General features: G+C 39.9%; 6 protein-coding genes across 7 annotated transcripts; 3 read left to right on the top strand and 3 right to left on the bottom strand.

Moving 5' to 3' along the window:
• Positions 1-10872: 10872 nt before the first annotated feature.
• On the top strand, positions 10873-11685 carry LOC104436027. Its single transcript, XM_010048762.3, has 2 exons — positions 10873-11156; positions 11258-11685. Exons 1-2 carry the CDS (start codon positions 11033-11035, stop codon positions 11512-11514), a joined length of 381 nt encoding a protein of 126 aa, XP_010047064.1. The 5' UTR covers positions 10873-11032; the 3' UTR covers positions 11515-11685.
• Positions 11686-12157: 472 nt separating this feature from the next.
• Positions 12158-13256, bottom strand: LOC104436028 (UPF0057 membrane protein At4g30660). Its single transcript, XM_010048764.3, has 2 exons — positions 13021-13256; positions 12158-12473 (listed from the first exon to the last, which is right to left on the bottom strand). Exons 1-2 carry the CDS (start codon positions 13108-13110, stop codon positions 12336-12338), a joined length of 228 nt encoding a protein of 75 aa, XP_010047066.1. The 5' UTR covers positions 13111-13256; the 3' UTR covers positions 12158-12335.
• Positions 13257-14527: 1271 nt separating this feature from the next.
• On the top strand, positions 14528-19719 carry LOC104436029. The gene is made up of 3 exons (XM_010048765.3): positions 14528-14847; positions 15203-15633; positions 18878-19719. The coding sequence occupies exons 1-3, from the start codon at positions 14748-14750 to the stop codon at positions 19463-19465; spliced, it is 1119 nt and encodes a 372-aa protein (XP_010047067.2). The 5' UTR covers positions 14528-14747; the 3' UTR covers positions 19466-19719.
• A 2996-nt stretch (positions 19720-22715) lies between these two features.
• Positions 22716-25718, bottom strand: LOC104436030. 2 transcript variants are annotated; one of them, XM_010048766.3, is made up of 4 exons: positions 24805-25715; positions 23892-23962; positions 23323-23800; positions 22716-23222 (listed from the first exon to the last, which is right to left on the bottom strand). In XM_010048766.3, exons 1-4 carry the CDS (start codon positions 24919-24921, stop codon positions 23028-23030), a joined length of 861 nt encoding a protein of 286 aa, XP_010047068.2. In that variant the 5' UTR covers positions 24922-25715; the 3' UTR covers positions 22716-23027. The 2 variants fall into 2 exon arrangements, with proteins under 2 accessions (XP_010047068.2, XP_039157879.1); XM_039301945.1 differs by lacking the exon at positions 23892-23962 and having other exon boundaries at positions 24805-25718.
• Positions 25719-27665: 1947 nt separating this feature from the next.
• LOC104436031 (serine carboxypeptidase 24) lies at positions 27666-34044 on the bottom strand. The gene is made up of 8 exons (XM_010048767.3): positions 33586-34044; positions 30730-30837; positions 30507-30602; positions 30329-30421; positions 30115-30200; positions 29613-30004; positions 29421-29516; positions 27666-28135 (listed from the first exon to the last, which is right to left on the bottom strand). The coding sequence occupies exons 1-8, from the start codon at positions 33848-33850 to the stop codon at positions 27886-27888; spliced, it is 1386 nt and encodes a 461-aa protein (XP_010047069.2). The 5' UTR covers positions 33851-34044; the 3' UTR covers positions 27666-27885.
• A 24812-nt stretch (positions 34045-58856) lies between these two features.
• On the top strand, positions 58857-59625 carry LOC120291480. Its single transcript, XM_039308890.1, has 2 exons — positions 58857-59075; positions 59106-59625. Exons 1-2 carry the CDS (start codon positions 58953-58955, stop codon positions 59286-59288), a joined length of 306 nt encoding a protein of 101 aa, XP_039164824.1. The 5' UTR covers positions 58857-58952; the 3' UTR covers positions 59289-59625.
• Positions 59626-70941: the final 11316 nt, after the last annotated feature.

Below are 70941 nucleotides of genomic sequence, written 5' to 3' on the forward strand. Positions count from 1 at the left end.
TGAATGAGGTGTGTCAGGACCGGAAGTCCTTTCCTTGCACTAACTAGTACGGGCTTGAGAGATAATTTCCCTAGGAAAGTACGATTTTGGTCTACTCATTTCAAGCATTCACCTACTTGAAGTTGATATCGTAACTACTCCTACTTTCTTGTTCATACTATTGGAACACCAACTTCTCTCCTCCAGTAGTGGCACCATACGATGAACTACATATGCTCGAGTCTATGAGCGTAAGTTTCAATTTTCCTCCGTGTTGCAGTCATGCTTGTTGAATGAACTAGATGATCCATGTGTTTCCAGGAAAGGGTTTGGTTCTTTGGTTTACTGTTTACACTGATATTCATATAGTTGAAGTGCGATCGGTGTTAATTAATCCAATGAAACTGGTCAATGAAAGTGATTCGAGTCATTGAACAATCATCAACTATATGGCATGGATATCGACATCTATAAAGTACGAGCATTGATAGTTGCGTAGAATCGACATCGATGAGTAGGTGTTCAGTTATGGAGCAAGCAAGAGCCATCTTGAAATTTAGCGTAGTTGGAAACAGGAGGAGAACACAAGGATCATGATGTCGATTGAAGGCATGGATATCGAGCAACAGATAAGCAACCTAACGGCCCTAGTAGTTGTAACCGCTTGTGGATAAGGTTGGCGTGTGAATAGAAGTCCTGAAATCTTGAGATTGCAGTTGTAAGTGTACTTAAAGTTATAACAGCTGGTGAATGGTAGTGTAACTTGGAGGAAAATCCACAAACACACGTTCCCAATGTATTTTTATCAGTTTATCAATATTATTGTCTTTTCACTTTCCATATTGTTTGTCATCATTTTCCAATACTTTCCTTTCAAATTTACCATTCATTTTCAATGACGCAAATCCAAATGAATTATTATCTAAATCATCATTGAACCCATTTCCTTTGATGAAAGATTTTTCACTATCAAGATAAATCACCCACTTCCGGTGAAATAATTATGAAGACGTGATCGATTCGACTTTAGGTCACCCACAATCCTTTTGGAGTTGAGCAAGAACAAGCGAAGAGGTGGTGGCATATGGCAGTTGTCAAAGAAAGTAGTTAAGGCATTCTCTTATGCACATGTCATAACTCTAGGGGAAAACAACATAAATGGTCCTTAAATTTTGATCCAATGTATAATATCATTTTTAAACTTTAACTTAACATACAGTGTGGTTCTTGAACTTATAGTTTATTCAAGGGATATGTTTAAAAGAAGTCCTAAAACTTACAAAAAGTTCAATCAAATCCTAAAACTTGTCAAGTTAGTTCAATTGAGTCCTAAAATTAACACCGTTAGCCTTTTCCGTTAAAAATGCTGATGTGTTATTTTAAATTATTTTTATTTTCCACGTTGATTTTTTTAATGATTTTTATTCATTTAAAAAAATTAAAACTAAAAATTAAATTTATTCATTTTATCTTATTTTCACCAAAAATTAAAAAGAAAAGTTATAAAAGTTATTTTTAAAATTTTTTAAAAAAATCAGCCCTTTCTCCGCCGCCGTCGCCGCCACCGCCGCCCATCGCCGAAGGGGCCGAGCAATGGTCGTCGGCCACGGGCGGGGGTGGTGGCCCTCGCCGGCCCCCACCAGGGCGGGCGGCCGTCGCCCGCCCTAGGCGAGGCTTGCCCAGATCTCGGCGAGCCTCGCCGGCCCCGAGCGAGGGCCGACGAGGCCTCGCCCGGGCGGCGACGGTCGGTCGGCCCCGGGCGAGGATGGCGATCGTCGCCCTCCCGGGCGAGGCCTCGTCGGCCCTCGCTCGGGGCCGGCGAGGCTCGCCGGATCTGGGCAAGCCTCGCCCGGGGTGGGCAACGGTCGCTCGGCCCCGGGCGAGGGACGGCGACCGTCGCCCGCCCCGGGCGAGGCCTCGTCGGCCCTCGCCGGCCCGAGCGAGGGCCGACGAGGCCTCGCCGGGCGGTCGCTAGCCCCCCGTGAGGGCTGGTGAGGCCTTGCCCGGGCGAGGGCCGGCCACCTCGCCCAGGGCCGGCCACCGTCGCCGGCCCCTCCGGCGATGGGCGGCGGCGGGGCGGCGGAAGTCCACCGGTGCCCTTTTTTTTTTTTTTTTTGAACATTTTTTTTAAAATAAATTTAGATTTTCCTTTTTTAAATGAATTTAGATTTTCCTTTTTAGTTTTTAATCTAATTTTTAAAGATTTTGAATAAAAATAATTTTAAAAAGCCATTTGAAAAATTAAAAAAATCATTTAAAATATGACGCCCGCCACGTCAGCAATTTCCGTTAACTTTCTTGACGGTGTTAATTTTAGGACTCAATTGAACCAACTTGACAAGTTTTAGGACTTGATTGAACTTTTGTAAGTTTTAGGACTCAATTGCACTTTCGGACAAGTTTTAGGACTTCTGAACATATCCCTAGAAATTTTGTGTTATTACCAAATGTGTTATTTTATTTAGAAATTGTTTGAGGGAATAGAAATGGAAAAGATTACTTCAAAAAAGAAATTATCCCTAAGAACAGAAGTGTTTCTAAATAGACCTTTAAGTGCCAAATTTTTTTAGTCCTTCTTATTCTACTTCTATTTTGACTCTCGCTCTCAGACTTTTACTTATCTCCTTGTAAGACTTGAGAATCGAAATCCAGACCTGATGTTAAATCGTTTCCATCAAGGTCAGGATTTGAAACCCCACTTTTCTCTGTCTATGTGGGAAGGGTGACCATTGGGACAAACTCTATGCTAAATTCAATTGCTACATCATATACCCTTAATTCAACACTTGCTTAATTAATGCTTTTGTGTTCCAAATATCTCTCTATTCAATGGTGCTTCATGTGGAATTTTTTCTTCGTTGAAAACATGTACTTCCAATCAATGCGAAATCGAAGAAACAGCTCTATCACCATCCATATCACGACGAAAAAAAAAAAGCATTGCGAGGGACCGAACCAACATCTTTGCAGTTGCAGGACGGCAGGCCGTTGAAGGCGATTGGCTGCGGATCAAACAAATTGAAGGCTTGCGGTGTCCGGAGGTCGCGACGTGCGCGAAAAGAAAATCAAAACGAAACACCGGGCGAGATTAGAATTATAATAATAATCAAACGATGCCCCTTAAAAAGATTTCACCAATGACACTAAAAAAAAAAAAATAGAATTTGGAAAATTCTAGTGTCCCTCTAGTAATTATGACATCTTGATTGTCAAAGTTCGAAGAAATATTGTTTTGATACCTGAAATATTGGTCCAGTCTTATGAGGATGGTGGGATCAAGCTTGCATCCCTCTTCCGTGCAGACATGCAAATGTGCAAGTCTCGTGTTTCATTTTTCCCCTTTTAATCCTTGGGTTAGGGGAGGGTTAGTATTGTCTAATATTAGGTTCCACTTGCCTATGGAAGAACAATGTTGTCACACCCCAATTCCTACCAGATTTGGGGAATAACACAACTGTCCTTCCTCCCAAACAACACAACCTCAAATCAAACTCCAAAATGAACTCCCATTAGTCCCCGTCTAAAGAGCTCTCACACTTCTTACGATTCATTGAAGAACCTAAAAGGCAAGTAACATGAAATGAATGAGCTGCCACAGCTCCATGAGTAATGCATTTATTCTAAGCAGATCGAACAATCACTATACATATTTAAAATCAAACATAACTCACTTCACCAAATCTGATATTTAACAAACCTTCAAGATCAAAATGAGTTACATACATATCACTTCAACATAATATATCCATAGTAGAAGTGCTCATTTCAATCACTAATATCGAAATAAATTTCAAAGGTCCAACTCATTAATTAATCTTATCAAACACACGTTGATGATCTATTCTATAAATTAAACTTATGCTCAAATATCTAGTCATGGTCATGCATAACATCCTGTGACAAGGCAATCAAGATTCCCCACTTGAGTAGATTTCCACCAATTATTAGCTGGCGGCTCGGTTCATAATGATATCTTAGATTAATATGCGCATAGCCACAAACCCCTCAATGGATTCACAAAGATACTGTGCATAATCCATCAACCTCAATCTCTAGTAATCCACAATTAAAATCAGAAACTATATCAAAACTCAGGTTTAATAACCAAATCACAACTTTTCACCATTCGATATATATCAAAGCGCATTTAAAAAATCACATTCATAAATCATGAACTTTTTGTGATTCTTTCGTAAAAAGTTTCACAAATCATTTATAGGCAATTGGTTCAAACTGAAATAAATAAATAAAATGACTTCCCATTTCAAATAAATAAAACGGAAATAAATGCTCAATCCTGTTTTATGTAACAAAAATGCTATTTCTTAACTCATAACATATTTAATTCATATCATTTTGTGAAACGTGAGTTTGCACAGAGAAGAGATGATATCACTTACCTGCAAAAAGATGAAAACCAACCTATGGTAATTACTCGAGCTGACGCAATCTCATTTCTATCAATTAATAAAAAAATGATATTAAAAATTGAGTAATACACAACTCTAACAGACGACTTGACCAAACCATGTTTAACCATCGATAAAATGACTTCTATGCGCTAACAAGTAACCTCATTTATAGCATGTTCATCATTTTCCTTATGTGTATTATTAGTTACGCGAAATTCGCACGCAAATTTCAAAAGCTCATTCCAATGAACCCTTACTTTGGAATCGATTTTTGTCAAATCCCACTGCTCCACAACGTCTTAAACTATCATTTCCAAAGAAACCTATAGCCTAATAATTCCTCAATCGAACCCTCTAGTTCAAAATCAACACCACTTCAAACTCATGCCCTCAATGAGAAAGTTAGTCCAGTTAAACGAATAGTTGACTTGAATACTCACCAAGCATTGCGATTGCGATTCGCAGTTGAATCGGCTTGCCAGGACGTTTGGATCGATTACGAAGGAGAAATTTTCTATTTTTCCTTCGTCTTCTCTCCCGCAGGCGTCGTCTATTCTCTTTGTTCTCATTCTTTCCGCCACTCTCAACGTGACTAATCTAGAGAAAGAAAAATGAAAGATGGGCTAAGCTTTGGGCATTTCAGAAGGAAATGGACTGGGCTGGGCCCATCGTTACAAATGTTGCTCTGTCAAAGATCAGATTATGCCTTCATTAAATGCATCAACGAACGCTTCACCTGCCTATTAAAATGAGTTTCTGGCTATATATTGTCTGATCTGGGTTCACCTACGTTGATCGGTTGACCAGGGAGGTCCTGTTCCTGCTCTCGTTGAGGCTGACGTGCCTTGGTCAGCTAGAAGGTGTAAAACCGTGTGCTGCAGACTGTAAAGGGATAATTCATATTTTACAATGTTTATCTAATGATTTGTTCTTCGCAGGGTACTTAATGTATATGTACTGTGCCGCTTTATTCTTGCTGAAGTGTCATTTTTAGTTGCTGATGTTTGGCGTGGTCGCATTCTCAATGTGCTTAAGTTCCTGATCCTCAAGGTTTGCAAATAGCCAAAAAGATGGATTTTGAAGTCCTCATTTTTTTTTTTTTACCGAAAAAAAGTCTTCAGTTCTTGAATATAAGCCTAGATAGTTAGTTTTGTCAAATATTTTGTTTGGCAGATTTTCTAGCTACATTTTCAAAAGAGTTAATACCTTGAAAAACCCCAAACTGGTATACTTGTGACAAATTTATCCTAAACTATTTTTTTGACCACCAAAAACCCCAAACTAGTATACTTTTGACAAATTTACCCAAACCTAGTACACTTGTGACAAATTTACCCTCTATTAGTTTTCATTAAATTTTATTGTCAAATTATTAAATTAAATGACACATGTGATTGACCCATATGCCAATTTGAGATATTACGCTCCGTTTATCACAGTTTACAATTTTTGTAATTTTTTTTATGGTATTAATTCAATTTAGTGGATGGTATATTTGTTGCAAATTTACCAGTTTGAGGTTTTTTGTGGTCGAATAAATTAGTTTGGAGTAAATTTGTCATAAATGTATCAATTTAGGGTTTTATATGGTCAGTTGGGGTAAATTTGTTATACCAGTTTGGGGTTTTTTATGGTAAAAAAAAATAGTTTTGGATAAATTTGTTACAAGTGTACCAATTTGGGGTTTTTCAGGATATTAACCATTTTCAAAATAATTCTTTGAACGATTTTACCATAGAATTTTTTTATTGTGACTCACAACTCGGCATTATTTTTTGCAAGTTATATGCTATTCATGATGTTTAGAAGGACCATCTCATATATGCATTTTTTAATGTTAAATGTTAAGTTTACTAATAGAATGTGGATTGCCTTTTTTTTTTTCTTCTAAGTTTTATGGATTATTGTAATGGAATGTAGTTGCATTTGTCAAATTGAAGCAATAAATGATATTAACAAATTGTGGATTAATGTTTTTAATGTAAATTTATGCTAGACTATTTTTTTATTATTAATTTATTTGTGAATTTGAATTAAATTAATTTGATTGATATAATAATAAAAATTATAATTTATTATATATGTATATATATATATATTTATGTATATTTAATATACAACGGATCCCACGTGTTGAAATTCTTTTATTTTTTGAAAAATGACGTGTCGATGTTGTGTGTCATGTGCCGGTGTCGATGCTACTTAGGCATAAACCACCACCGGCCAACTGTGATCCACGACATCTTCGAATTAGGTCATGATCATTATCCAAATTTAAATATTTAATTTTATTGCCTAATTTGAATTGTTGTCATCTAATCAGGATATTCGAGTCATATTGCATATCCGTCGAGAACCTTGAAATTAGGAAATTGTCCTAATTTGACAACATCAATTGGTTGGCAATCCGATCTCTAATCCTGAGATACAATTCCTGATTGCACAGAAAATCAATCAACCCTATTCATAATCCTTTAATACGATCGTCGATTTTTTTGTTTCCAAATTTGAATGGGTTGGAATATGCGATAATTATCTTTTGCCGTTTGGTGAACATTTTTTTTATGGATGATTATCTTATCTTTGATTGTTTCCTTAAAATAAAATACAAAAATCTCATAGTTAGAATAGATTATATTTTAGATAATCTTGCATCTTTAGGAAAATTGTAGAGAACACTTTAGTATATTAAGATAGATTTTCGATGGAGTTAGAATAAGTTAGAATGCATGCTAGATAAGATTTTATTGCTTAGTTAGGGTAATTTGGTAAATTGAACATTTAAATATATTATAGGAGATTAGGATAATGTTTTTAGGATTTTGCGTAGTTTATCTCCTAGTTTAAATTAAATAATATCTTAATCTTGATAGTTAATTTTGAGTAATTTTTAATTGTGAATTTGATAAAAAAATTCCAAAAACATTATCTTAGAATAGGTTAGTTTCTCTTTTTAGTTAAGATCACATGTTTAGATTAGGGCATTTATTTATTCCGAATTTTAATAATGGAAAATACAAAAGACTATCATGTGCACGCCATATAGACTTATGTCATGTAACTTAATACTTGCATGTCATTTAGTAATTGTATTATAGGTTTATTCAATTAAATTGCATGTCCTGTAGAGTAGTTTAAGTGGAATTGCATGTCATGTTAGAGTAGTTGCATATTGATTATTACCTAAACTTAGATCATTTAATAAAAATCACATGTCATTTATCTTGCGTGTTAGGGTTATTTAATTAGAAGTTACATGCCTGGTTAGAATGGACATATTGTGTACGTCATTGTATTTAGAGTAATCCCCTTGCATGCATTGCATTTAGGTTAATTCTCATCTGAATAAGAGAATTTAAAAAAAAAAAAAAGTAAAATTGCATGGTAATTACTAATTAGAAATCATATTTAAGTTGAATATGTGCATTTCTAATTAATATTTTAGTGGATTATATTACTTTATTGAGTAGTTACATTAACGTTTATGCACTCGAGTGAACACCTCATGTGTTGGTGGCTAAGCTAATCTGCCCGATAAATATTTTTGAAAATAAAAGAAAGAATGCATTAAAAGGACATAAGAATAATTTAACATAATTAAGTTCCCGAATCTATAACCTTTGGTTCGTAAAAGTAAAGTAATCTCCCAATAATAGAATAGTAATTTGAATCTTAAGTTGAGAATTGGTATGGAGTTGGAAGAGTCAAAGTTATGATTGTAAACTTAATAATTCATTAATCAACCCCTAGGCGGTGCCTCATTTGGGGAGGTTGTGACAATCACCCATTTTCGGTGGAACATTTACAAAAAAGACTATTGATTCAACTTCATCGCCCACCATCCAACGTCCAAGAAAGAAACTCTCTTTGAATTTTTTAGTTCACCAAAATTGTTGATTATATTGCTCTCATTTAACATAGGGTTAATATTCTGAAAGCCCAAAACTGATACATTTGTCACAAATTTACGTCAAACTAATTTTTCGACTATCAAAAATCCTAAAATGATACACTTATAACAAATTTATCATTTGTTAATTTACAATTTTACCATTAAATTGTTGAGTCGAATGACAATTGGCAATTAACGAATATACTAGTTTTGGGCTATACCCTCTATTTGTTATAGATATATTCATTTATAGCTTTTCATGGTATTAATCAAATTTAACAAAAATTAATTGATGGTAAATTTGTGATAAATATATCAATTATGAGTTTATTGTGGTCAAAAATTAATTTGCAGTAAACTTATAACATATATATCAGTTTGGGATTTTTAATAGTAAAAAAATTAGTTTGGAATAAATTTATTATATGTGTATTAATTCGAGACTTTTCATGGTATTAACTCTTCAACATAATAAATGATGAGCTGGCAACACTCCAACTTTCAGCTACTTATCCATATAGCTTAGTGGTCCACCAAATTCAATGATATCGATCACTAAACTAAAGAAGTTAGGAGAAATCATAAAAGAAGGAAGGTCGACAAAAGAGAAGTCCAAACAATCATCTTCATCTCTCTACTCTCTAACTTTTGCTGCACTAGACATTATGAAATTGATTATTATTGCTCAGCCAAAAGCTTTTGGATACCATCTCGAGGGTCAACGGTATCTTTTTCCACTCATCAACTGAGATGAGCGCTTCCCGACCCAAAAAAAAAAAAAACCTGAGATGAGCGCTGGGCGTGCATACTCTCTGCCATCACTTCTCTTTCCATGCCATCCCTCTTATTATTTCCATCTTCTATAATTTCAAGTTTTGCTGACGAAGCTCCCATGGTGTCCAGGAAGGATGTATCTTGACTAACATGAACAACAAGAGAGAACCGATGAAAATAAGGTGGCATGCGAAAAGATCTTCAGCTGTTCAAGCTCATTGGGCGCCTTTGGTTTCTGAAGGATGTGCAGAGAATGGAATGTTAAGATTGCAGGGTGGACGACTGGAAACTTCTATCTTGTTTCATCTCTTCATTGCAGTAAGTCCAACTCAAGGCTTGTCCTTTCTATTGGGAGTGTGCAGCGAAAACCAATATCTTTATGGTGAGAGATTGCCAAAAGGGAGCTCAAATTTGAGCCCATCCATATATCCAGTCAAACCCGTATTTATTTAAAAGTTTAAGCCAATGAACCATGAACAATATATATATATATTAACTGATCCACACCACATTAATTTTCCGATATGAAATTCTTTTCTAACACACTTACACATACATCTTAACAATCTCCCCCTTAATTTAGATATCCTTTTTGCATTAATTTATCTCAATTTGAATCTTCAATGCCCAACTTCATCTTCAGTCTCTTTCTTCGGACGGACTGAAGTCTACCATCTAGCTTGCATTGCGACACCACAACATCCACCTCCCAGAAATGAGTTGTTTACCATATTCCTCTCTTGAATGATTCACCAAATATCATAGGAGCATACAATTTGTTAGTAGTGTGCAATAAAAATATATATATCTTCTTTTAGGGATATTGCCAAGAGGGAGCCTATATTTAAGTCCGTTTTGAAATCACCTTCATTCAAAAACTTAAACTAATGATTTATAGGTGAAGTAAGATATATTATTTGCTCTCCATCATATCAATTCTTCGACATGAGACTTTTCTCTAACACTTACACATACATCTTAACGCTTTCTATTGGAAAGATGAATGCTCCAAAATCTGAAATGATGGCATGTTGCCTTACGGGTATAACTCCCAAGGCATCTGAAAGATTTCCAGCATATAGAGGGAAATATGGACATATTACAATGTTCTGCAATATGATATCTTGGGTTCAATCAAGTTACTGCTTTTAAAAGCCATCGTCGCACAAATGATACTTATTCGAGACAGCGCAAATCAGACCATCAGATGTCTTTTCGGAAAAGTGAGCTTGCTTAAGCAGAAATGATACGCAAACCCCGTGTGACAGGTCTGGCTTCCTACGATTTCTAAGAAATTTGAACTTTCTTCTTTCTTAGAAGAGATTCTAACTGAGCCATAGGCTAGAGTTGTCCAATCCTACGTCGACGGAAGCAAAAAATTCGAACGGGCCCTATTAAAAAGTCGAGCAAAGTAATATTCGCCTTCGCAGGGTTCCCACGATCTCAACCATTTCTGCAAACCTTTCTGGAACTGTATTTCCAAATCATGTGAAAATGGAATAATGATCCGATTTTTGGGAGAAAGCATCTAATTCCGGTAGCCAAGGTGCCGTTGAGCATTCTCCAAGAGGAAAAGAAAACCAAGTAATGAGAAGTTTAGGACCAAGAGAAACCCTTTTTTCTTCTCTTTTGTTGCAAGCATCCACCATGAAAACGTTTGTCGCAGCCGGATTCCCACAACAAAAAGCAGATTCTTTGGGTTTCAATTCCATTTCCTGCATTGATAAAAAGATCTGTCGACAGATGGAGCCTAAGCATCCTACTATTCCGTCTCGACGACAAAGGAACGCTATACGCGTACTTGAGAATCTCGTGTTTTAGTGAAATAAACCCTCTTCAAAGAGCAATGCATCATCAACGAGACTAACTATATATAGAGTGAAGGACTTGATTTAAGTAGAGCAGTGAGCACAAGCCTACTTATTGATCCAACTCTTTATCCCTCAGAATCTCTGGTTTAACCGAAGCTCCGAATATGAGGAGACTACTACTTGCATGCCTCTTTTTCGTCATCTGCAGCAAGGTTCTCTCTTCCGAATCTGAAAGCGCTCTCAGACCAGCCCATGATCATTACAAGCTGAGAGAGGGGGAAAGTTCAGGTAACGTAAAAACTCTTTATGAAGTGTTCACCACAAGATGAAATTTTCAAAGCCAAATTTTGCATGCTAAGTTACACCTAGTCCCTGCTGTCTCTGTGCAGCTACCCTTGACTTGATCATTAAAACCGAAGAGAGACGACATCAAAGGAAAACCGAAGAGAGGGACTACCAAAACAATCAGGGGGAAGTCCAGAAAGTTCATCTGAAAAGTGTCAACAAAGCAAAGGCCGTTTATGGTAGCACGACAGCTAAAAAGAATCACAGCGGTGCACCCGTCAACGTGCTTCATGCTTCTTTCCTGTCTGCAGCAGTAGGACCAGTAATAGCTGGACTCGTCACCGTGACTCTGTTCTTCTAAGTTCAAGTGTGTGCAGTTCCACTTAGCATGGAGACGCTGGCAAGAAATACTACCACTCTCATTAAAGCAGGTTAAAATTTGGGTTCCTCCTCTTGTATAAGGCTTTCTTTTCGTTTGAAATTTGTATACAAGCAATAACTGCTTTTTCCTGCTCGCCACATAAGCACTTTCTTCCTGAAATGGTTCCGTCGATCTAATCAGAGGAAATAACCAAAGAAAAAGGCTCTACTGCTTTCAAGCCAATTGGCGCAGTTTTCTATTTACTACAGTCGCTCTAGAGATGCATAAGCTTCTCATATAATCCCTGAAGCAAACCATGATAAATAGCTCCTGCTCTAACTTGGCTTGTTTGCCATGATCTCCACAGTAGACTAGGGTTATAAACAATAATGAACTAAAGAGAAATTCAACATGAATGATCTGATGTAGATCTGTACTTTACTGCCAATTCACCAACCACCAACATCTACATCTTCTATCGACACATCATGATTGATTGCTCGAGAACTTAATCTAACATGGTTGCTGATGAATTCATCACAAAAGTGCGTGAGGTTGGCGGATGTCTATTGTCTGTGACATTTTTGCGTCAGTTTTGCCTCTTCAACATTAGTGGACAATGGTACGGATCTAGTTTAGTCCAAGCCAAAAATCAATCCCAGCACATCCGATTGGAACAAGAAAATATCAGAATATAGTCACATCAAACCATCAAAACGGTACTCCTAGCCAAGCAAACAGTGAAACTGTCAAAGTACGGAGTTTAAACCGTCAAATTACAGCATATAAAGGCCGATGATGGTGAAAATATCAAAGAAAAGCTAGGCTGGAGCATAAAGCGGACGCCGGTACTCGTCGAAGAACTCATCGCGGTTGACGAACACGATCGCATAGAGCGCGTATATGATTCCCGGGATGTAACCCAGGATCGTCAGCAACACACAGATCCAGAACTCAACCTGCAAAACGAACAACAAGGCATCCAGACGGCCAAGGATGCAACAGGATCTTTAGATTGCTGAACGAGTCCCGAAGGAGAAATTGCAAGAAATTCCATCGGGGCGATCGGGGTGACGCAGATTCGATCATCAGATTATCCAGATAAACAACAGACGATCTAGACCCACATGAGATGGCAGATTAAAGATTCCATAAGGAACCAAGATCAGGCCCAAAGGACCACCTTGCGCCACAAGTCAGCCAAAGATGACAAATTTACTTTGCAAAAAGACTTATTTCCGCAACAGAGAGCCAATAAAGACGAAAACAAGCAAAAGGGCATCTCATTTTCTTCAATTCAACGAGAGAGAGAGAGAGAAGGTGCATATACTGCAGCAAAACCAAGATCAGGCCAAAAGACCACCTTGCACCACAAGTCAGCTAAAGATGACAACTTTACGATGCAAAAAGACATCTTTTCGCATCAGGGAGCCAATACAGACGAAAACAAGCAAAAGGGTATCTCATTTTCTTCAATTCAACGAGAGAGAGAGAGAAGGTGCGTACGCTGCAGCAACCATGCCTGAAGCAGACGCCCAGGGGAGGGAGCAGGATGGCGATGAGGATTTCGCAGAAGATCGCGCACCCGCTCGGCATTGCGACTCGCTGCTCTGTCGGTAGAGAGAGCGAGAGCGAGAGCGGCGGATTGGATGGGATTTGGATGTGCGAGAAAGCTCGGAAACTTCCGATCTTAACGAAGAAGAAAACAAGGGAGGAGGAGAGAGAATGGAGGCATTGAATCCTCTCTCGACGCGGCGAATTTTTATCTGGTCGACATTTCACGGGCCCAGTTAATTAGCTGTTTTTTTCTATTTTGTTCTTGTTTTTTCTGGCTAAATTTGACGTCCATATGACGTCAAAATCCGTAATCTTCGCTCCTTCTCAGTCAATGGAAAATCCAAAATTGATCTCCCCATATATTCATCTCAAATTAATTTTATTCTTAAAAAGAAAATGCCAAAATCACCGTTCCTTTTTTATACGTCCCAAAGAAATCTCCGAGGTTCTCGCCTATATGTAAATCCATAGGAAATTGATAATTTCTATCAAGTACAGTATTATTATCGATTTCCAAATTGGTAAAATTTGTCAATGCAATATTGATTCGGGGGCAATTCAATCGGTGTCCTACCAATCCTTTTGCCACAAAGCCCAATCATTTCATTAAAAAGTAGAGTGATAATTGCACGTCAGATTCCCCATATATATCTTATTTGGCAATTTTAAATTAATTTATTATTTTTTCAAATAACACATTGGATCTAAATCAATACGTTGGAAAAGAAAAAAAAGAGTTATTTCTAAAATGTCCCCAACTACACATTAGATTCGCTGCATTAATCTTGTTTGAAATATATTATTTTCCAAATAACACATTGAATCTGATTCAATATGTTGAAAGAGAAATAATAAGTTCTTTTTCAAATGTCTCCTACTTATCTAATAGTCATTAAAGAGTGATGGCTACACATCGGATTTGCCGCATTTATCATGCTTGGTAGTTCTTAATTAATTTATCATTTTCCAAATAACACATCGGATCTAATTCAACGTGTCATAAGAGGAAAAAATGAGTTCTTTCTCGAACGCCCCTGCTAATCTTATAAGGAATTGATAATTACTAAAAGAAAATTCCCGTGCTTATATTTTTATGGAAAATTTCTATAAAGTCTGTACCTATTACAAATGCGTCATTATTGTATGATTACATAATGGTTAAACCAATAAAAGGTAGATGGCTAAGCTAATTTTGTAAATATGTCTACGTAGTTCATCTTACAACTACTTAACTTCACTCTTTTTCATGTAACCCTTTTAAAAAAATTCTTTTCTAATGTCTTTATTTTATTTTTACACCGATCATCCAATTTTCTCAACCTTGTCCTTCTTCACCTTTCCGGGCCGCCAATAAAAAATAAAAAAATTCAAATTCAAAACGAGATTTGACAGAAAAAAGGAAATATAAAAAAAAAAAAAAAAAAAAGTACGATGTTTAGGCTCCACCGATGTTGTCATGTCTCGTGGATTGAAGGAGCGGGAGCTGACAAGGCTAAGCAAGCAGCTGCGCTGATGCTAAACAAGCAAGTAATCCCCAGCATTGATGAGGTTCCAAAAGCGCATCGCTCCCACCTTTAATCTCGTTGATTCTCTCCTCTCTCCTGCCATTTCACTCAATCTTCAATCTCCTAGATCTTCTGAAATCTTGGGAATTCTTGAAATCTTGATATCTTTCCATGGAGTTTAAGTACCGAGCCGGCGCTTCCGCTTCCAGGCCTCAGCCCGTCGTCCCTCGTCCCTCCCGCGCCGGTTTCTTCTCGGACGAAGCATGGCGAGGTGCCTTTTTTTTTTTACTTTTTTTGGATTTTCTTGTTTGTCTTGAGTTCGTTCCCGTTCTTGAGTTTTGGGTAGGCCCAAGTTTCAGTTTTTTTTTTTGCTTCGTTTTTTTCACTGTGTTGGGTTTTCTTGTGGGAGATTGCTTCGTTGGTTTCTCTGCTTTGCTGATTCTCTTGTGCTGGAGTTGACTGTTAAACCCTGTTTGATGCGAAGGCGGATTGCTCGAAAAGATTGTTTTTTGTGGTCGAATATATTTGTTTTCGTCTGCCGGTACGTTGTTATGACTGGAATGGACAAGAAAGTTATGATCTTTGATTGGGCCGCTGAAGTTTTTGCTCTGATCATGCGGCTCCAGTTGATTATCCGGGGACTCGCAACTTAAGACCCCACTTGAACTGCGACTTTAACGCGATGCGGGACCCTTATCTAGTCCGGGAAACTATCCAGAGGGAGATCGAGAAGCAGAAAATTCGGGAGGAGATCATTGCCTCGGAGGTTGCCCGGCGGCAGATGCTCGAAGAAGAGGTGAGGAGGGAGTTGATGTTGGAGCGACAGATGGTGCTGCGGAGCGCTGGCGATGGATTGCCTTTCGAAGGGAAATCGACAATGTGGTTCGGCTTTAACCGAGGACATCCTGCTTTGCACCGGCTTGAAAGCCGTGCCATGGAGGATCACCTGGCATTTTTTGGTCATAATGCAGTTGATATGTCACCTTTGATTCGGTCTCCCGAAGCTACACCGACTGAGATTAAGCCTGAACTTAATAAGGATAGACTGATAATGCTGGTAAGTTCTCAACTCTGAGGGGCTTTATATGTCTTTGCCTTTTTATATTATTTTGCTTAGGTGAGCCTTTCTTAGGTGTGGCTGATTTTGAGAGTACTTTATGCTATTCTTATCTTAAATTAGATGTAGAGGAAGCTTGTGAGATTATCTTTGGTGTGAGAATATGAGAGCATCCGACATTGCTACTGCTGGTATTAGTGGGAGTGCTATACATATTCTAGATATTGACATTACAGTAGTTGTTTCATGAAAGTGCTTTCTGCTGGTTGCAAAATGAACTATTTATGCGGTTACTTGTAAGAATTGATTTCCTTTTCCTCAATAAAAATGGGAAGAAAAAGAGGAGAGAGAAATTTGCATGAGATTTTCTTAACTACATTGTGAATTCCTGGCATGACATTCTGCAGCATTTTCAGTATTCTGTGACACCTTAAACTGGATAGGTGATGGCGGTCTTCAACTGTCAAAAGAGAAAAGCCGACATGCTGTGTTATTTTTGTGTATGTAATTAATTATGTTGATGCAAAACATGGTAAAGAGAGCAATAAGGGAAATGCTGCATCGACGTAATTAATTACTAGATAACTATATGAATAACTCAATTGGACATACCGTTATGTTATCTGTCCAAAGTACACTCCATAGTGCTAGGTTGATAAAAAGTATTGTATGCACAAAGTAGAATTAACGGAATTTGCTTTGCACGAGTGCCATCTCTGAACTTTCTTCGATGGAGTAGCTTGAGTCATATTAATCTGCTGAAAGTTGTATTCCAGCATTTCGTTTCTAATGAGGTAACGACAATTGATGTTTAGCATGCTTTTGAAATCTAATTTCTATTTGTTAAGAGACACATTGTGATTTGATATGATTATTGCTGATTAAGACCCACCTATTTCTTTAAAAAAAGAAAAAGAAAAAAAGACTCACCTATTTTTAGGTAGATAATTTCAAACAGGAGTTCTAAGCCTAGTTTTGTCAACAATATATTAGTTCTAGATGAATTCAATGAGACCTACTCCACCCTTTTGAATATTCGAAAAGAAATTCAACATTTATTCAATCTTAGCATTTTCTAGCATAAAGTGTCTCATACCAATCATCAATATGCTTTTGATGGTGTGCTTAACATCAATTTTTGTCATCAATGACTGTTTGGTACTGCTTTCAATTGATACGTCCGGCTCAATTAGCTCCATCGATGAGAATTCAAATATGAGTACTGCTGCATAAAGTTATCGTGTCTTCTGCCTTTTGTCATTGTTAAATTTTTCTTGACCCTACACTAGGGAATGTATATAGATAACTAAAATCATGGTATCCTTTACAGAACCTTTCGCATCTTATGATTTCCATTATCTCTCTGGCTTTATGAGGATGGTATAGGGATAATGTTACCATCTTGAAGTATGCCTAGGACGGAAGCCTATCGCCTGAAAAAAATTATAATTTAAGCCTAATTGAGTGGAGAAGTTTTTGGGGAAAATCTATGTTCTCCGAACCTTTCAAATGGGTGGGAAAGTACATAGGAATGACATATGAGGTACATAGAAAGAACAAATGGTCTGAACTGGAAATTACAGACATTCTGTCAGGATCATGACTAGTTATATGTTAGTACACTGGAGAATTCATGTCCTTTTTTAAACTTGCGAATTATCATGGATAATAGCTGTCGATCATAAGGTAGTGATTTTGATGTCTGGTTTTCTTTGAATATTAGCTAGCGCATTTTTATATAGGCCTTGAATTTTTTTCTGTCTATTAAATTGTTTTGTGCAGACAAGCTTGTAAGGTAATTTTGGTGGTTAGTGCAAGCATGTTTTGTTTAGGTATTCATTCAGATTTCTGGTAATTACTACACATCTCTCGACAACACCAGAGACCCGATATGTTTCTAACTTCACAAATATGTGGAAATGTGCTTTAGTTTATCTCTACGGTTTAAAGATAAAATAGGCATGCTTATAAATATAGTCACAAGTCCTTGAAATTAATTGAAGAGCCTTAGTGAATAGAAGGTCCCCACTCACTGAAATATTCAAGCATGGATAAAAACCAAGTTCTCACTTGAACTAATGAGCTTCACCTCACTGTGTCTTCTTAGGCATAGGTCAATGTCCTTGTGTTTAAGGGGGGATGAGAAAAGGAGTGGAAATCTGCTCTCCGTTCTTCCCAAATTCCCCTCTTCACTCTGTAGAATTTCTTTGGTAGATACCATTCTTTGGTCCTCACCACTTGAAGGCCAAAAGATTCAAATGCTTCTTAGCTTTAACTAAATGCTTCTTCTCCCTTTGATCTTTATCTCTAGAATATTCTTTGTCATGCTGGAAATCTAGGTGTGCTGAGGACTTCTTGATTTGGAAATTCTTTGTTTTACTTTTACTCTCCCTTTGATTCAAGTCAGGAGATGCAGTTAAAAAAAAATTAGTGAAGTTTGAGGTAGAATTTCATGGATAGAGAATTTGGTTTGTAAAACTGATGTTTATTTAGTCTCCGTGGCAAAATGGCAACTGAGGGCCTTCAAGAAATTTGTTTGAAAAATGACATCGCTCAATTTTGAAATAGAAGTTCATAGCTAAGAAATTAGATTTGATAAAACTTGTGGTTGCTTTAGTCTCAATGGCACCTGAAGTCGTTCAAGAAAATAGGTCGCTCAGTGGACATTAACTGTGCCAAGAATTTTGATCAGTTTTTTTTATCAAGAACTGAAAACAATAAAGTAGACACTGGTAATCTTAGTTTTGATTTGACTTTTGAGTTTCAGCTTTTTCTATTCATTTGTTTATAGGTGACGTCATATCTAGAACAGTTTATCATTCCTGCAGGTTTTTATAGAATTTTTGTGATCTCTGTAAATGGATTGAGGACATACAATTCTGTAAGTTAGTTAAGTGTAGATGTAATTTAAGTGCATCAAACTGGAGTCTGCAGACGTCATGCGCTCAAGGAAATTTGCAGGCATGGATAGATGCAGGTTCTAAGTGGAATTTTCTGGCTTCACCTCACTGTAGCATGGCAAGTCAGTTATCAACCATTTTTTACTACATTGATGCCAATATCTTTGTTGTTAAATCATGTCACGGCAATGAAGGCAGAATCTTCTCAAGGCCTACAAAGGGTTGATTCTCCACGACGAAGTTGGATTAGTCAATATGTTGCTCAGGCTCCCAAGCTCACCTACTCACTCTTTTTTAAACGGAATAGAGCTTTAATGATGGCATTTCTGTGTACTTTCTTGCAGCCTAGACCGGATCCAAATCTCTCCAACGCCAAAAGAAAAGCTTCAACATCTCCAGTTGATGCAGATGAATTGTCCACATTTAGTCAAAAGAAGAAGACCAAGGAGGAGTGGACATGTGCACTTTGCCAGGTCAGTGCTACAAGCGAGAAGGGTTTGAAAGAACATCTCGAAGGGAAGAAGCACAAGACTAAAGAAGCTTCTTTAGCTCGGAAAATTGGCAAGGAAGGGACCACTGAATCACGAGTAAACCAAGAGCTTAAGGATTCGAAGATGCTTAGCAGGCCGAAAATGGCGCAGAATTTGGAGAACACAGAAGGTTCAAGAAAGAAGAATTTCCAGTTTTGGTGTGCGATGTGCCAAATTGGGGCGTTCTCCGTGACAGTAATGGAGAGTCATCAAAAGGGGAAAAAGCACATTGCTCGTCTACAAGAACTGGGTCAAGCTGACGAAGCTGGCTGTGCTGCCGTGTCCAGAGCATCCGCCACCTCCGACACAGAACAAAATGTTTCTCCCGATGTCACCACTGCATACGGTGCGAAACATCCTGAAAGGGACGCAAAGGAGCCAAACGAGGCAACTGAGAAATGAGAAAGCAGAGACGGTCTGAGCGAGTACCCGGAAATTTTGCCATCATTCACTTGAATCTCGCCGGTTTGACTTTTGTAAAATTCATTGTATTTATAATCTTGGGAATAAAATGGGCGGAGTTGTTACCTGAACAATTTGCTTTAATTTGGTGTGTTGATTGGAAGCTGATTAACATTTAGAGACATAGATGTTATTTCTCCAGACAGTTGTGTTGCTCCTCTCTTCACAATTGCTGATTAACAATTTGCTTTAATTTGCCGTGCCTATCTTTATTACTGAAGAAGAAGTGAATGATTATCAGGAGACGGTTTCACAGGATATCCCTTTGATCGAGACAATAAGCTGATAAAGCTCATTTTCATGTCGAAATCACTGATCCTTTGCTGGAAGATATATTATACTAACGGGGAATAGAGACAAGCCCTGATCTCGAGAGCAAAGACGAGACGCTATGATCATTGCTGGTGTCGACGCATCCCTAACATACTTGCAGGTGATTTTGAGGGGGGGTGGCTCCTCGGCCGCCAAGAATGACCATGGGCATGGGGTTAAGGCTCTCCAGGCATGTGAGTGAAGCAGTGACAACAATGAGAAGATCTACCTGAAAAAGAAATTAAACAAGAGGAAAGACAAAAACGTTGAGCATTGATGTGTCCAAAGTGGTCTCTACCTTAAAAGATGCATAGTAAAAAATTATAGTGGTTGATGCATCAGCATGTATTTACTGATTTCTTTGCAATCCCTTGAATAAATAAGGGTGATCGATGCATTGACATGTACTTAGTGATTCTTACTTCACACCAGTACCTTTTTTGGAGTCAGACATAAAACCTAATTATCTAATGTTTCTTGTTCGGATGCAATGTAAGTAGGAAAGCATACTCTTGATAGTTTTCCCTTTTGTCCGCTCATGTTATGCGGAAAATGAAACAGATATGAAACATATATCTAAGTATTTTATGGTTATCTATGCTAGTGAAGCTGCTCAGTCTATAGGAGTTTGCAGCTTCCTTTCCTATCGCACAATCCCTGAAGAAAAGAACAGCAGAAAAAGATGAGAATCAAGAACAATTAATTTGTATATGTACAGGTAAAGCTGGCTCCTACTAATGATTTTGTATGATGTCCTAACCCAGTTCAAGCCCAACGTGACAAATCCTGAGCTCTGCTGCTACGATTTAGATGTCCGTCGTTGAAACTTTCTTCCAATTAGCACAGAACGAGATGGTGGGCTTGAGAGTCTCGACCAAAATAAAAGCTTGAGAGGTCGACAAAGTCTCTGATAAATTGTCATCCTGAATTCCGGATTCAGCAACAGACTTGAAGACGTACTTGGCTAACGTTCTAGGAATTTGTTGATGCTAGGGAGTTGGACGACGGCGTGGGGTGGTAGGGGTGATCGGTTCCTGAGCGGTGGGACCTGTTTCTAAGTGGGTAAATGGAGCCGATAGTTCCCCAATCATTTTCCCTTTTTCCCCCTACTCAAGACAGCTTTGGAACTCACCATCGCATCGATCACGAGCACCCCATGATGTCAGAGCGGAGGGCATCGCAACTTGGGTTTCCGACAGCAGGCCTTCCCCCGCTCCCCTCCGCCGCCTCCTCGGGAGCTCGGTCAGACGATAAGTTGGCTGATGAATGAAGATTGGATTCCAAAAAATTTGGAAAGAGAACAACATACACATCAAAGATTGAGTGGATGAAGGCCAAATATGGGGAAGAAATCAACGGGATTTGCCCATTACTCAGCAGTATGGAAAGAATATTCAATATGCGCAATTAACGCTCGGTCGGCCAAATTTAACCGTTCGGAGTGGAAGGTGCAGCGAAGAGTAAAGCAAAGGCAGATTTGGTGACTGCAAATCACGCCAAACACAGAGGCTAAAATCTTGGAATCCGAGTGCGTAAAGAGAACTTTTTGCATATTAGAGAAAAAGGAAAATCCTCGCAATCAAAGAAAACTTTACGGATCCAAACTTTCCACGAGAGGAAGGTTAATATTCTGATCTCGACATCTTCTCTAAGTAATATGATGATCACTCCTTCCATACATCATCAGCACCTTCATTAAAAGTAATAATAAAAAAATTAATAATCAGTTCAAGTGATTTTTGAGTGGGAGGCTCCACCTCTGTAATCAGATTGAAATTCACTGGTTCCAATTTTAAGAACCAGAAATCAGATTGGTGACCCCGGAACCGTCCAGAACTGGCCAATCCGGTCTGTTCCGGGCAGTTCCTTTGGCTCATCCTAGAGATGGAGCACTCTCATCAGCCCGTACTGGCCATGATTTCTCCCCTCGACGACAAACTCCCCCTTCCTCCGCTTCGGTTAATGAAATCTCGTGGATTCTGTCGTCTCAAAGGCTATAGAATTCAGCGCTCTTTACTCTGCCGCTTATCAATAAGCATGAGCTGGGAGCACTCATCAGCATCTAAGTGCGAAGCCGTGCGCGCGCGACCCTGCTGAAATTGATTAGGCCCTCCGTGGCTATCTTCTGTGCCATGAGTTGGAGCAGTTCCTCAGGAATATTTATCCCATCGTTCGCCATGACACGAAGCATCGGACGTTTGATTGAGCAGTCGCATTACACATTCAAACCCGCTCTGACTTAATAATACGACAAACGAGGAAAAAGATAGGACTGACAATGACCGACCAACATAGGATTTCTTCCTCAAGATGGTCGAAAACCATATACAAGAAGCCACCGAAAGTTACCGATTGGGGAGATCCCCTTTTGAACTTGGGGCATCACATTTAGACATTGCAGAAAATGATTCAACTTCGTCTCTTGATGAATTTTCTTTCTTTAATAAAAAGGCCAAGTTTGAGTGGAGGAATTGTTACTACTTCATGCCACTTGAAGAGAAGATATGGCGAACATGGCGAGGCATCAGCGAATTTGGCAAAAGACTCGGGAGATGCTATTTGTCCAATTCCTACTGTACTCGACAACGGAACAACACCAAGCAAAATTCTCTGGCGGGCCAAGACGAGTGTACAACTTTGCATGAACCATTCTCCATTCTAACTTGCGATTTCCAACTACAATGACTTCATGCTAATCAAATTATACTGAACCGAAAAGTTGATACAATCAGCTGGAAACAAAGATCCATAGATATGAACATGCAAGAGCAATGTTCCTGAGAATAGATATGTCACATGATTTATCTTGTTCCCACAAGAGTCATAGTATACCGATTAACGCATGCGCAGTTATGGTCCGGTAAAGAGAATTCTCATATTATGTTCCTAAAGCCATTGATGCAAGATTGCAGGGTCAAATGACTCACCACATGCAGCGATTCAAGGAGTAGAAGATTGTGCAGTGACTTTTCACTGTCCTCATGGAAACTGATATAGGTTCAGTATATATAGGTTTTTCGTTTACCTTGCTACTTGATTCTATACCTAATATGTAAGGCAACTATGTGACTGCATAACCTGATTGTTGTAGACAAAAAAGGAGGCAAAAGTGAAAATAAAGGCACATATGGGGTTATTTGCAAGCCCTGGCAAACAACAATCCCAGCTCGGCAAATATGTAAATGTAACCTCAAACTCTTAAAGCCACCTGATCTTGCCACGAGATCTTCCTCTTCCCTACCTTGCTAAGCCCATTCACAGTATTCTTACTCCTAAAACTCGATAATTTCACATCATTATTGAGCTCCTCACCTTCCCCTGTGCCTAAACTTCTATTTACTTCTTCAGCTCTTGGCTGCTGATCATTGATCTGCAACTCCTCTGTCTGCAACAAAAGGTGGCCATCAATGATCTACTACCATACATACAGCCGACACAGATATAAAAGATAAGAAAAAAACTCATTCTAGTAAAAGATTGATTACCGAAATCTGGTTTAAATCAAAGACGGGAGTGGGGTTTCTCTTGGTAACTTCTCTTCCCGCACGAAGCCTCTCCCTATGATGCATATCAAAAGCTGGGGTGGGAGCCACTTCCCGCGCACTACCAATCAAATCCCTCTCGTTCAAGTCCAAACTTCGTGCAGAGTTGTGGAACGCAGCTTCCCTCCCAACAATGGTTCTCTCCTCTTTCGCATTTAAAAGTGGCAGGGGATTTTGCAAGGCTGCTTTCCTTCCATTCTTGACTTTCCCCCTTTTCTTTAGATCAAGAGCTGAAGCAGATTTTCCTTGAGCAGACCCCTTTGGTGCTGTATTCCTAGCCTTTGTGAGGTTATCACTTTTTATTTCTATATTTTTACGTTTCGCTCGTCTAAGTGGCTGTTGTGGCTGTTGTGGCTGTTGCGGCTGTTGTGGAGATGAGAGCTGGTTCTCCATTAAGTACTTGCATCGTCGCCTTAAGAATCTGTCGATAAAAATCACAAATAGCTCATGCTTCTAATCCACTTGACGACAATTAATGTATGCCCAAGGGCCAAGGATGTAAGAAACCATACTGGACTTCATCTAACAGTGTAAATTTGTGCTGTTTCAGCATCTCCATCTTCTTTTTCATGGCATTTGTTTCCTATAAAACAAGTATTGGCATGAGCCCATATATGCAACAGAATCGAGGACTTGCAGAAATAGTACTTAAGTTACAGCAGAAGACAGGGCAAACCTACAATGAGTAAACAGTCTCGTAACTTAAAATATATTAAAATCACTATAAACCGCAGATGGTCCGCTCACGAAGCTGACTAATATCATCCTTGAATCAAATCAAGCACATGATTTTCATCTTACACGCTCGATATGCAAAAGAAAACCTTCAAGATATCTAATTTTTCTTCCTTTTCTCAGACTGCCAGACCAGAATTAAACCACTGAAAGAAAAGAGGATGCTGCAAAAATTTTGAGGGATTAAATTCCTCGGGCGTAGGCAAAATTTTAAAAAGATAAGAAAAAAAAAAACTCTAGCAGCCAGAAAAATCTACGACCCCTTAGTCCATTAAGCCATCTCTCTCCTCTACTAGTCTCCCAGCAAACCAGAAAAAGTTCTCAGAAAGCAATTGATAAAACTCAAAATTAAGTTCAACAGAAAGGAAATTCACAAGGTACGTTTATTCTCCACAAAAGGGGAAATTTTTAATCATCCTGCAGCTAAAAATAAGGCAAACAAACACAACCATGAGAAGCCACGAATCATACACCGATCCAAAACCATCCATTCCAATTAACCAAACTTGCAATCACCATCTCAGGTATATATCAGAAGATCAGCAACGAAACAACTACGGAACAGGGCATACTAGATAATTATCAATGGAAACATGAAGAAAACCTAGATCCATGCCAAACCAATACAGAAATGACATAAACTGAGCAAAACGCGTAATTTCAACGAAAACCCCCATGGAAATTTTTTACCTTTTCCAGATCTTGGTAGTCCTGCATGAGACTCTGGTGCTTGTACCTGATTCTTGGATCTTCAGGAGCGACATATGGAGAAGACTCCATAACAGCCAACCCTTTCATCTTCTTCATCTTAGGTCAAGAACAGAGGCAACAAAAGGCAACAAACAGAGTCGAAAAGGGAGGCCCGGAGAGATGGGTGCGATTGAAATAATGAAGGAGAGAGAGGGACAGAGGGTAGGAGGACAAAACAATAAAGAGGGAGAGAAACAGGAAAGAGAGAGAGGAAGGGAAGGGGAAAATGAGAAGGTTCTCGCCTTCCCTGTTTTCTCTGTGAAAACTCTGACCAGGACAAGAAACCCAATAAAGCCCACATAATTCGGTTGTGTGGAAAAAGAAAGAGATGGGGGAGAAAAATAAAAATGCGTATTTCTTTTGAGGGGGAGAGAGAGCTGAGGTTGAGACAGTAGTGATGAAGATGGGATTTTTTGGGGGGTTGCAGAAGGGCATTTGTGACCCAACATTGTTTTTATTGGAGAGGGAGGTGGGTTTGGTTGGAGGACATCTGAAGGCACCTATCTTCTCTTTCTTCTTTGCTTCTCTCTCTCCCCAAATTTCCTTTGCTTTCTTTTTTGTTTTACCTTGCAGCTACATAAGTTTTGGTCCAGCTGAGCTGGGCCATTGAAGAAAAGAGAAGGGTTTGGGAAAGTTGGGGCGGTTGACTCTTCTTTCTCTGTTTTCTATTTTGTTTAGGGATGATATGAAAGCTTTGTTTGGTGTATGGAGCTTCTATGTTTCTTCTTCCATGTTGGGTGTATGCGACTTTGCATTTAATTTTTTTCAGAGAGAGAGAGAGAGAGAGAGTTTGCAGAGAGGGACAGGCACAGAAAGGAGAGGCAGAAAAAGGCAGGGAGAGAGATAAAAATGGGGGGGTTGCCGGTTTTCTCTGCTGATGTGCTGTTGCAGCTGTTATTACACCTCATTTCTAGGACTTAGAGCTCTCATGGGTCATGCTCGTGTGGGGATTCCTTTTTCATTTTTTTCCCCAAGGAAAAGGAAAATTCCAAGAGAAAAGAGAGGAAATGATAAAGATGCTTCCTTTGCTTGCTTTTGTCAGTTTTACATTATTATAACTCCCCCACCAGCAAAGGTCAATTTCGCGTGAATTCACCATTTTGTCCCTAATAGTTTCTCTTTGGGCTCAAAGATGCTTCGACTAGCAGTAGCCCCCATGGAACACCTAATTTGGAGCTTCAGCTCAAGCCAGCTCCAAATGAAAAAGGAAATTTCTTTCTATATTTTTTTGTCATGTGATTATGAACCGCTTGAGCTGAGCTGCGATAGAAAAGATGCTCAGAACTTTGGGCTTTTCATCTTCTGATCGTTTGACCTCAATATTCTCATCCCTCACCTGAATCAGAAGCCTAATTTTTGTGGCTGTGGATGGGGGTTTTCCTTTCGAGCACAGTACTGCAACATGTACAATGTTTTGCACAGTTGGAACATGAATGAAGCTTATCCCTTTTTTACCTTTTTGGGTCGAATGAAGGTTATGGTTACTTTTCTGCTTTTTCAATGAAGGTTTATGGTTGAAAAAGCAGTGTCCCACAAAACTAGCTAGCCCTTAAATCTAGCTAAGTCGTGGATGACTTATGCCAAAAGAAAAAGTGGAACCGGAAGACATGGAGGCTTGGGTAATGACGACTATTTGGAAAAAGGAAACGACACTTTATGCATTTCGTAGTAGATAAAGCATTCTCGCAACAATTAAGCCTGAAATAGTGAGAATAAGCATGATACATTTAGGCTAGGTCTCACCTATATGTCTTGTGTTACAATCCAATTTGTTATCAATGTGGAAGACAAAATCAATTAGCATTATTAAGTTAAACGATGCATTTTGACTCTCATTTATTTTGTGAACTGCGACCTGCAATATTTTTCCCCGGAGAAGGTGATAGGCAAGTAGAAGATCGAGGGATTTCCCGGAAATAGACATTTAGTTGAGAGCCAAAGGCCTGCATTTTCAACTTTTGGTTTCTCTTAGAGAACACTAGTATGACAGGCTCTTGATTGTTTTGCTTGCCAAACACTCATGGTAGAGAGAGAGAGGGAGAGAGAGAGAGCTTCCTCTTCATTCTTATACAGTGCACTTGTGGTCCTGTGTCCGAAGACGACTCTAGCTTTAAATTACCATTCACGGCAGAAAAATGACAAAGTTTGAAGTACTAACTTTCAAACCAGCGCAGTGACGGACTGAAGCAATGAGCCTTCTTCTCTTGCTGGCTTTCTCTAGTTGAGTCTCCATCTAGTCTACTGAGATAGACATGCTTCTGTTTAGATCTGTCGCGGTATCATTCATAGACCGATCTTATGCCTGGAAAATTAACGGAAACATCTGCATGCATCTTAATCACTAGGTTGATATAATTTTGACAGTGCCTCACGTGATTTGGTCCACCATCCAAACATTCCTTGTGTAGCCTGTACTTAGCTCATCTTAGATCTGGGTCTGTCATATAAAATGTCATACCAGATCTCTCTATTGAAGGCTATAATGTTGCCATAGCTTTGGTAACATTTTGACTCCATAGTTGAGAAGTTCTTGCGTTTTCTTTCTCATTCCAGCATATCGTAGAGCACTTCAAATGAGAAATAATGCTACCCTTAGCTTTCATGATAAACTAGCTGAGAGTGATCAAAACTACCAACAGGAATATCAAGCTAATCAAGATCAAAATTTTGAGGAGAGAAGGAAGGACATGATGAACAAAGAATAGAGAACAACCTTATGTGCAATTACCATTTCTCGAAGAATTACATTCCCCTTGCATTGAATTGATATTTGACACCCTGCTTTTACGATGTTACCAGAATTTCAGTAGAGTTCCTCCTTCAAATTCAGACACTTTCATCCATACAATCAAAAGAAACTAATGTAAATGAATCATTTGCTTCCCTAGCTTTTACTTGCTTTGTCCCCCATTATTATTTTGTATGCGACAAGTTGTTTGGATTGCTCCACCAACTCCCATCAAAGCTAACAAATAATCCAATCCCTATCTTGCCTTTATTTTCAACACACAGCAAACCGTGTCAAGACTTTGGCAGTTCTTTTCCCGCCAAGAATGATTTGAAAAGAATGAAGGCCCTCTTGGGTTGGAACAGAGGCACTTCGTGCCCAGCTCCTCTCACTGTCGCAAAAGTTAGCCCATCATATACCTCAGTCCATCCTCCAACCTGATTGCCAGAATACCATGGGTACCATCGAGTTTTAATGGTGAGATTCAGATGGTGGAGGGCGAATCTGGTGGCTGTCACTGGAACCACCGAATCTGTGTCGCCGCTGCCCAGTTTTAAAAAAATGGTCACTCAGCAAGGAGTTAATTTTCAAGAATGTGTACTGGTAATATCATTTTGGTGTTGCTTCACAGTATCATATTTTACAGATGACACATAAGTGATTAGGTAAATATGCAATGAAAATCGGGTGACATGAATGCAAGGTGAGAAAATGCAAACCGGTGCAGAAGCTGAAGAAATCTATCAGATAAATGCCTGTGATTGGAAGATTATGTTGAAACACCCAACCCGAAGTTCAGAACAATCAAGAACCCTCTAAAGACTGTTATCTGTCCAGTCAGCCCCTGCTGGTCCAAAACTCCTCCAAAGATCATTTTAAGAGACTGTTACTAGTCCAATCAAGACAGCCGAATTCTGATATTGACCTTTCCACAATAGCCTCATTTTTTTGCTCCTGGTTGATTTCAAGACTCAATATCAGGAGGCAGGTTCACTATTTCCACAAGCCACCCGTGAATGCTCAATCCAGTCACTTTTTTTCTGCAAGGACCAGGAAGGAGAAGAGGGCTCCTGAACATCGTTGTCTATCAAAAGAACTCCTGGATGGTGCTCATCTTAATTCCTTCCGGGAAGTTTTTGGAGGGGCTCAGGAATATTAACATGGACTCCTATTTGATGCACATACCCTGTGGTAGTCTATGATTCAAAGAGGGAAGAAAGACGCGTGAAGAAAAAGTTCTCTTTTCCTAAAGCTGAAATAAAATGTTCTAAAGAACACAGGTAGTGAAAAGCTATGCAAGGGATTGGTGGTGGCAAGGACTAGGGCTTGTGGGTGATTGATACCAAGTATGAGTCCCTCTGCCCTCCATCTTACAATATCCTTGACTTACATGGAGGCTAGTCTGTGGGATCGGGCTCAGGAAAAAGAAAAGAAAAACAAAAAAAAACACTCATTCTCCTAAGAAACTGGAAGGATCTGTGGTGAAATCAGTAAGTACGACAGAGGTGAAAAGTCACTGGTTGTTGGGAGTCGGTAAAGACAGATATAGATGAGTTTTCTTTTCTATAAATCTTGTCCCAGTCTCATAGCATGATGAATGACTGGTCAAAATCGCGGCTTTAGCTGGAGGTCAAAATAGCTCTTGTCATTGTCTAACAAGCGAAATCGGAAAACTGTAGCAGGCTTAATTGTTGGGGGGCCCGTACAATGAATTAGACACCGCGTAACGCCAAAATACATCGCAGCAGCAACAGCTGTCAATTGCATACGGAATGCAATAAACATGTTTGAAGTCCCTGAAGTTAGAAGACGAGGGGAATCAATTTACCTGAACACCCAGATCCTGAGTCCAGTTGCAATTAACTCCTTGTACGTTGGTAGCATTGAATTTTGAGAATCCTTCCAATTCTTGATCAGAACGTCACTGCTCAGCACACGATACAAGCAACATAAAAACTCTGATATTTTCTTAAGAAAACGGAAGAGAAATAGACTGAGCAAGTCGGATTGAATAGATAACCTGCAAGCAGTCCACTTATAAGGAATCCCAGTAACGTTTGCGTGCAAGGCCTTTTGCACATCGGGCCGGTTATAATACTTCTCGGCGTAGTTCTCTGTACAGGGGTCGTAACCCGAGATGCGCCGTCGCAGGAGAGTGTTCTTGACCCTGATAGTGCCATTGGTTGAGGACAGGCAAGAGGGTGTGTAGATGCTGTACGCATCGATGTTGCCCAACTCATAATTCGTGGCATAGTTCACAGCATCATCGCATTGGTTGGAGGAGTTGTCGGATGTGAAGTTGCAGTTGTTGAGGATTGATTTGTAGGTGGCATCTGAGATCAGGGAGTGGGTCCACCAATATGCAACTGTTCCTAAGCTGTCATAGTAGTTATCGGTCACTGCATTTCCCACCTGCATTGCATTACGCACGCATGTCCAAATTAGAGACAGGATTCCGAGAAAATGATGCCATTACAAATTGTGGAAATAGATTCGAGATTTTGGAGTCAACTGGAACTCACAATGAATCCTTTGAGATTAATGATGGGATTAGAATGTCGTTTGTTGTAGTCATGAATCGCCTTTGCTAACTGGGGAACGTAATGCCCTGAGCGCGAATCCAACCGAAGAGGAAGCAAACATTAAACTGTCATGTCAGTCACGTTTTCAGTCGAAATGGGGAATTATGCTGTAAGGAAATGTGAGACTCGCTGCAGGCAGAAATCGGTTAATTACCCGCGTAGCTCTCCCCCGAAATGTAAAAATCACGATGTTGGTACTGAGGGAATCTGGACATCCATCTTGTTAGAAAAACGAGAGCATCAGCAGCTGCGTCACAAGAATTGGCGAATCTTAATTAGTCTCCAATGTTTAGAGCTAATAATGAAGATTATTAAAACACTTATATGATCACCTGTTCGATTGTCCCCAGAATCTTTGAGATTTGAGCTGGTATTTGTGTAGGAGAAACCAACTCCAGCTGGGGATTCAAGAAAGAGAAGATTTGCCTCTGCAGATCATGTTACGATATCATTTTTAGTGTTGCCATGCCAAACATAATTCTCGTACCCTTTTCCTTGGCCTAACTTCTATGTCATTGGAAAGAAAAGGTCTCAAATTCCCAAGCGTTTAGATACCTGTATTCCACGAGTACTTGTTCATGTAGAGGGACGAACCCGTCTTGTTGACCCGGAACGGCCCGATTTCCTCGGACGCTCCGTATGCGACAGATGAGCAACCTGGTCCTGCAATCTCAGATCATAAGGAGAACGGAAGGCCCGTTCACCCGTGAACTTCCAGGAGACAAATCGAATCAAACCAATCATAGTGCAGAATCCATGTGGCACCACATAAGTTTACCAACGTCTAACGTAACGTGCGTAATCTAAATCAATGTTAGATCTTTGCTTTCTTTTTTCTTCTTTTCAATCAAGGGTCGATGGAAAGTTGAGGTCATTCCCTACACACGGAGCAATCGTGAGCGTGCCACCACCATATTAGGAAGTTGAGATGTCAAACCTCCGATGCTTTTCACGGGACTAATGATGAACGGGGACCAGCTTGGGCATGCACTACTGCTACTGCATGCACCAGCCGCCCAAGGTGGTCCGATTCTTATAGTGGAGCAGAAACTATGGACCTTGGTGGGTCTCTCTGCCTGGTGAATAAAGGTGAATTGTTGCAGCTCGATCGGTCAGTCAGGTCCCAACATACATGTGCGGAAGCTTTCGAGCTACGGTGGTCAAACCAGTCCCCGTTTCACACCGTGAGGCTGAAAATCCGGGAAGGGACTGCAAGCTCCAGTGCCAAAACCTTTAATGCGCCAATTTAGGCTTCGATGCTATCAGCTGTCTCTACGGTTCTACATCTAGGTTTGGTCGTTGTTCGATGCATAGAAAAGAGAGGTTAGGTCCGGTCAACCCGTTTGGATTTCTTACTAAGGACCCACCAAAAATATTATGTTAAAGAGACAAAAGAAAGAAATAGCCCCCGGTACACAAAAACTAATGAATTTAGTAGTATAACACAATGCACCACTCCTAGAATACAATTCTACATGTTTCTTGAAGTAAAATATAGCCATTTCGTGACAGTGATGAGAGACAAATTGGGTTGATATAATCGGTAAATCGAGGGAGCCCTACTAGATTCACGGTCCATGAAGTCATTGCTTATCTAAATGCAACCATAAGCAGCCAAGAATGGCTCCCAACTTTATGCAAGCTAATTGATTACTTTAATCAATGTTACATAATCATAATCCATAACTTTTGAAACAATTTCCAAGGCAATGCGTTGACAGAAAGAGCACAGCCCCTGCATAGAGATGAGCTCCAACACGGGCGATATAATTAATCAGAAGCTTGTCGCTAGTTCACGTCAAGATCCCCTTCCGGCGAAATTTGGAGACGCCCTCAGCCGTCACGAACCGAATTCAAAAACCATACAGTAAAAATCAACTGCCATAAATGATTCGGGACCGACCACGACGGCTTCCCCCAGTAGTTTTAGCCTAAAAAAGAACGCCTCTAAGTTTGAATACGACGACTACGGAAAAACATCAAGACCCATCCCTTTCAGGATCAACCGCATTCAATGTCCGCCCATCTTCGTTAATGTCAATCTGCCATGCAACACCTACCAAAGCTTATACAAACCCAATTTCCGGAACGTATTTTATTTCTCTATGGAACTGTCGGCTTCTGCTATCTAAGGACAAGGACAATGACATTTTGTTTTGGCTTAAAAACTCATTTAGCAGCCTCTTTTATTCTCTTCAACCATTTTGAAAAATGCATTTTAATCTTTGAGGGGGCCCCATGTCCAACCTGGCCATCATTTGCTCCGAATGCGCATGCCTTTTGGAGGTACAGAAACGTTGGGTATCATCCATTGGAAGCGACAACTTGGGAAAATCTTTTACATGGCATGGTCACCCAGACACTGTGAAAAGGTGGGGTTTTTCCTTTCCTCCTACTTCTTCTTTTTTCCTCTTTTGAAGGTTGTTTTCGATTTGAGTTTTTTTTGGTTCATATGATGTCTGCTTCTTCCTTACAACCGATAGCTCTCGAGAAAGGGACGAAAAAACTTTCGGGCAGGCTTTTCGTTAGCTTTTGGGGGAATAAACATCAGTCGTGGAAGGAATAAACCCTAAAAAGATAGACAGTGAGTGGTCACGAGGACCCCTGTGGGTTCTCCTATTGTTCTCTCTTTGATTTTCTACTTCTTGGGCCTTGGCAAATTTCTTTTCTTTTATCAATGTTACTTACTTACCCTGCTTTTTATACATATGAGGACGCATGTGGTTCTTGCTTTCCCTGATGGAGACAAGATCATCAGATTTTCGTAGCTTCTTTTATCGTTGTACCGATGGGTGATTCTTTCTTACAGTGGAGGGGTAAGGAAGCAAAAGATTGCATGCGTAGTGAAACGAAAAGCTTACGTGGGCCTATGTTTCTTGGGGCCCTTATGTGAAGAACGCGGTAATAACTATACCTTTTTGTTGTAAAGTTGGTAACTTTCTAAGCTAAAAAAGGCAAAATATAATACGCAAGGTAGAGAGAGAGAGAGAGAGAGAGAGAGAGAGGCAGGAACGTGAGGGTGGTGACACGTGCTGAGGATGAGGCGGTACAGTTGGGATGAACTGTGAATAGGGTTGCATATTTATGGAGGGGATCGACCATAGCTGTCTGCTTATGTTCAATGTCACGTTGGAGTAATCAAAATCCTTTCACAAAACCAAAAAGATAAAGCAAGACATTAAAAGTACATGGATGGAGACCACTGAATTTTTCTTGGAAACTGGAATCCGGACAAAAAGAGGAGGAGGGTGCTACAGTGAATTTTTTGGTATGATTGTGCTCGTATTCAGCAGAGCAGGAATTCATTGCTTTGACTCGCGAAAGAACATTTGAGATTAGAAGCTACGGTTCGGGTTCATTAGCGAACACAAAACACCAAGATCAATTGCTATGTATGGCGAAAGAACTGACCTCCATTGAGCCAGAGAAGGAGCGGCTTCTTCTCGGGAGACGAGGTGGCCTCGGTCAACCAATAGAACAGAGCCCGACCCTCTTGCTTGTTCACCGTGACGTACCCGGAGAATTGGGAGAATGCCACCGGGGGCTGACCCGGGAGCGCTGAGACCCTGTCCGTCTCTTGCTCTCTTGGCAATGCAGCGGCAAGTGTGAAGATAACGACCGGTGAGGATAAGAGAAGAGACAAAAAGAGGAGGAGGGCTGTGCTTTGGACTGCCATTGCAGCCTCACGAGAGAGAGAGAGAGAGAGAGAGACAGAGAGAGAGATGCTGCTTTCTTTCTCAGTTCTCAGAGGGAGAGTACATAGAAGGGAAGAGAAATTGTCTGCTTGTGCCTTTTTGGAAGGTTTATATTAGAATCGGGGAGAGAGAGAGATGGGGGAAGATATTGATGGCTCAATAATAGGAGTGGTATCGTTGGAGTGCAAGTAGAGGGAGGGCTTGGGGAGGGGGCGCTTTTAATGAGTTGCTGAGTTGCTACACTTCTCTGCAATTTGGGCACAGCTTGGTCCTACCCAACCCCAATTCAGACCTCAGTCCTGTTGCTTTCTTAGCCATCCCCCATAACCGCATATCAAATAAATGAAGAAATATTTTTTAAAACTAATGAGTTACGCGGTAAACAAAATCGATCACGGTAAATTAATTATTTGAAAACTTTGGGTATTTTGTAGGGTTCAGTGTGGTCTAGACAATGCCTCCACTACACACAACTCCCTCTCTCTCTCTCTCTCTCTTTACTTGATGATTATTTCGATAATATTTAGAAGGTTAGGCTTGAGGATAAGAGGTCGGCATTGACTTGATGACATTTAAGCGTTGAAGTCTGGAGCTTAGTATATATAATATTGGAATAGTTATGCAAAGTGATTGGAAGATTGGGCACTGTACTATTGAATAATTCCACTTGTGGTTGTGTAACATCGTAATTCATGAACATATATGGATGTCGTCAATGTAGTTTCTATTTTTTTTTTCTGGCCAGACACGAATGCAACTCACTCTCTCTCTCTCTCTCTCTCTCTCTTTCTCGTACAAAATTTGTGATGACTTGACTCCCTTCACAAGGCTAGAATCGAAACAAAAATGTGACTCACGCAGCATATGCTCGATATGGATTTTTCCTAACACTTGCTTGTCAATCGAATCAAACAGGTCATGACAAACAAGATGCTAGTCTGCTTTTGACATTTCTCAACCGTAGCTCAAGGGCACCACCACCACGCAACACTTATGGTGTCTTTCAGTGTACATAGGCCGCGCACCTGTATAACTTCGCATGAGCAAAATCCCTTCTGTATCTATTACCTGGAATGACTCGAATAAACTGAGGACTTCAATCATTCTCTTTAAATAAACTCATCTCTCTCTCTCTCTCTCTCTCTCTCTCTCTCTCTCTCTCTCTATGCATATTCTTTCTCCTGACTAAACGGGCGTGCACGCTGTGCCAGCCAATAAAATACATAAGTCATGAGCCAACCGTGCATGCATGAACTTCATTGATATGAGAGAGAGAGGGAGGGAGGTATGAACATGTGGGTGTAATGGATGATTACGGAACGAGGGAAGGTTTTCCTCCTATCTGAAACCAGCTACCAAAGTAGGTAAATTCATTTTAAATGTGGGTTTTTCTTTTTTCTTTTTTTTTTCCTTTTCTTCTGGTGAATTCTCTATCGAATCACTCTGAATATGATTGAGTGACAGATGGATTGATTAAGAGAGATTAGAGAAGCTTGATGTTTTACTTACTAATTTGACTTCTCTCACTGAAGGTCTAAGTTGCAGAGATGCTTTTTTTTTTTCTTTCCTGAATTTGGTGGCCCTTGAATGTTTTATTATATTTTTTGTTAGGTGAGGGAAAAAGAGGTTCATAAATAGATGCGATGTTGCTGGTCCTGTGATCTCCACCAGCCTCGGTGTGATCTTGATTCCGCGAATAAATGAGACAAAAGTGAAGTTAGAACCTACTAAAAATGGGATCCTCATGTATCGACGCAAAGTCCCTTTTGCTTCTCTTTTTATACTACGTTTAGTTATCTAAGTTTTTAGTAATGATAAGACTAGCTGGGATAAAATATGAAATATAGGAATTTTACGATATCATATCCATTATTTGGTAAATTGTAGTACGGATTTTTTCATATCCTATCATATCTATTGTTGGATATGAATAACATGATACGATCGAATGGGATATGATATAAAATGTAGAGTATTTTGCTATATCATATCTATTATTTGGTCAATTGCAATACGGATAATTATATATTCTACCATATTCATTATTTAGTATAAACGGTACATTGATGGAAATTAACCTATAAATATACAATTGAAAATGATAAGAAATTACATCTTAAATGGAAAATGAACTCATTGTAGCATTTCAAAGTAACAAATATGACTATGTCAAGAAATGTAAACAAGATACAATGACATTAATGAGGTAGATGAGTGAGAATACCAAATTTAGTAAAAGAGAGAAATTGTGGTTATCTACCTTTGCAATTCCAAAAAGTACTGATTGGTTCACCACTTTTTGAAAACTTCAACATGAATCATAAAACTACAAAAAAGGGGTTTTGACTTTTTTGCCACTTTCGTGGACTTTTGACTTGAACCAAAGAGCTATGGAGGAATCTTGAAGCTTCAACATGAATCAGAGATACGAAGGAGAAGGATATGAATAGAATTAGGAAGATCCGTTTCAAGTTTGAATTTGTTCATATAAAATCAGGGTTTTTACACTTCATTTTTATTTACTTATTTTTAATTATTTTCCCTCTGTTTTATTTCTTTTTGATTCCCTTCCATCATTCCTTAATAAAAAATTATTAAATAATAAAATATATAATAAATATAGATTCTAAATATGTATATATATATATATATATATATATATATATATATCTATAGAATATATATTATCGAACAAAAAAATTCAAATACATAAATATAGGAATAATATAAAATTGTCCATTACTTTTTTTATTATTTTGGATTTTCTTTAATATATTAGAATCCAGATATTCTTTTATATTTAATTATTATTTTATTTTTAAATTTAAGATATTTTTTTATTCAAGAAAAATTACTTTTATACCATAAATACAATATATCATTTCTACCTTTATCCCACTTCTTTTATGGATATTTGGATTTGAGCTGTATTTTGTAATATCCGATTGTATTTTATCTCAAACAAAAACCAAACATAGAATATGAAAAATTAGGGTTTAAAAAGCACAAGATCTCTTAGTACTTTATGGGTGCAACATTCATCTTGTCTATGAGTTAGTAAGAATAAAATCGGGGAAGAACTCTACGGGCTGTTCAGCATCCACGCGAACGGTACGACTGCATAAATCGTCCGAATTTAATGAAGCTGAAGATTCGGATAGGCTTGTTATAAGAGGAATAGAAGAGCTAGCTCGGTAATGATTTCCGTGTAAAAGTAATCTCGACATGGCATGTCATGCAAAGCTAATCTACAACAAAACATGGTGAAACATGCACAAGATTTGAGTCGGTAGACTTGAAAATGATTTGGTCAACCTTCTATAGTTACCATGACATATCCATCGACGTCCCGCCAATGGGAGTCGTTGAATCTAATCTTGGTTCACCAAACCCAGCCTCCTCCCCATGTCACGGATCCTCGAAGATGCGATTAGCTCACGACAAAATCAGAGATTACGTGGATCAAAAACCTTGCTTACCCACGAGTGGCCGAATGACAAATTCCACAATAATTCAAATTCCATTTTTTTTCCTTTAATTTTTATATCCAAGAGAATTATTGCCCCCGTGAATTCTATCTGCCAATCGAAATCCATCAATCACCCTAATCACTGTTGAAATACTGAAATTTATACACACGACGTCATACGTTGGACCCAAATAGAATTTGTCCGAAAGGTCAATAAAAAGAGTCGACCAAATCATCACTCTGCGGGGAAAAAGAAGGTATTCAATGAAATCCATCTGTCTGTCCATGATTTCCGAGATTTTGTTTGGCTGCAAAGCCACTGTTTCTGTCCCTGGTTTCGATGCGCACCATTAGACTCCATGTGCATGCGATCCGATCGTGTTCTTAACGAGCATGTCGCCCTGGATTTTTAATTTGCGAGATGTCAACCATCGCCTCGTTTAACACCATTGATCTCAACCGAGTTTCGATGTTGCAAATGGCAAAACGTGACTCTTACTATTAAGTATCCTCTCTTATGTTTTAACTGTGATCGAAATGCTATATTCCACATTAATACAATTAATGAATATAGATATTGTGAAAGAGGATTATTCACTCGAGATGTTTTAATCGTGATCAAGGTGTCACGTGATTCTTCCTATAGAGTATTCTCTCTTATGTTTTTAACCATCATTGAGATGCTATATTCCATGTTAACATAATTAATGAGTACGGATATTATAAAAAACAGTTCTCGTGATCCCACCAATCAAGATGTTTTAACCATGATCAAGGTGTCGCTGGTCCAGGTTAACATTTATTAAGAGCATTATCGTACTCATCAGAAAATTCAGATCAGTAAGTGTCCATCCACTGTCACTGAAGCTTCTGTCTTCTTCACTTGCAAGCAAACGAGGTTAAAGCCAGCATTAGCGTTGACCGCTCGGGGGAAGTGAGAGTTCTATCTAGGCGATGTCAGCCTTTAATTAAGAAGGGACAGTTTGGGGGCCTTTCGTGTCTTGGACACTCTTCAAGCATGGAGCTTCGATTGGCGGGGTCCGTGACAAGACCCTTTTTCTCATAATTCCAACACACCGATTGAATTTAGAAATTGGCTCTTTCGTTATTGCAATCGATGTCAGTTCATGATTTTCCCCGAGAGAAGAAAGCACCAGAGTGGAAGCTGAGATGGCACACCACCCAATGTTGTCAAACGCCACTAGCACTCTCTATCAATTGTCACATGAAATTCTCATTAGTATTTCACAATGGTACAAATTATTTTTAAATTTTAGCTTAACGTACCATGTGATACATAAACTTTTATTTGTTTAATATGATCTTTGAATTGTAGCCCAATATACAATATAAGTAATAAACTTTTAATTCAATTAAATCCCTTAACTATATGAAATTATTCAATATTGTTCTTAAATTTGAATAAATTGAAGGAAAAGGTTGAACATTTTCATATAGTTGAATGATTAAACTAAGTATATACTAAAAGTCTATGGAACAAAGTTTAGAACAATTTATCCCCAATTGAAATGATCATTAAAGTTAAGTGGTTTCAGCCTATTAACCTTATAACTATAGCCTCAAAATTGTAGGAGTACCATCATAATATTTTATAGTGCTTCAGTTCTAGAAATGATTCTTACTGTGTTTGATTCATGCATGTTTTAATGCATGTGTACTTTCAAATCTAGTAAGTTCCACGCGGAGCACGCGGCATCTAATGCATTGAATGCATTTAGGTTGCACGAGCTGAGTACAAAGGATAATTTTCACCATTTATGCCCGACTCCCGACATATAATCCATGCCGCTAAATGTTTGTTGAGGATCTTGTCACTTCCCCATCAACAAAAACAGGTACATTATGAAGTGGTTAGGCACCACAGCACACGGCATGAATCATTGTTGTCCATTCAGTTGAACCTATTAAAATTGTTGGTTGTGTAGACAACTCTACACTAAGACCATAGATCCTAAAATAGAAAACGACGTATACTGCTTTTAGAAAACCTCTATAAGTGATAATAAACATGGAAACGCAAATTTCCCATTTGATATATGCAAATTCTAAGACATCATCTCCTAAAGTGGCCGAGGATATTGGCATGGGTTAACTCATAGAAATCAGTGAAAAGTTTCTCATATTTTCTAGTGATATCTTATAATTCATAATAGACTTAAGCATGTCCTTAAAAAATTTTATTTGAACTCTGAAATGTAAATTTTAGAGATATTCCCTCTTAGATATGGAAGAAAATATTTGCTTGAGAACTTGGGAGGTCATAGCAGAGGAAAGTAGACTCTCTATGGGTGCGTTTGGATGGGCATTTAGAAAGCCCATCCACGCTCCAAAGCTCTTTCACCCAAAAATGGGGTGTTTGGCAACCTCCTTGAAGGAGCTTTCAAATGAAAGCCTTCCCTTGGAAATCTTTGAAAGCTCAAGGTTGGTGGAGACCAGCCTTGAGCCTTCAAAGATTTTCAGAATCTTTGAGGCTTCCATTTAATGAAAATTTTATTTTCTATTCTACCCCAAAACTTTTTGAAAATCCACTTGGTGCCCCTTCATTTATTTATTTTTAAATGAAAAAGGAGTTGACCCTTCGCCGGGACCGGCGAAGGGCGCGGCCGCCGGCGAGCGAGATCCGCGCCGGCGGCTGTCGCCACCGAGGTCGCCCGACTCGGGCGACCTCGGCGAGGGTCGCGCGACCCAGTGAGGGCCGCCGGAGGTCGCCGACCTCGGGCGACCCTCGCGAGGGTCGCGCGACCCAGCCGAGGGCCGCCGGAGGTCGCCCGACCTCGGGCGACCCTCGGCGAGGGTCGCGCGACCCAGCCGAGGGCCGCCGGAGGTCGCCCTACCTCGGGCGACCCTCGGCGAGGGTCGCGCGACCCAGTCGAGGGCCGCCGGAGGTCGCCGACCTCGGGCGACCGTGGTCGCTCGACCCGGGGCCGCGAGACCCGGGCGGAGGTCGGCGACCTCCGCGACCCTCGGCCGGGTCGCGCGACCCTCGGCGGGTCGCGCGACCCTCGCCGAGGGTCGCCCAAGGGTCGCGCGACGGCGAGGGCCGCTGCGGCCGTGAGACCAGGCGGCGGTCACCGGGTCTCGCGGCCCTTGGGTCGAGCGACCCGGTCGCCCGAGGTCGGGCGACCTCCGGCGCCCTCGGGCGGGTCGCGCGACCCTCGCCGAGGGTCGCCCGAGGTCGGGCGACCTCCGGCGACCCTCGGCCGGGTCGCCCGACCCTCGCGGAGGTCGCCCGACCTCGGGCAACCTCGGCCGACGGGCCGCCGGCGCGAGATCGGCTCGCCGGCGCCGCAGACCCTTCGCCGGTCCGGCGAAGGGTTTAGCTAAATTTTCAAAAAAAAAAAAAAAGAAAAAAGAAAAAAAATATATATATACAATACCCATCAAAGCCCATTCCAAAAGTTTTTTACCAAATGCATATTTAACTCAAAGTCCATTTGCAAAATTTTTACCAAACACAACCGCATTTAAAGTAGCTTTGGGCTTTCGTGCATTGCATTGGACTCAAAGTCATTGCAAATGCCGAACCAAACGCAGCCTATCACTTTTTTAGAAATAGCTATCAATGAATAAACAGGTATAATAGCATTCACGTTTGCGGTGAGATGGCCAAACGCTATGGTGCTCTTGTTAGGTTAGTCGATGCTTTGCATAGTGTCTAGTAATCAACTTATCGGTCTTGTACTCCGATTACCAGACACTGTGCTCCGCAATTATCAAAAGTTTAATATGCCCATCAGTCAAAGAGAGAGCTTCAAATGCAGGGCTGAATTGCTACTTTTTTTTTTTTTATTTTTATATCTGGTCAAAGTTTTAGCTTTTAATAGTTTACTCCCACGACGGAATGGCGACAAATCGAACGCATAGACATTGGGGCCTCCGTATTTATTAGTTGATGATTGCATCGTTCCTAATTTTTTTAATCATTTCTTGATATTATTAGTCAACAAAATCCTTTGGAACCGGCGATAATAAACAAAAAATGTCATGTCCATTAGTTGATATTTCACCAAAAAGAAAAACGACAAGCTCGACCCCACCCCACGAATTGAAAAGAACCACAGATGAGACATCGAAAAGGGTCCTACCTGAGCAAGAGTCAAATCGTAAGTAAAACATGAAACCTCGTGATCCATGAAGCGAAAGACCTTTGCATAAGGCGAAACAGTTCTGGATCCTGAGTTTCATGATGAAGCTCGGTAGAAAAGCAGCATCGTGCTCTTGTAGCATGGCACGGCACGGCATGGCACATTCTAAGGCTCCTCGACCTAGGTTGGTCCTCGTGACAATTTCTTCAAAGGGATTTAATCTTGTCCGAATATGGTAGGCCAAACATAATTGAATCTCTATCCACAGTTTGATCATGTAACTTCCAAGATTTTTGTGTTCCTAAATAATTGATAGTTGGGAGTCGATTGAAACCTTGATTGAAATCCTAAAGTATTTTAGCTCCCGAACGGAAGACACTCGAAATGGAATCAGATTGTTTTGTTATGATCTGATTAATAGTCTAACAAAGTAATGTACAGACGAGTCGGAAATTGAGTTCTCCTATCAATGAGGCCCATGGGCTTCCAGGGCCTTTTTTCGAACCTGAAGCAAAGCCTGTATCAACAGAGAATCCTATAGAATGGCGGGTTTGGTTGTTAAGGCTTAATGAAGAAATCCCCTTCTGAGTAATTGGACATATTACCCTCCTCAAGCCATTTGGGAGCTACTTTGTTTTGAAGTTAATGTTACCTATTCACAAACTTTTGAGTGTCATATACTTTAAACAAGGTAACCTGTTGTGGTAAGTTAACTCTTTCCTCCTTTGTCGGATCAATTAATGGTTGCCAGCTAACTAAGTTGACCATCACCGGGAAAGTCAATCGGTCAAAAGTTTGGTCGCACTAGCCGCAAATAGCAGTAAATGCAGATTTGTTACGGCGACTTTCTGTCCCTTTGGCGTATTATTAACGTTGAATTATACTTTTGTTTCCCGAAAATGCTAATAATAGGCTTTGTTAAAGTGAGTCAGGCTTGAAATGTGAGTTTATGATAACTAATGTAGCTAATTTTCTTGAATGTGAAAAGAAGTTATGAAAATCCTTACTCTCTACGGATCATAATTTCATTGAAAGGAGAAATAGGCGGTGTGTATTATCTATCATATTTAATTTGCTCGTGACATCAATTATAATAAAATATTATTGATAAATAATCTGTTCATTCTATACAAACGATAATATAGCAATTTGATTGAACCCTCATTTTTAATTAATTGTTCCGTCTCTCCATTTTGCATTTTTTTGGCTTTTCTATTCTTGCACACACATATGTATGAGTTCACTTATTGAAATTCTTGATGAAATTCCATAAACATCCATAGCCAAGGTTCTTATTAATTCCGGCAATATATAAATATATATAGTAGTTTGACATAGACCTACTTTCTTCTAAAGTACTATTCACAATATCTAACTCAATAATTATATGTCACGTTCTCTCTATCTTGCTCCGTATTTTTCATTTCTTTCTCTCAACATGCAAGTGACATGTGTGCCTCTTATGCTAGTTATTAAAAGGTTTCGTTTGCTCTTTCAATTATTGAATTTATAATTTAAGTTTTGGCATCTTAATCTTAAACAGGGAAATGGTAAAAAGTAGGACGTCCCGAACCTAATTAATACGATCAAGGATGGGCAAGTTGACTTCAAGAACAAAGAAAACTTTGGTAACTGTTATATTTTCCCCTTCTTTGATTAACCTCTTTCTTCATATAATCAGGGGCACAAGTGCAAAGATCGAACTATAGTAATCAATCTCAAACACATTGCTTTCAAAATTAATCAACTAGAAACATAGTAAGTTGGAAAAGAAAAGAAAAAACACATAGGAACTAAAGAAACATTAGAAGAAGAGGACGAGAGATTGCTGGTGATACAATGAGAGGTGAGAGATTGCTAGTAATACGATGAGATTGGTGATCAAAATCTGTCTAAATATAGTCATATATGTAGATATATGACTAAACTCGTCAAGTCATGTGGTGCTTTGTAATCTCTCCATTTGTAGATAATGGTGGGCTAGGATATACTTGAAAATTTTAGGATTTTATATAGAAAACCACTTTGGAATTGTATCACGCGGTTTGAATATTTTCATTAACTTTTTTTATGGCGCTTGGAAGACCTAGTTCTGATAATATTAATGTTGGAATTTGCGGAAGTGTGAGTGTGCAATGTAAGAGTTTTCTTGATGTGGGCTACATTAATTGATATTATAATTTACTATTTTATGGGGTTGGTCTAAAGTGAGATAGAATGTTTCTTAATTAGTCTAATATGGGGCTGACTAGTGTGGACCAAGTTGAGCTTGGCCCGTAATGAGAGGCTTTGGTTGGAAATTCTATAAATAGTGATGAAGTCTTTCATCTAACTATAATTTCTCACAAGTATTCTCACATAAGGAGTGTTAACCTAGCGCTAAAGGGTGAGGGGCCGTCTTCATTGAGCTAGTGATAGGGCCGTCTCATTAAGAGGATAATAGAGGAGAAGGATTTGCACGTGGGTCATCGTTTTTTCCGCTTCCGCATCAAGAACAATGGATTCCAAAACATGTGCGTTCATCTTTCTACTCAATCATCTATGCTATTATTCTGGTTATGGAGATCTTGGGGTTACACGTTTTGTATCCAACATGTGGTATCAGAGCAACCATAACCTAGAACTTGAAGGCATAGTATTTTCGACCTCTTTTTGTGATTTTCATGATTTTTTGTTCAATAAAAATCAAATTAAATTACAAATTTGGATTGGGCTCGTTGAGACGAGCAAGACTATGGGCGGCGTGTCGCCGGGGGAGGCCCCTTGTGCCCCCACACGCAGCCATGCGTCACCAAGGTGTCGAGCACGCGCCTCATGCGCAGTCATGTGCCCTCACACGTGGAGGCTAACGTCACGATGACGTCAACGACCGGGACCCGACCCGTGACTTGACCCGACCTGACCCGGTCAACCGGTTGAACCTCTACTGGTCAGACCAGATCGATCGGTCAATACTGCTCGTGCGTGAGCTCCACGCGTCGCGCACTCAGGCGTCGCGTGCGGGCGCGTGGAGCCTCCAATCAATGCATGGCTGACGGCTACAAGTTCGTATGACCATTCTCTATCTTGTGGTGTATTTATTTTACATGTTTGATAATTTTATGGATGTGAAAATACATACGAAACCCTAAATACGTGTATTTTTAGTATATTTTCACATATTTTCCTTGTATTTTTCTGTGATTTTGGAAATACAAGTGTTGGTTTATAGGTATGTTATCACATAAATATTATAAAAGTATGATTCATTAATATTATATATAAAGTTTGACATAGACTCTAGATAAAGATTCTAATTTTTGAGGGGGTTTTCATATGCCAAATTACGTTCCATAACTGACGGGGTGGCTGATATGATGTTGATGTTTGCTCTCCACTGTTTGGCAAAATTGTTTCTTGATCTATATTGTAAGCACTCTTAACGGTGAAATGACCTTATTTAATCTCTGTCCACACTAACCTTTCTTGAGCATCCTTAGTATTTCATTAACAATCTTCTCATCGAACATTCTACGTAGCATTTGTTCATCCCATTTATCCTCCTCCTTAATAATCAATTCAGCAACTCGAGTAGGTGCACCATAGTTTGTAGGTCCACCAATGATGCCTCTTTTGAACTATTTGTCTTCTCTTATATTAATATCATTTATATTTCCTATTGACAACATCACTGAAGGTGAAATAGCTTCTCTGCCCTTCAACATACTTTGCCAACCCTAAGAGGAAATAGATCCCTTTTAAAATCTGACACCACAAAGAAGGTTTATTATGAGAAAGCCTCAAGGTTTGTTTCCCAAGCATCGCCTCGTTAAAAGAAATTAAGTCTTTGAATCCCATTCCTCCTGAATCTTTCCTCTATTTAACAATTCCTATCTTCTCCATTGTAGCTTTGTTTTGGAGTCATTGTTTTTCCACCAAAGAAAGCTATTTGCCTTTCAATGGATTTGCAAAGGGAAACTAGAATTTTAACAATAAACATGGCATATTGTGACAATGCTTGAACCACTGTTTTTAGGAGGATTTCTTTGGCCCCTTTTGAGATCAAGCTTTCCTTCCACCCATCTAATTTCATATTAACTTTGGCTAATATCGACACAAACATTTGCTTTTGAGAAGATCCCCAATCAAATGGAATTCCCAAGTATTTCCTAGTCTTTTCAATTTCAAGGACTCTCAATTCAAATGCCATATTCCTTCTCAAATTCTGTGGACAATCTTTGCTAAATGAAATGCCTAACTTTTTCAAGTTGATAGGTTCCTTGAAGCATAGCAATATTGATTCGGAATTAAAGTCAAGTTCTAACACTCCGTTACATTTCCATCTAGGAAGAAAATGGAATCATCTACAAATGACAGGTGTGAGAGAATTGGGAAAATTGTCAAAAAAGTCCTAAACCTATTGCACTTTTGCCAATTCAGTCCTAAACCTTTTAATTTTGCCAATTCAGTCCTAAATCTTTTCACTTCTTGCCGATTCAGTCCATCCAACCAATTTTAGCCAGAAAATGCTGACGTGGACGCCGGCGGTGCCACGTAGGATCGCCGGTGTTGATGTGGACAATTTTTAATAATATTTTTAATTTTTTTTTGAATTTTTAATATTTTTTTCTTTTAATATTTTATTATTTTATTATTTTTGGCTTTTTCTTTCCTTTTCCGGTGGCTCGCCACCGGCCACAGCGACACAGGCCACCGGCCCACGGCCTGGGCCAGTGGCCTCGCCCGCCACGGGGAGGCCCTGGCCGGCGAGGAGGAGCCCGGCGAGGGAGCCCTCGCCAGGCGCGGCCGGCAAGGAGAGCCTGGCGAGGCCGACCCTTGCCCAGCTAGGGTGGCCTCACCGGGTGTCGGCCGGGTGGGGAGCCCTCGCCGGGGCTCGCCCTCACCCGGGCGGGCGTCGGCCAGCCGGGGTGAGGGCTTGCCTCGCCGGATCCGGGCGAGGGAGCCCTCGCCGGGCTCGCCCGCCCGGGCGGGTGTCGGCTAGCCAAGGGCGAGGGCCGGCCTTGCCAAATCTGGTCTGGGCGAGGCCTACGCTCGCCTAGGCAAGGGCGAGCCCGGCGAGGGCTCCCCTTGCTAGATCCGGCGAGGCCAGCCCTCGCCCTGTGCTAGGCGGCCTCGCCCGACTCGGCCTCTCCTATGGTGGGCGAGGCCGGTCGGTTGGTTGTGGCCGGTGGCCGGCCCGCCCGTGGCCGGTGGCCGGCCCCGCTCGTGGTCGTGGTGGCCACCATAAAAGGAAAGAAAAAGCCAAAAAGAAAAGAAAGAAAAGAAAAGAAAAGAAAAGACAAAAAGGAAAAAATAGGAAAAAATAACAAAAATTCAAAAAAATTCAAAAAAATTCAAAAAAATATTAAAATATTATTAAAAATTGTCCACATCGCGCGACGATCCTACGTGGCACCGTTGGTGTCCACGTCAGCATTTTCCGGCTAAAATTGGTTGGATGGACTGAATCGGTAAGAAGTGAAAAGATTTAGGACTGAATTGGCAAAGTTAAAAGGTTTAGGACTGAATTGGCAAAAGTGCAATAGGTTTAGGACTTTTTGGACAATTTTCCCGAGAGAATTTGACAATTTCTATTTAATTTTATCTTATTGATAGTGCATTCTTCCATTGATAAATTAATTAAATACGACAATGAGTTTCCCATAATGATAGAAACATACGCGGAGATGGGATCACCTAGTTGAAGTCTTGAGGGCTGCAAGAACGGTAGAGGCTCCCCATTGAATTTAGCACTAAACAAGACAGTTTTGGCACAAGTCATCACCCTATTAACTCACATCTCACTGAACCCATTTTCAGCATACACGCCTCCAAAAAATCCTATTCCACCCTATCATTTGTCTTCATCATATCCACTTTCAGCAAAACTTGAAATTTCTTCTTTTGGTTGCGTATTCTTATTTGATGAAGGACCTCTTGCACCATAGAAATATTATTTTGTATTTGCCTCCCTCTTGCACTATAAACGAGATAGTTTTGATACAAGTCATCACCTCATTAAGCCACATCTCACTTAACCCCATTTTTAGCATACATGCCTCCAATAAATTCCATCCCAACCTATCATATGCCTTCATCATATCCAGTTTCAGCACAGCTTGAAATTTCTTCTTTCAATTGTGTATTCTTAGTTGGTGAAGGACCTCCTGCACTATAAGAATATTATATTGTATTTGCCTCCCTCCAATAAAGGTGCTTTGCTCACTAGCTATAATTCCTGGAAGCCATGGTTTTAACCTATTTGCCAAGACCTTCAAAAAGATCTTGTACATAAAATTGCTCAAACTGATAGGTCTAAATTGATCCAGACTCTTAGGGCTGGGCACTTTTAGGATCAATGTAATATGAGTTTTGTTAATTTCTAGGTCAAGATACCCGGTCTCAAAAAAGTCCCCCACTGTATGAATCACTCCCATCTCAATATACTCCCAATAAATTTGATAAAATTGACCATTGAGACCATTCGGACTTGGTGCTTTGAGGGCTCCCATCTCAAACACAGCCTTTTGTACCTTCTCCATTGTTACTTCAGCATCTAGCTTCTGATTCAATTTTTTTTTTTTTTTATAACAAGGAGAGTGCATTTTTGCATAATTGGATCGAAATTTTGAGTGCCACAGTGCTCTTCAATTATGGGTACCGGATACAGAATCGACAGAAAATTGGGTTAGTGCCGTTCGATGTGAATTTTGCAATCATGTGGAATCACCCACAATTCAATTGCGTGTTTTCGTCAAATTGACCTATATTCGATCATTAATCGATTATAATGGTACCGTATTGACCATTGCCAATTATCACGGTCGAGCAGTCGATTTCTGATCAAATTCTCAAGTATGTCGCGTTTATACCCTTAACGACTTCACTTGATAGATCGGTTAACTCGTGAGTGATTGGCTCAGAGAAAAAAGACCATAGGCGCGTCGACGAAAAGCCCAGTTCATTTTATCGAGACATGGTCGAAATTCGGGATGTCACACCGGATGTACTTCATGAATATATTTTGGGCCTTTCTTAATGTTAATAGCTATTGTCCCTTTTCCTTTCACATCAACCAATGCACCATTGCCCAATCTCACTTGTGTTTTTGCTGATGTATCAATATTGGTGAATATAGATTCATCTCTTGTCATGTGATTGCTACACCCACCATTAGTATACCATGGATCATTCTTCTCATCTTTTTCCTCTTGGCTTGTGTAGAATAAATTATTTGTATTTTCTTCTTCCTCTTCTTTGCCTTTTTCTTCAATGTAATTTGCTCAATAATCTATTTTAGAGCGACAAAACTTTTCTATGTGGCCATATCTTTTACAAGAGTGGCATTGTGGTTTTATTTTTAATCTAGCAATCCTTCTCGAAATGGTTAGTCTTCTTGCAAATACCACAAGGTGGATATTTTTCCTTTTGTATAGTTTTTCCTCCTTTTCTATTTTTCCATGAGTTTTCTTCCACTACTTTTACAATTATGAGACTGTATGTTCATTTTTTACTGAAAAGCACTTTCAACTATATCTTCATCCTGCACTTGCAATCTCTTTTCATATGCTTTAAAGAGCCAGTTAGCTCACTCACTGATAGGGTTTTTAAATCCTTATATGATTCTATAGTAGTGACAATAAAATTGTATTTTCTAGTGAGTTTCGCCAATATTTTTCAACAACCCTCTGATCAGTGATATCATCTCCATAATATCTCATCTGATTTACTAGTTCTTTGAATCTACCACAATATTCTTGAATAGTCTTATAATTTTTCATCTTAGAATTCTCTGAATTCCCTTCTCAAAGTTTGAAGTTGTATAGTTCGTACCTATTTAGTGCCTTGAAATTCTTCTTGTAATATCTTCCAAGCCTTATTTGCAGTCTTCACTCCAATATTCTCGCAAATACTATTTTCGAGAGTGCTTATTGAAAAAGTATAGTGCCCTTGCATCCTTTTGTAATTGATCCTTTGGAACACTTGCACCTTCGAAGCCTCATAACCTCTTTCGGCGACGTCTCATAAGTCTTGGGCCATCAAGAACGTAGTCATTTTGATGCTCCAGTCATCTTAGTTATTCCCATCAAAGATAGGAATGGGAAATGAGGATAATGTAGCGTTGGTCATATTTTAGTTGTTGGAAATTTGGATGGGTAGTTTTAGGAACGAGTGGTTAGGACAAAGCCTGATACCAACCAAAGACGTGGCTTTGATACCACTGTTGGAATTGGCGGAAGCGTAAGTGTGCAAGTATGTGTGAATTATAGCAAGGGAGCTGAGAAATGGAGTAAGCACAAGCTAAATTTTATTCAAGGACTTGTGTGATACAAAAGATAATGAAGTGGCTCTCGCTTAGTTTCTAGTTCTAGTTCTCTCAACTCACGTTTTCTCTCTTTTAGTTCTAGTTGTTATATATATTTACAAGGTTGAGAACTCTTGCCTATTTATAGGCAAGTTTCATTGACTACAAGCATGGCAATTTTGACTTTTTCACCGCCATAGTGTTGCTTGGAGACAACTCATTTTCTTCTTCTTCAAGTACTCTTGCTGCCCACGTAGTACCAGAAGCTTCTCCACCACATGAGAGTCTTCAACTTTGACTTGGACTTGCCTTTTCTTGCATTTCACGTGCACTGTTGCCGACTTGAAGTGCCGACTTAGACGAATTGTTGCTGCCATCTCTTTCCTTCTTTGTTAAGCATACTTCATTCCTAAGCATATGTAGGCTAGTGTGTTCTAGGAATTTCAAAAATTGGATCACTTTTTAACAGTTAAATATATATTATGTGAATCTGAAAGTCAAGACAATATAGAAACAAGAGGCAGCAATTGAATTCTGAGCGGGTACAAACTATATACACATGTACTTGCATTACTTTGTTGTAATGAGGGACGGAGGGTGATTTATTGGCAAGAGGCAACAAAATTAATTATTGCGATAAGTAAGTGATTGAATAATAAAATAAATATAATGAGGAATTAATTCAAATGTCAAATTTACGTAATTCGGTCAGTGTGATTAATATTCATGGGGAGAGAAACATATCACACTCGAATCATTTAAACACTCATAATTTTCTAGTCTCTAATTACACTCAATAGCACTTAATGTGTTTAACGCCACAATTCCCGCGGAAATCACTTTTCAATCTCACAAAGGAATTGTTAAACTTATCACAAGATTTATGGGCTTCAACACTCTCAAATTATTTCAAGATGTAATTCACAAAAAAAAAAAAAAAAAAAACTCTTGGATACTCTTCATATAGAAATTCTTATATATAGCCAAGAGTTAACTTTTTTATTCCATTCTTTACTGCCAATATTTCCTTGAAAGTAAACCCCCATTAGGAAATCAATTCATCTTAAAAATGACTTAGATTAGGAAAATTTCTTTTCAAACTCAAACTCGATATATATTTATAATATTTTTGTTGAACCCAGGTTCAATGCAAACAGACAGTATCTCTCGGCATTAGATTTGACAAAGTTATAGCATTGTTAGTAATTTTGTAATTTTCGACAAAGTAAAAGTAATTTTATAATTTTTTTTGAGCTTTTGGGCCAAAAGTTTGAACAAATTTTTTTTTTTTTTTTTGGTCAGGAACTGGCGATATATTATATAAAAGTAGCATTACAGCCAGGACTAGAATTATCAAATGCTAAAATATCGAGCAAAGGAGATGGGGGAAAGGAAGCCCGAGAAGGCGTCAAAAGACCATTGTCATGGGCCTTAGCAGCCCAATCCGCAGCAGTGTTGGCCGTTCTACGGCAAAACCTAAATCGCGACTAGACGAGGCGAGGGAGAAGAACAGCAGCTTCGGCGATGAAAGGGCGAATCTCCCATGGCGACAGATGAGGATCTTTCATTGCTTCCACTAAAACAAGGCAGTCGGATTCAATGATCACGGGATCGGAGGTCCGGTTTGAGTTGATCAAATGGTTGAGAGCGAAACACAGTGCTTGAGCTTCCACCTGCAAAGCAGACGACGCAGGTACGGTTTTTGTAAGCCCTTCAATGATATTTCCTTTGTAATCTCGGCAAATGAAGGCGACTGAACCTCGATCACTGCTTGGCTTGAAAGCCCCATCAACATTCATCTTCAGAGTTCCGGGATCAGGCGGCCACCATAAGCTATCCAGATCTGGAGGTGGACGATCCACAGAAGCAGAAGAGATGACGGCAGTACAGGCTTGACTTTGAGCTTCAGCGATAACATAGGATGGAGCAGGAGTGTGATGGCGAAAAATAAACCTATTGCGGGACTTCCAGATATTCCACAGTAGCGTGGCGATGAGCGCAGATCCAGGTAACTTTTGTTTATTAGCAAGTATGGTAGCTAGCCAGTCTTCAATGCGTGTAATTTTTGCTGTTTGTATGGGATAGTTGATTTGGGGGTGAGACCAGATCTGGGAAGTCCAAGGACACAATAAAAATAGATGCTCTGAGGTTTCGGGTTGTTTGGCTGAACATAGGGTGCAAATGGGATCGGGGCAGAGTTTTCGTCGAAACAGGTTAACCCTAGTGGGGAGGGCATTTTGGCATAACGACCAAATGAAAATTTTAACTTTAGGAGGGATTTGGAGTTTCCATATTTGCCTCCATAAGATTGCAGGTGGTGGTAAGATGAAGAGGGCTTAGATATAGGATTGCAGAGATTATCCGGCTAAGAATAGAGTAAGCACTTTTAACAAAGTATAATGTCCTTGAGATGTGCACGGCCAAATAAGCTTGTCAGATGCAAAGCCTGGTCTAATAGGAATCTTGATAATTTTTGCGATAGTAGTGCTATCAAACAAACAATTCAGTAAACTCAGATTCCAGAGGTTAGTATTTGAGTCAATCAGCTCAGATACCTTTTTAGGTTCCTGTTCAGCAGCAAAACCTCCTATTCTGCCTTTAGGTAGCCACCGGTCTTCTCTAATTCGGATGCTAGAGCCATTGCCCACAGACCATCGAGTTGAAGGTAAGATAGACTCCCTGCCAATAAGGATACTCTGCCAACCCCAGGAAGAACGAGTCCCTTTTGAGGCTGATAGAAAATCTCCTGAATGAAAATACAGCCCTTTGAACAGATTCGCCCATAATGAAGTAGGCTGAGTTAAGAGATGCCAAGCCTGTTTACCCAACATAGCTTTATTAAAAGCCACAAGGTCACGAAACCCGAGACCACCCATCTGTTTTCCAGTCTTTAAAACTTCCCAACTTTTCCAATGGATTCATTTGCGACTATCATTTTGCCACCAAAATCTTGCTATCTTTTTTCAATGGATTTACAAAGCGAGACAGGGATCTTAAAAATAGACATAGCAAACTGAGGTATCGCCTGTACAACACTTTTAATGAGAACTTCTTTACCACCCTTAGAAATAAGACTCTCTTTCCATCCATCTAACTTAGCATTGACTTTCCCTAGTATCCAAGCAAACATTTCTCGTTTAGATTTGCCCCAATCCGACGGGATCCCAAGGTATCTTCCTGTTTTAGCTAAGACCGGGATTCGAAGTTCCTGTGCTAGATTATCTTGTAGAAGGGGGGGCATCCTTTGCTACAGAAAATACCTGATTTGTTTCGATTTATTAGCTGTCCCGTAGCCATACAGTACTGATTGAGAATAGTGGCTAGCTCGTGACATTCTTGCCTTGATCCATCTAAAAAGAATATAGCATCGTCGGCAAAAAACAAGTGAGTTAACGTAGGGCAGCACCTGTTAAATTGGATACCTTTCAGATTACCCATATTGAGAGCTTGATGGATGAGAGTACTTAACATGTTGGCCATTAAAATAAAGATATAAGGTGATAAAGGATCTCCCTGTCGAATCCCCCTTGATGGTTGGAAATATTGTAGCTGAGTGCCATTGAATTTGACACTAAAGGAAACAGTAGTAATGCACTGCATAGTCCATTGAACCCAAATAGGATGAAAACCTAACCTGGATAGATAGTTTTTGAGAAAGTCCCACTCAACATGGTCGTAGGCTTTCGACATGTCCATCTTGACCACAGCCTGGAATTTTTTCTTTCTAGTTCGTGTCTTAAGCTGATGTAGAGTCTCCTGCACAATTAAAATGTTGTCTTGTATTTGACGGCCACTAACAAATGCACTTTGTTCCATAGAAATGATGTCAGGCAGGAAAGGCTTTAATCGGTTGGCTAACACCTTAGAAATAATCTTATAGGCAAAATTACAGAGGCTAATGGGTCGATACTGATCCAAACATTTTGGATTAGGGACTTTCGGTATGAGAGTTATAATAGTCTTGTTGAGATCAGGGGGTAATAAACCAGAATGGAAAAATTCCTGCACCGAGGAAAATATGTCTTCTTTTAAGATATGCCAATACTGCTGGTAAAATAATCCACTAAAACCGTCTGGACCTGGGGCCTGGGATTTCCCTAGCTGAAAAACAGCGGTGCGAACTTCTTCTTGAGTAACATCAGAAATAAGTTGCTGGTTCATAGCGTCAGTCACAATACACTCACATTGTTGTAGGATAGGTCCATAGTCACGAGTGCCTTCAGATTTATAGATCGTAGAAAAAAATTCCAGAGTCATGTCTTTAAGAAGCTGATCATCTCGAACCCATCTCTGTTGTGCATCCATTAGCATTCTGATTCGGTTTCTGTTTCGCCTTTGAATAGTAGTGGCATGAAAAAACTTTGTATTTTTATCACCCCACCGAAGCCATTTAATCCGTGATCTCATTGCCCAATATTGTTCTTCCTGCTACCATGCACTATGGAGTAAACCTTTCAGCTCAGAGATTTTTTGTTGATCCATTGTAGTGGTAGTTTGGTTAGTTAAAAACTGAATTTGCTGCTGTAAGGAGTTAATCTGCTCGTTTGCTTTTGAAAAAGTATTTTTACTCCATCTCCGAAGAGCCCCACTAACTTGTTGAAGCATCTTTGGCAGGTGATAGCCCTTTGCCCCAGCTGAAGCCCAAGCTGTGTCAATGACTCCTTGACATTCCGGATGTTGCAACCAATATGCTTCGAAATAAAAGGTCTTCCCATTGCTGTGTTTGGTAGCTTCGGTTGAAAGAATCAGCGGACTGTGATCCGAACCGACTGCTGGTAAAGCATATACTTCTGCCTCAGAAAAAGCAATCCTCCAGGTCCAATTACAAAGAACCCTATCCAGTCGCTCTTTAACCAACTCATTCCCCTCACGGTAATTCATCCAGGTAAAAGCGCATCCCTTACTGTTGATATCCATTAATGCACAGTCATGTAGTACCTCTCTAAAATTCTGCATTCGACCAAAATCAGGGGGGCGTTTGCCTACTTTCTCCCAAGGATAGGCAATTTCGTTGAAGTCTCCGGCGCAAATCCAAGGTAATGAGTTGATGGATGCAATTCGACGAAGAGCTGTCCAAAAGGCTTGACGAGAGTGAGGAGTTGCTGGAGCATGTACACAGGTGAGTCTCATAGTAGTGCCTTTTCCATATTCAGTGCATATAGTATCGATAAAGTCATCTGTAGAGAGTTCCACCTGAAGAGAAATGTGGTTTTGCCAAAAAATAGCCAATCCCCCTGCGATGCCTACTGGGTTAACTATATAAGAAAAAGGGAACTTAAGTTGACGCTGCATCTTAGAAAGAAACGACTCGCGGTTCTTAGTTTCCATTAAAAAAAGGACATCTGGCCTGTCTTTGGCCACTAGGGCCTTTAGGGCATGAACTGTCAGGGAAGAGGCCAATCCCTGACAGTTCCAACATAGAAGCTTCATTGTTCAACCGGTGGCTTTTTAGGGCAAGCCACCTCAGCCCGGTTTTGAACTTTGTCTTCCATTAAAACAGGAGTATCCAATAACTTGCTATCATCAATGGAATCCAATCCCTGGGTACCAGTATCATATGGATTATATCGTTTCAATTTCTTAGATGACCCTGTTTTGGTTACAACACGAGATGGTTTATTCTTCTTGACATTCACAGGCCGTTGAACCATGTTTTGTTGGACATTGCACAGCACAGATGGTAGAACCATGGGAGGAGGGATGGCAGAAGACTCCTGATAAGTCCTCACAACGTTCCCTGTGTCGACAAGCGGTAAGTCCTGGTGCCTTGATTCAATTCTAGCCTTAGTAAAATGTGGACTACTGAAGTCGTTCTTGTAATATTCTGGTAGGATGCCTTTCTGTTTGGATGAGCCCGGAATTAGATCAGTAGTGAGTTGCTTTCGGCTTTCAGTAACTTCCTGATAGTCGACCTTTGAAGTAATGACTTCCGGTGGGGGAAGAGCATGAACTAATGAAGTTACGAATTGAGGAGATTCTGGCACAACATCATCCGTGTCGTCAGAGAGAGGCCTGCCTGCATAGAAAGTATGCCAATACGGACTATACTGATTAACTTCAGCTCTCAACCAGTGACCGAAGGCCATCTTCTCTTTACCTTCCATCTTAGCTTCGGTAAAAGGTATTGTCGGACAGTACATGGCGTAATGTCCCATGATGCCACATGAGTAACAAAAGTGGGGAAGCCATTCGTAACGGAAATCGAGCCAGAGGACTTTGCCTGCAATCCGAATCAATTGGCCAGGTTTTAAAGGTTCACTTAAGGTAAGTTCTACCCTAACCCGACCAATTTTTGAAATAGTTCCATCTTTGGTATCAAACTGACCTTCCAACATTCTTCCAATACTCCTAACTGCTCTACTTAACATCTGGGTTGTGCACCATTCCAGGGGAAGGCCAAGAACTTGGACCCAAAATGCACATTTCGAAAAATCGTAACAGTGCAGAGGTGTGTTCGGCTTCCAGGGTTGAAAAAGCGCCAAATTGTTAGAGAAACGCCAAGGTCCTCCCGCTTCTATTCTTTTTTTTTTTTATATCACTTTCAAGCTTAAATTTCGCAATATAGATATCCATTCCCTGTTGGGTGATTTGTACATAATCTGTGCGCCATGCACGCTGCATTGCACTCTGTAATGCTGGTAGATTAATAGATGAGTGTGATAAAACCTTACCGACTAACATGCGACGACATTCGTCAAGTTTTTCCAGGGGAGGCTCCTCATCCCATGTGTCGATGTCCTGCTCATCCCATAGCCGACCCAGTCTGTTACAAAGAGCAACAATACGAGCTCGCTCTTCCTTTTCGGGGAATTCCATGAGGCCAGTCGGAATTCAGAATTCTGAGGAGGTAATAGCTGAATTCCGCATGTTATAGGGTAACGAAAGTGATGGTAACAAAGGCTAGTTGAAACAGAGAGATAATGAGCTTAAATATGTAGCAGAGAGGAAATGAAGTGAACGGAAGTGAGAGCGGAGAAGGGCAACAGCAGCAAAACCAGCATCTTCACCATGCCAAAGAAGAATCGGCGACATGCAAGTAGATAGAGAGAGTGTAAGGGGTCGAAGAATTCATGGCTCGATAGAGAAGAAAACGTCCGAGGAGATCCAGACAGGAAAACTGAAAGATAATAACCCGAAGACGAAGGTTCAATGGCAAAGGAAGGCGATGATCTTCGAGGTGACTTAGATTAGAGGTGAAGAGTGGAATTGAAAGTTAGGGATTGGGTGTAAATTGATGGAAAACTACCATTAATGGTAGAAGTGAACTCTGCATTGCGAGAGAAAAACTCTGCATTTCGAGAGAGAACAAAGTTTGAACAAATTTAAATGCGATAATTGCACGCAATTACCTAGAACATCGGCAACTTATAACTTGCAACGTGCAATATGGACTTCTACGTCAATTTTTTATATTGGAAAATAAAATAATTGACTCATACATTCTGACCGGCGAACAATGATCTGATGCTGTCCAAGCAAGATCTATATATGTATATGAAATATTAATAGATTAACACTTAGGTGAACGGAATTAGCGGAACCAACTTGCATATTTTCTCCAATTCGATCTTAGCGACCTCAATTTGTCATTTCCGTCTACCGTTATAAAATAACATCGACGTGTTCGAACCTCTATTTACTTACTGGAATCAGGGCAACATTCTCACAGCAATTCAATAAGGTAAAGAGACAACGACACAGATCAAGGAAATACGAAACTTGCAATTCAAAGAAGGAAGTATTTGTTTCGAGGAAACCACATTTTTGATCCCAACTCCGTCTTCTGCAAGTCAAATTCGAATGAGGAATAATGATGTGCAGAAACCAAGATGCATATATCCACCAGAGATTGACGAGAGCAGAGAGTTCACACGAGAAGAACGGTGAGTGGCGACGAAAACAAAGTTCGATGGGGTCAAATTCGAGCAGGGAACCCTAGGTCATGTGGGTCATATGTGATAAGCATGATGACGAAGGCTGCAATAGCTTCCATGTATATGAAATATTAATAGATTAACACTTAGGTGAACGGAATTAGCGGAGCCAACCTGCATATTTTCTCCAATTCGATCTTAGCGACCTCAATTTGTCATTTCCGTCTACCGTTATAAAATAACATCGACGTGTTCGAACCTCTATTTACTTACTGGAATCAGGGCAACATCCTCACAGCAATTCAACAAGGTAAAGAGACAACGACACAGATCAAGGAAATACGAAACTTGCAATTCAAAGAAGGAAGTATTTGTTTCGAGGAAACCACATTTTTGATCCCAACTCCGTCTTCTGCAAGTCAAATTCGAATGAGGAATAATGATGTGCAGAAACCAAGATGCATATATCCACCAGAGATTGACGAGAGCAGAGAGTTCACACGAGAAGAACGGTGAGTGGCGACGAAAACAAAGTTCGATGGGGTCAAATTCGAGCAGGGAACCCTAGGTCATGTGGGTCATATGTGATAAGCATGATGACGAAGGCTGCAATAGCTTCCATGTATATGAAATATTAATAGATTAACACTTAGGTGAACGGAATTAGCGGAGCCAACTTGCATATTTTCTCCAATTCGATCTTAGCGACCTCAATTTGTCATTTCCGTCTACCATTATAAAATAACATCGACGTGTTCGAACCTCTATTTACTTACTGGAATCAGGGCAACATTCTCACAGCAATTCAATAAGGTAAAGAGACAACGACACAGATCAAGGAAATACGAAACTTGCAATTCAAAGAAGGAAGTATTTGTTTCGAGGAAACCACATTTTTGATCCCAACTCCGTCTTCTGCAAGTCAAATTCGAATGAGGAATAATGATGTGCAGAAACCAAGATGCATATATCCACCAGAGATTGACGAGAGCAGAGAGTTCACACGAGAAGAACGGTGAGTGGCGACGAAAACAAAGTTCGCTGGGGTCAAATTCGAGCAGGAAACCCTAGGTCATGTGGGTCATATGTGATAAGCATGATGACGAAGGCTGCAATAGCTTCCATGACACGCAAGGGGAAAACCAAATTAAATAAATTATGGGTGAGATTTATTGCAACCGACCTTCCAGGAAAATGACATTCCATTGACCAAGACTTGCGAAGGCCCTTCCCGTGTATAAATCTGGACCAATTTCTTCCTGAATCATCACAATACATCGTCTCTTTACATAAAATCACACAGAGAAACTTCAGCAATAAGCAGATCATCCATGGAACACGGACACCATCATGGCAGCCACCACGGTCATCATCATGGCCACCATGGTCATGGTCATGGACACGGACATCATCACGGCGGTGGCCATGGTCATGGACACGATCACGGCCACGGTCATGGTGGTCATGGCCATGGTCATGGCGGTCATGGCGGTCATGGCCATGGTCATGGTGGTCATGGCCACCGTCCGCCGCCACCATGCCCGCCACCACCACAACCGTACTGCCCACCACCACCTCCACCGCCCCCACCTCCTCTGGCGATCTACCCAATATACGTGCCTCCTCCTGTATGTCCACCGCCTCCCTGCTTCCGTCGCTGTTAGCACCTTCGACCAGATCTCATGATTCTAAGCCACTACTTCTCTAGAGTCGTGTTACAGCTGAATGCAGCTCTCATCGTCTGTGCCTGCTGTTGGATAATTGCAATCTACAGATTGTGTCATGATGTGTGTGTAAAACAAGTCTACTACTATGCGTCGTGGTTTTGTGTCATGTGTGCTCATAGTCAAGACCCGATTCTTCAGTCGAACTTCATTTTACTGGGTCAGAGCACAAGTGTCCTTGTCTATCATGGTTAACCAGCTACCGTCTCATTGTAGTTTTGTGTTGCTGGATAATGTCATTATGGGATTTCAATTCCTTTTCTTCGGTTGGTTGAAGTAATGGATCTTATTTATGTATATATAATGTTGCGATCTTACCATAGATGTGCGTAGTCATATTTTTCTTTTCTGATTTTTCCCGTACAAGTTGTTGAAAAACCCTAATCAACAACTCCTTTTATCCCAAGTGCATAGAGAGTTATGATAGGTAATTTAAAGACTCATAAAAGTATAATTTATTTCAATTCAACTCATAAAAGTTTATTTTTCAAGTAATATATTGTTACACACCAAATTGAATCAAAGAAAGCTGAACTAGATTGTTTAGTTGGGGATGACAAGTGAAGGATCAAGATGAGCAAAATGTAATGCTTGTCACAAAGGGCTTTTTGGAGCAAGAGAGATGCACATTATGTAATTAAACTAAATGATTTTTTGTCCCTCTCGAAAAGTCCATAAGTTTGGTGGTCATACAGATGGTTCCCACCCCCCGGCGACAAAAAAAAAAAAGGATGGTCCAACCATGTCATTAATGAAACTTTAAATTAAGCAATAAATGAGTCACCAAATTCGGTGGACATTTCTTATCGGTTAAGAGATGCCTAGTTAAGTTTAGAAAAGATTAAAGACTTTCTCTCCCCGCTTTTGTTGCCAAATCATCCTGAAATCAAAGAGATCATTTAAACTGCATTAGCTAGTAACCTTGCACCAGTTACAGCCTTTATTTCAGGTAGATATGTCTCCCTTTACTTAAATCAACTTCACCTTTTTTCGTGTCAATAAGTCCTCTATCCCAGGTCATAAGATAATTTAAGCTATCGAGTGTTGTTAATCCATTTTGGCCGAGTTGGTACAAAAATTTCAATCTTATGATGAGCGATTATTCAAAAAGTTTCTATTTAAAACAATCTCTTGTAGCCAAATTCAGACTTAGAGTTAATTTATCTCTGATTGTTCACCGTACTTGGAAGAAAAAAAAAAGAACAAGCTATAACAACATAAAGCAGCAAGAGAAACTTAAGTATATCATTGAAGAACAAGAGAACTCATTTGCAACATCTAACCATGCAAATTGGGTCCTACGCTGCCCAAAATAGGAGAAGCACACATTAATTTCACAATACTATGGTCCATCATGCAGTTCAGAAATTATTCAGTAACCTAAGTAATTACCCTAACTAACACCCACAAATTCAATAAAGACCTAGATGTATTCTTTCTCCCAAACACACTTCATCTCAAGCCATAAGCAGCCCCACTATCCGACTTCCCACCCCAACCATGACGATCCGAAAGCCACCACGTAAACCAGCGGCGCTGTTTCTGGCGTGGGGGCGCCGGAGCGGGCGCTTCCATCGGCGCGGAGGTGACGCCCTTGGACCAGTGCTTTTCGGACATGACCACAATCTCGAGCTTCTGTCCCTTCTGGCAACGTTCCTCGGCTCCACTAGTGAAGTAGTATGGTCCCGAGCGCTCCAATTTCAACTTTGTCTCCCCGTCTTTGTATCCTTTGAGCGGCTTCCTCCTTGGTTGCTTCCAACACCGAATCGGCATTTTTATCATATTCGAATTCGACGCCTGCTTTCGTAAAATCACTCTACTTAAGAAAATTACATGAGGACATTATATGATCATACATGTTTTCAAACTGATATCGGCTCATGATTTTTCCACAGAAAAGAACACCAAGTTTGATATCAATGCGACATGCCGCAGCTTGCCACGGAAATGTTTTAAAATGGCATTAGCATTTGCATTCTCCATTAAGTGTCATGTCAAATTGTCATACTGTCGAAAAAAGCGACGGAATGACCTCAATCGAAATCTTGGTTAAACGTTATAAAAGCACATTAACCTTAATATATATAATATATATTTATATAGACACAAACACATAATTTGAAGGAGTACCTCCATAATATGTTCATGATCATTATATCTCTTTGGTTCTAGGAGCAAATCTTAATGCATCTGATTTATGCAAGTTTGATACGCGTGAGTTTCCAAATCAAGTCAATTCCATATAAGGCGCACCAAATCTAATGTGTCACATGTAGTAGGTTACACGAGCCAAGTACAAAGCGTAGATTCTAGAAATACCTTACGCCGGCATTAAATTTTAACATAAACCTATTTCTTAACCCATATTCGATGGGCCAGGTTGTTTATGAGTTAATTATATTTAGTAAGTAGGTCTTAAATTAATTTTGAATGATAAAGCTAAAAATAATATGGTATTAAATGGGTCCATAACTTATTTAGACATAATCCACCTCTATAATTCTTTCTTCACTCTCTTTCACCCTCACTTGATCTCACAATTAGGGTAACATTCTTACGGTAATTCAACAAGGAAAAAAGACAACAGCACAGATCGAAGAAAACCCGAAACTTTCAATTCAAAGAAAGAAGTATTTGTTTTGAGGAACCACATTTTTTGATCCCAACTCCATCTTTTGCACGTCAAACTCGAATAAAGAATAACGATGTGCAGAAACTTAGGGCGCGTTTGGTAACGCTTCTGTTCCGGGGAACAATTTTTGATCAGATGTGGTTTTTTTTTTCTGATTATGTTATCGGGAATAATTACTGAGCAAAAGAAAAGATTTGGTACCACCGCCCGCGGTGGCCGCGATGGTTAAGGCTTGGTACCCCATCCGCAGGGGGAAGGGTTCGAGACTCCGCGTCCGCGTTGCTTCAATGCAAACGCGCGATTCACCTGTGCCCGGGTCCGTGGTGGTGGCCCGGTTCACCCTGGGGGGGTTTACTCTCCGCCGCGGCGCACGGAGGTTCCCGGGTCACCAAAAAAAAAAAGAAAAGATTTGGTAACCCCATAAAATTTTTATTTTTGGAATAGAAATCCGTTTGGTATGATTTTTAATATTTTTATTTATTTTAATTTTTACATATTTTTATTATATTTTATTATTTTCTCTTTTCTTCTTTTCTTTTTCTCTTTGGCCGGCGACCGGTTGGGCGAGGTCGCAAGCTCGCCGGAGCCTCGCCGGGCTAGGGCGAGGTCTAGCGAGCTCACGGCCACGGTGAGGCTCAACCTTGCCTAGGCGACACGAGGTCAACCTTCGCCTTGGCTTGGAGAGGTCGAGCCTCGCGCCGGCCGGGAGGTCAAGCCTCGCCGTGGCTCGGCGTCGCGGGGGCTGGTGACGCTCTAGTGAGGTCGCCGGGTCTCGTTTGGCTGGTCATCGGCGCCGGCCATGGCCAAGGCTAGCAACCGGTCAAAAGGAAGAAGAAGAAAAGGAAAGAGAAGAAGAAAAGAGAAGAAGCGAGAAGAGAAGAAAAAATAAATTCTTTTTTTTTTTTTTCTTTTGATTCTTAGGAATTGATTCCGAGAACGAGAAACTACTTTTTTCTACTTCTTGTTTTTGTTCCAAATTTATTGTGAGAATAAAAAATCTATTTTTTGTTCCCAGGAACAAAAATTTTATCAAACAAGTTTTTTTTTTTCTTTTTCGTTTCCTGAAATAAAAGAACAAAAATAGTTATTCCGGAGAATAGAAATTGTTTTTACCAAGCAGGGCCTTAGATGCTTGTATCCGCGAGAGGTTGACGAGAGCAGAAACGAGTTCACACGAGAAAGAACGGCAAGTGGCGACGAAAACAGGTTCGTTGGGTCAAATTCGAGCAGAAGCCCGGTCATATATGTCATACGCGTGATTGGCGAAGGCTGTTGTAATAGCTTTTAATCCACGGAAGCTTCCAGGAAGGAGAAGAAAATAATGTGGTTGCTTAAATAATTTTGGATCAGTAGACCAAGTGCTAATGAGGACAGACTCGTCACGTTCTTAAATCTGGTGATCGGGGTGAGTCTACTTTTGAAGCACATCAATTCGTCACATTTTTAAATCAGATGATCAGGTTGGCTCATTATGTTCAAGAAAAATCCGTCTTATCAGGATGCAGTGCCAATTTTGGTAGGTCTAGATCATGCATGAGTAAGTGATTAATTGGCTAGCTGAAATATGATCTTAGAACATGTGGAAATTAAACTAAACGATGTGAGAATCATCTTAAATTGGAGTATAAATATGGTTAAAGCTCACGCAAGGTTAAGTTAGATAGCATGCTCACGTTCTAGCTTTACCTGGTAATTTGTTTTCTATAGTCACTTCAGCAAATGTTTAAACTCACGAAATCTCTAATTTTGCATCTCTAATTCTCATGCGTAGCCCAATATTAAATCTCTAATCGATTTCTATGCATGTTTTGGTAATAATCTCTAATGCAGATGGCGGGGTTCGGTTCCAAATCTCCACATGAATAAAGGTCACGAAATTGAATGACGTGAATAATTTAATTCATTATAATTTTATGCATATCGGTTTGCTAGCGAAAATTCACGTCAACAACAACCTATGAAGTAATATAACAAATATAGTTTTAGACTGGTAACACGCGGACATCATGTTACTACATAGTAAAACCGGGATGCTAAATCATCGTGATGGGTGCAAAAAAAAGAGCCAAAGGAAAATTGAGAGGTAAGTATCAATACTGATGTTTTGAAAATAATATATGAATTCACAACCTTTTTTTCCCCTGTTGCTTATTGTATAGTTAGCTTTTATTTTTTTATTTTTTATGGGGCTACATTGCTCCACCCGCGTGGTGGAATACCGAGTAAACTGCAGTCATTTTAATATATACGGATCTTCTAATCATTATTAAACCATAATGCAGGGGTTTATTTCCTGAGCAAAATCGTCAGTGGGAAAACCAAATAAAAACTTATGGAGGATTTATTTCAACCGACCTTCCAGGAAAATTATATGCCATTGACCAAGACTTGCGGAGGCCACTCCTGTGTATAAATTCTGGACCAATCTCTTCCTGAACCATCACAAGACATCATCTCTTTACATAAAATCACACAGAGAATAACTTCAGCAATCAGCAGATCATCCATGGGACACGGACACCATCATGGCGGCCACCACGGTCATAATCATGGCCACCATGGTCATGGTGGTCACGGACATGGCCATGGTCATGGTCACGATCGAGGTCACGGCCCTAGACACAGTCACGGTGGTCACGATCATGGCCATGGCCAAGGTCACGGTCCAGGTCACGGCCTTGGACACGATCATGGTCACGGTCATGGTGGTCATAGTCATGGCCATGGCCATGGTCATGGTCTAGGTCACGGCCCTAGACACAGTCACAATCACGGTCATGGTGGTCATGGTCATGGTCACGGTCATGGCCATGGCCACGGCCACAATCACGGTCCAGGTCACAGCCTTGGACACGGTCCAAGTCACGGCCCTGGACACGGTAACCATCACGGTCATGGTGGTCACGGTCACGGCCATGGTCACGGTCACGGTCCAGGTCACGGCCCTAGACATGGTCACCATCACGGTCATGGTGGTCACGGTCATGGCCACAGCGACAGTCACGGTCACGGCCCTGGACACGGTCACCGTCATGGCCACGGCCACGGCCACGGTCAACGTCCAAGGCCGTGACTTGGACACGGTCACGGTCATGGCCACGGGCACGGTCACGGTGGTCATGGCCACGGCCCGCCACCTCCACCTCCACCTCCTCCGGTGATCTACCCGGTGCCTCGTCCTGTATTTCTTCCCCCTCCGCCTCCCTGCTTCCGTCGCTGTTAGCAGCTTCGGCCGAAGCTCGTGATTCTAAGTGGCTACTTCTCTAAAGTTGCATCACAACTGAATGCAGCTCTCATCGTCTGTGCCTGCCGTTGTGTAATTGCAATCTACAAAGCGCTGTCATGATGTATGTGTAAAACAAGTCTACTCTCATATGTCATGGTTTTGTGTCATTTGTCATCATGGCTAACAGCTATCGCGTCATTGTAATTTTGTGTTGCTGGATATTGTCATTATGGGATTTCAATTCCTTTTCTTTGGTTGGTTCAAGTGATGGATCTCATTTATGTATATATAACGTTGTGATCTTGGAATAGACGTGCATAGTCATGCTTTCCTTTTCTGATTTTTTTCCTACAAGCTGTTGGAAAAGATGTCGGAAGATATGCTCGAGATGAAGGAAATCAATCCAGATTTAGATTGACACATCAAATCAATCAAGGATTAGAATAAATCAATCAAAGATTACAATTGATTCCTTAGAATATACTCCTTCCTTTCTTTGTATATTCCTTGTACTATTTATACAGAACATTATACATGTAATATTTCAAGTTAAAGAAATACATAAATTCTCCTCAAATTCCCTTCGTCTTTGACTTCTGCTTTTCTCCTTCGACTTCTTTCAAGGTATCAGAGCATTTTCGAGTTCCTGGCCTAGCTTCCACATAATCCTCTTGATTGCTTGCTGGACCTTTTCTTTTCCTTGTTGTAGAAAAATTACACTAACCCGTAATAAGGTTAGCACTTCGGTGTAGGGATCAGTATTTTGAAAAATCAAAAAGCAAAGTGAAGAAAATTTATTTACCAATACCATGAATCAAAATCTACCATCAGCTTCTGACTGGCGTGCTTCATAGGGGTGATCGGGTCCAGGGTGGGTAGGGTCTAAACCTGGACCCTGTACCCTACCTTGTTATAACCGGTTACCCTTTTTTGGACCCTGTACCTGATCATGTTTGTATTAGATCTTGTACCCAACCCACCCTGTTTTTCCGGTCCGGTTCCAAGGTCAACCATGTTTCCACTGGAACCTGTTTTGCAATATCTCAATATCCTATATTACTTCGAATTTTATATTAACACGTGAGAAAATAACATAATCTTCCTAATATGTATCGAAACATTAAGCACTTGTACTAAATAAATACATGAACTTTTTAACTAAATGAAAAATTAATGATCCATATGGCTAATTATAATAAATAAAATCATAAAGCAAAGAATTAGCAACAAACATGGGTCTAATATTAGTTTTATTCCTACAACTACTATATGAAACTACTCATTTATGCAAGCATAACTCTTCTTACAAAAGAGAAATTAGGCAAGCCAATCCACGTGGTACACAAGAATTTAGCGGTGACAAACACCGTCCGTCCGTCGAATGGTGCGAGAGGGAGCCGATGAGGGAGGGAAGCAAGTGAGGAAAAGGAACGACAAAGGAGAAGTGCCGTGTTTGAGAGAGCCAAGAGGAAAAACGCTGTGTAAGTGCAGGAATAAGAATAGAAATAAGGGGAAAAAATAGGGTTTTGAACCTATACTTACAAAACCGGTTCCAAAACCGGTCCGGGAACCGGTTCCTAGGTGGGTAATCAATCGGAACCAGTTCCTGGACTAATTTAAACCGGTTTCGAATTTTGGGAACCGGTTCCAGCATCGGTTTCAACGGGAACCAGTTCCCGACCTTGTTTTTTGGGTGGGCCGGTCCGGTTCCCGAGTTTACTCAGTCCGGTTGCACACCCCTAATGCTTCAAAGGAGCAAACACAAGAAGTTTCAGGACTCCAAGGTTCTACCTTAAGCCCAACTGCTGAAGTCATTGCAAGTTAGGAGTAGCCCACTCGGTTTCAACATGTACAATGGCATCCTTTCCAAGCTCAGCCAAATATGGAGCAACCCATCCTGGGCCAGCCCATTAAAGGTCAATCCTCCCTGTGGCTGTCGGTTCAGGTCCAGCTCAATCCATGGTTTTATGGGCCAAATCAAAATGTCTCGTGGCCAGGAAATCAGGGCCATGAAAATAACATCCAGTCTTGTGGGAGCTCATCGACCATTAATAAGGCAAGCCTAACCACTGGGCCGGGATGGTTCAATGTGGGTCAAGCACTCGGACCAAGTACTTTGGGTCTAGGAACGAATCTCTACCTAGTTCTCCAACCCGATTTTCCGCCACTCAAGGTCACCAATGGTTGCCCAGAGCCTGGCAACCCATTGTTTGTCTCCATCGCCAACGGACTAGAATTGTGGCTTATTTCCCATCAACATTTAGCACTCGGAAATTACTTGATTTGGGCGCAAGAATTCCGGGAAGCTCTTGTCGCAAAGAACAAGGATGGATTCCTTGACAGAACCATTCCAATTTCGATCAAGGAACAATTGGTGCGATAATGAAAAAAATGTAATTAACTTGTCCAATAATGGATCGGAAATTGCTTAGCCCCAAACGTCACAGCCGATTTGCTCCTAACGGAGGACCCAAAAATAATGCGAGAAAACATAAAAAAAGATGCATAGAAAATTGGATTTAGCTAATATTTTTTCCCTTATCCAGGCACTCTCAAAGTTGAAGAAAGGAAACATATGCTTCAACAGAGGTATTTTGAATCATCAAGTTGGGCTTTCATAGCTATATTTTTGACATATTTCCATCGATCAAGAAGACTCTTATTCTCCATTTTCACATAGGCAATAACATGATCCTTATTTTTATCATAGATAGTGTGGGTATCTCCTTTAAAGTATAAAGAGTACTCATTTTGAATCATTTGGACCATACTGAGTAGATTTTGTGCAAGATTGGGAATCGGATGTACTTCATGAATATATTTTGGGCCTTTCTTAATTTTAACAGCTATAGTCCCTTTTCCTTTCACATCAACCAATGCACCATTCCCAAACTCACTTGTGTTTTCGTCGATGTATCAATATTGGTGAATACATATTCATCTCTTGTCATGTGATTGCTACACCCACCATCAGTATACCATGGATCATTCTTCTCATCTTTTTCCTCTTGGCCTATGTAGAATAAATTATATGTATTTTCTTCTTCCTCTTCTTTGCTTTTTTTCTTCAATATAATTTACTTAATAATCTATTTTAGAGCGACAAAACTTTTCTATGTGGCCATATATTTTACAAGAGTGGCATTGTGGTTTATTTCTAATCTAGCAATCCTTCACCAAATGATTAGTCTTCTTGCAAATACCACAAGGCGGATATTTTTCCTTTTGTATAGTTTTCCTCTTCTTCTATTTTTCCATGAGCTTCTTCCACTACTTTTAGAATTATGAGACTGTATGTTCATCTTGCACTTGCAATCTTTTTTCATATGCTTCTAAAGAGCCAATTAGCTCACTCATTGATAGGGTTTTAAATCCTTATATGATTCTATAGTAGTGACAATAGAATTGTATTTTCTAGTGAGTGTCACCAATAATTTTTCAGCAACCCTTTGATCAGTGATATCATCTCCATAATATCTCATATGATTTACTAGTTCTTTCAATCTACCACAATATTCTTGAATAGTCTTATAATTTTTCATCTTAGAATTCTCGAATTCCCTTTTCAAAGTTTGAAGTTGTATAGTTCATACCTGTTTAGTGCCTTGAAATTCTTCTTGTAATATCTTCCAAGCCTTCTTTGTATCTTCACTCCAATTATTCTCGCAAATACTATTTTCGAGAGTGCTTACTAAATAAAGTATAGTGCCATTGCATCCTTTTGTAGTTGATCCTTTGGAACACTCGCACCTTCGAAGCCTCATAACCTCTTTTGGCGATGTCCCATAAGTCTTGGGCCATCAAGAACATAGTCATTTTGATGCTCCTATAATCATAGTTATTCCCATCAAAGATAGGAGTGGGAAATGAGGATAATGTAGCGTTGGCCATAGTTTAGCTGTTGGAAATTTGGATGGGTAGTTTTAGGAACGGGTGGTTAGGACAAACCCTGATACCAACCAAAGACGTGGCTTTGATACCATTGTTGGAATTTGTGGAAGCGTAAGTGTGCAAGTATGTGTGAATTATGATAAAGGAGCTGAGAAATGGAGTAAGCACAAACTAAATTTTATTCAAGGACTTGTGTGATACAAAGAATAATGAAGTGGCTCTCTCTTAGTTTCTAGTTCTGGTTCTCTCAACTCATATTTTCTCTCTTTTAGTTCTAATTGTTATATTTTTTTTTACAAGGTTGAGAGCTCTGGCGTATTTATAGGCAAGTTTCAATGACTACAAGCATGACAATTTTGACTTTTTCACCGCCATAGTGTAAATGGGAGACAACTCATTTTCTTCTTCTTCAAGTACTCTTGCTGCCCACGTAGTACCAGAAGCTTCTCCACCACATGAGTCTTCAACTTTGACTTGGACTTGCCTTTTCTTGCATTTCATGTGCATTGTTGCCGACTTGAAGTGCCGACTTAGACGAATTGTTGCTGCCATCTCTTTCCTTCTTTGTTAAGCATACTTCATTCCTAAGCATATGTAGGTAAGTGTGTTATGGGACTTTCCAAAAATGGATCACTTTTTAACAGTTAAATATATATTAGGTGAATCTGAAAGTCAAGATAATCTAGAAACAAGAGGCAGCAATTGAATTTGAGCGGGTACAAATTATAGACACCCGTACTTGCATTACTTTGCTGTGACGAGGGATGGAGGGTGATTTATTGGCAAGAGGCAACAAAATTAATTATTGCAATAAGTAAGTGATCGAATAATAAAATAAATATAATGAGGAATTAATTCAAATGTCAAATTTACGTAATTCGGTTAGCGTGATTGATATTCATGGGGAGAGCAACATGTCATACTCGAATCATTTAAACACTCTCAGAATTTTCCAGTCTTTAATTACACTCAATAGCACTTAATGTGTTTAACACCACAATTCCCGCCAAAATCACTTTTCAATCTCACAAATGAATTTGTTAAACTTATCACAAGGTTTATGGGCTTCAACACTCTCAAATTGTTTCAGGATGTAATTCATAGAAAAAAAAAAAAAAAAAAAACTCTTAGATCCTCTTCATATAGAAATTCTTATATATAGCCAAGAGTTAACTTTTTTATTCCATTATTTACTGCTAATATTTCCTTGAAAGTAAACCCCTTTAGGAAATCAATTCATCTTAAAAAATTACTTAGATTAGGAAAATTTCTTTTCAAACTCAAACTCGATATATATTTATAATATTTTTGTTGAACCCAGGTTCAATGCAAACAGACAGTATCTCTCGGCATTAGATTTGACAAAGTTATAGCATTGTTAGTAATTTTGTAATTTTTGACAAAGTAAAAGTAATTTGTAATTTTTTTGAGCTTTTGGGCCAAAAGTTTGAACAAATTTAAATGCGATAATTGCACGCAATTACCTAGAACATCGGCAACTTATAACTTGCAACGTGCAATATAGACTGTTAGGTCAATTTTTTATATTGGAAAAGAAAATAATTGACTCATGCATTCTGACCGGCGAACAATGATCTGATGCTGTCCAAGCAAGATCTATATATGTATATGAAATATTAATAGATTAACACTTAGGTGAACGAAATTAGTGGAACCAACTTGCATATTTTCTCCAATTCGATCTTAGCGACCTAGATTTGTCATTTCCGTCTACCGTTATAAAATAACATTGACGTGTTCGAACCTCTATTTACTTACTGCAATCAGGGCAACATTCTTACAGCAATTCAACAGGGTAAAGAGACAACGACACAGGTCAAGGAAATACGAAACTTGCAATTCAAA

The sequence above is a fragment of the Eucalyptus grandis genome, chromosome 1, assembly GCF_016545825.1.
Source record: "Eucalyptus grandis isolate ANBG69807.140 chromosome 1, ASM1654582v1, whole genome shotgun sequence".
Taxonomy (NCBI): Eukaryota; Viridiplantae; Streptophyta; class Magnoliopsida; order Myrtales; family Myrtaceae; genus Eucalyptus; species Eucalyptus grandis.

Bases quoted from the DNA above. Each gene is read 5' to 3' on its own strand.
- LOC120291480 (XM_039308890.1), top strand. From the start codon at position 58,953: ATGGCAGCCACCACGGTCATCATCATGGCCACCATGGTCATGGTCATG. The intron at 59,076-59,105 runs GTCATGGCGGTC...GTCATGGCCATG, and splicing joins TCATGGTGGTCATGGCCATG to GTCATGGTGGTCATGGCCAC.
- LOC104436029 (XM_010048765.3), top strand. From the start codon at position 14,748: ATGGAGTTTAAGTACCGAGCCGGCGCTTCCGCTTCCAGGCCTCAGCCC. The intron at 14,848-15,202 runs GTGCCTTTTTTT...ATGCGGCTCCAG, and splicing joins CTCGGACGAAGCATGGCGAG to TTGATTATCCGGGGACTCGC. The intron at 15,634-18,877 runs GTAAGTTCTCAA...ACTTTCTTGCAG, and splicing joins AGGATAGACTGATAATGCTG to CCTAGACCGGATCCAAATCT.
- LOC104436031 (XM_010048767.3), bottom strand. From the start codon at position 33,850: ATGGCAGTCCAAAGCACAGCCCTCCTCCTCTTTTTGTCTCTTCTCTTA. The intron at 30,603-30,729 runs GTATCTAAACGC...CATGATCTGCAG, and splicing joins CAAGTACTCGTGGAATACAG to AGGCAAATCTTCTCTTTCTT. The intron at 29,517-29,612 runs GTTATCTATTCA...TGTGCTGAGCAG, and splicing joins TATAAGTGGACTGCTTGCAG to TGACGTTCTGATCAAGAATT.
- LOC104436028 (XM_010048764.3), bottom strand. From the start codon at position 13,110: ATGCCGAGCGGGTGCGCGATCTTCTGCGAAATCCTCATCGCCATCCTG. The intron at 12,474-13,020 runs GTACGCACCTTC...TTCGTTTTGCAG, and splicing joins TCAGGCATGGTTGCTGCAGC to GTTGAGTTCTGGATCTGTGT.
- LOC104436027 (XM_010048762.3), top strand. From the start codon at position 11,033: ATGAGGAGACTACTACTTGCATGCCTCTTTTTCGTCATCTGCAGCAAG. The intron at 11,157-11,257 runs GTAACGTAAAAA...GTCTCTGTGCAG, and splicing joins GAGAGAGGGGGAAAGTTCAG to CTACCCTTGACTTGATCATT.
- LOC104436030 (XM_010048766.3), bottom strand. From the start codon at position 24,921: ATGAAGAAGATGAAAGGGTTGGCTGTTATGGAGTCTTCTCCATATGTC. The intron at 23,963-24,804 runs GTAAAAAATTTC...CTTGTTTTATAG, and splicing joins ACTACCAAGATCTGGAAAAG to GAAACAAATGCCATGAAAAA. The intron at 23,801-23,891 runs GTATGGTTTCTT...TTTTATCGACAG, and splicing joins ACACTGTTAGATGAAGTCCA to ATTCTTAAGGCGACGATGCA.